General features: G+C 36.6%; 2 pseudogenes; one reads left to right on the forward strand and one right to left on the reverse strand.

Moving 5' to 3' along the window:
* Window positions 1–24,697: 24,697 nt before the first annotated feature.
* LOC149210017 (mannosylglycoprotein endo-beta-mannosidase pseudogene) lies at window positions 24,698–31,546 on the reverse strand (annotated as a pseudogene).
* A 3,372-nt stretch (window positions 31,547–34,918) lies between these two features.
* LOC149210018 (mannosylglycoprotein endo-beta-mannosidase pseudogene) lies at window positions 34,919–36,050 on the forward strand (annotated as a pseudogene).
* Window positions 36,051–72,089: the final 36,039 nt, after the last annotated feature.

Here is a 72,089-nt window from a genome sequence, read left to right on the forward strand (position 1 = left end):
GGGAATTTTCATAAAAGGTTATAGTTGACTAAATAAACATGATTGAATGAAGTTTGAAGTCTGAATTCCTTAATGGAGTGAGTATTGGAAAGAGTGGCACATTTTTTTTAAAAATAGGAGCAGATCGACCATTGTGTAAGTTAAATGAGTAGAGATTTGTTTAGATAATAGAGGGCAACCTCATACAAAAAATAAAGATACAAAGGTCAAATTTATAGAGTTCCACACCCACAAAAATAATATATCGAGATAAGAAAATAGTGAGGTGCATGGAGAGGCCATTTGTCATTAATTGTAAAGAAAGAGTTTGATCTACAACCAAAGATATAATTTTCAGATTCTATTGCATAGGTTATGCATCGTTTATGGAACGCATGGGTCAAAGATTTTTGGAGCACAATATAGTTTGATGGTCATGTCATTGATATTTGTGTTTTCGCGAATTAGTTTTTGTTGTAGCCTTTATGTGACAATGTTTTGATGATTTTCTATAGGGTTTTGAGCCTATATAATGAATGTGTTGGATATATAGAGGCATTGCTTCTCATTGATTGTCGATTCATGAGTTGTTTGATTGTTTGAGTTGATGCTTAAGAATTGGTTTGGTGATTTGATGTTGATGAATTGATTGAAGTTTAGTTGTAGAGATTGTGATGTAGGTGGCCCATGTATTGATTGTTTTAATGTAGAGGTTGTCATTGAGTTTCCAAGGGTTGCAGTTTGAAACATTATGAAATGAGGCCATAAATGATCAAAAAATCAAAATATGTTGGTGAACAAGGGATGATTGTTCCTTGTTGATGGTGGTCAGTAGCTTTAGTTGAGGAAGTAGAATTCCCATAGTCCAATGGGGGTTGGGCGATGCTTGTTGGGGGTTGAGGCTTTTAGTGGATGGGTGTCCCCAAAGTCGATTTAATATGAGAAAATTCCTTGCTCGATTTAATGAGCTATGATGATGTAATTCTTTTTTTTTATTTAACAAATTTGAAGAAGAACAACAACAACAAAAAAAGGGTGGTTTTTGACACAAAGGGGGATTTCCACCATAGATTCTCATGGCCATTGTTCATGTGATTGTTTTGATTATTTTATGAATTTCATGTGATGATCATGGTATTTAGATTTTTTATTTAGTGAGTTATTTAATGCATTCTACTAATGGTGTAATGTGTGATATTGAATGAGTCAATCAAAAAATAATTTTAAATGTATGCATATAGACCTTGTCACTACTAATTCACCACTCGCTCCCCCTCCCCTCCCTCACTAGTGAACACTTTCCAACAATTGGTATGAGAGCGGGGTTCTCTCGATGATCGTTGATCTCTTGAGAGTAGATCATGGGTCATGGAAAAGAATAAGAGGAAGAAATGTTAGGTCCCTATAATACTAGCGTATCCCCCTTATTATTATTCTTGTTCCCATGTAGACGCTATATTGTTATTTTTGTGCCCCATAGAAACCAAATATTGTTATTGTTGTGCCCTTAAATTATTATTGTTATGTAGGCTTGGATTATATTGAGACCACTTAGACTCATATATATACAACGAGGGTCTTTTCTATCTGCATCATCCAACAATTTCTGATTTATACGATGTAAAGATGTTTCCCGCTTGAAGAGGATACTTTTTCAGTTGTTGATCTATCAATTTGTGATCTAGTTGCATAACATTTGGTATCATAGATTTTGATTCTAGGGTTTTTCTTCTTAAAATAGATCTTGATTCGCCATATTTTGGAGATATGTTCAGGGGAAGTTAGGGTTGTTTAGCCTCCAGAATTGAGTCTCAAACAAATGACCTAGGTAAAATCATCATAGATTTTGTTTCAAGTACCAGATTTGAATTCTATAAAAAGTGATTGAAATTGCACAGACTGCAATTTTTTGTGTAACAATTTCAGGGTTGAAGGTTGAGACCATGACACATGGAATCCTGTACAAATTCGCTCTATTGAACAGGTCCATAATCTGGCCATCATGGGAGATTTGGCATAACCTTTTTTTCAAGAATCCAATCTCGTTCAAACTTATGGGGTTGGAAAGAATACTCATTGGGATACCACAACAATAAATTTTATAACTTGAAGATCTGAAATTACATACTTACAATCTTTTCAAGATCGAGCTCCTAAAAGGAAGAAAAATGTGTGTATTTTTTTTTAAATTGCAAGACTTTTGATTGAAAAATTAGTTTGATGTGATTCCAAAGGCATATTGAAGCATATATAGAAGTATTGAGTTATACAATTACTTCCAAGAAAAATAATTCGACACCCTTTAAGCCCTCCAAAAGCTCTAGTATGATGCATGAAGAGCAAGAAATGGAAAATTATATATGAAAATCACAAGACCAAGTGAAAAAAATTTTGTTCTCACCAAGAGCAGCCAAAGATGAACTAAAAGAGGAAATGGATGGTTTAAAAATACAAATAAAAGATGGCATGGATGGTTTAAAAGGTGACATGAATGGTTTAAAAGAAGACATGAAAGGTTTGAAGTATTGGTGCACAAGAGGGATGGATGATGGCATATGTGTCCAAATTATAGGGAGGTCAATAACCTCCTTATTAAATATGAATTTCCCATTCCTGACATTGATGAATTACGAATGAATTACATGGAGAAAATGATTTCCCCATCTAGATATTTGTTCACGATATCATCAAATTAGAATGAAGATTGAAGACATTCCTAAAACAACATTCAGAACTCATGATGGTCATTATGAATTTTCGGTCATGCCTTTTCTCCTTATTAATGCACCTTCCACATTTAAAGGTTTGATGAATTCCATTTTCTAACCCTTCCTTATAAAATTTGTTTTAGTATTTTTTGATGATATACTAATCTATATCAAGTCTTGGAAGGATCATGCTTAACATGCTATCAGGGTGATCAAACCATGGGAGGTGTTAGGGTCCCACCCTTACCCCCTTATTTATGTCAGGGGATCACGTCATAGTCAAGAGTCAATAAAGCCCATATTAATAATCGTAAGTGGTTAACCCGCAATTAATGACGGGACCACAGTTAGTTGCAAATGGGCGGTAGTATTAGTTAGATGGTAAATGGGCAGTAGTATTAGATAGATGGTATTAATAAAACCCACGATATTGGCTCGTGGTATTCCATGTATGAGTCATATGTAAAGGATAGAGACTCCCTGCGAGGAGCATTATGTCTTGTTTTGTAATCGAGCTCTGCTCTATTGGAGGTTGCCCCCTCGAAGAGGCCTGTGAACATTTCTCTATTGATAATAAAATCATTGCTATTCTGTGCTCTGGGTATATTTTCTTCGCATATTTTTTGTTCTCGGTATCTTTTCTTTGCAAATTCTATGTTTGGGTATCGCTTTGGAGGTTAAGAGCATAACAAGTGGTATCAGAGCACTTTCCAGGGCTCGGTGGGATCTCCAAATTTTAGCAAAAATTTTTTAGGCTAGAGACGTGTTCCGGCGTCTTTAAACCACGGGATCTATCGTTAAGCGCATAAACCTGCGGATTTGGGGAGGCATGCACGCAGGAAATACAAGAGGTGGTCACGTCTGTTGGACTCCCTTGTAACCCCTGTGGGGACCCCTTCGAGTAGTAGCGCATTAGACAGAACCGCGCACGGACTGTCTTCCACGTACCCTCTGGGTATATAGGAGGTCCCCTAGCTCCCTTGAAACCTCGCCATAGATAAACCTTCGGCCGTCTTGTTGCTACAGTGCACTGAGAACAGCACTCGGAGAGATTACTCGCCCGTACGATAGGGTAGTCGGGTTGTACGGCTAAGGGTACGGTCGATCCTCCTTAGTTAGAGCCCTGAAACATTGGGCCGAGTACTACTGTCAGACCCTTATGTATATTGCGATCTGTAGCACCTGACACTCCCCAAGACCTTAGTTCCCTTTCTCTCGAGGGATCACACATCATCTATTCCAGATCAGCAACAGCAGTTGTTCCACCATTCAGATCTCTCAGATCCACCAGATCTGATATTCCAGATCAGCAGCAGCAGTTGTTCCACCATTCAGATCCACCAGATCTGATATTCCATATCAGCAGCAGCAGTTGTTCCACCATTCAGATCTCCCAGATTAGTCAGATCGGAGTAGTTGGAAAGGGTTCCTGTACCTGGATATAATTTTCGCAGGACTTTTGGTGGCATTGACATTTTGAGGATTTGGCGACTGCAGTATTGATCAGAAAGGAGTAAAACTCCGTTAGGAGTTTTCAAAAAAAAAAAAAAAAAAAAAAAAAAAAAAACGAGTCTGAGATCTTCCCGGGCGCTTATTGGTGACCTAGCCCATCAGAATCAGGACGACGAGCTGAGCAAAGTGGTACCATTCAATTCTTGGCACAAATTTTTTTTTCGGCGGTCCCAAATTTTAGTCAGACGGGTGTATGGTAGAAACTCGCGCTCAAGCAATGGCCAATGAAAGGACTCAAGCAATGGCCAATGAAAGGATAGAAAAAATAGAAGAAGAGGTGCACTCCCTCCACTCTGTGGTGGAAAGGATCGAAAATCATCTTAAAGGATTAGAGTGCCTAATACAGGACAAGGGCAAGGAGCCAGCCCACGAGGAGGCGTATAAGGGTCATGAATACCATGAGGGGGAGTCTAGCCACTCTCCTCACGTCTGGCACACCCATCCACCACCCAATCAGAGACCTCCCAAGTTGGATATGCATAAATTTGACGGTTCTCACACGTCCACATGGCTAGCACAAATGGAGCAGTATTTTCAATTGAATCATATCATAGATGAGGGGACTAAGCTTATGGTGGGCACCATGTACTTGGACAGTGAACGATGGCAATGGAAGGAATGGTATCAGCGTTGCAATGGGCAATTTCAGAATTGGGGCCAATTTACCAAAGCTCTTCGAAATCGCTTTGAACAGGAAGACTCTTTTTTGGGGCGTCTCACTAAGCTCCGACAGACGGGTACAGTGGATGAATATATTACCGCTTTTGAAGCCTTAGCCTCCCGCACTAAGGGTCTCACAGATGAATTCTACATGGAATGCTTTATCAGCCATCTTAAAGAAGCCATCAAAGCTCAGGTTCTACTCCACCACCCCCCCACATGGAACGAGGCTTGCCAGGTAGCCCGTAAGGTGGAACGGGCATTAACAGCTCAATCCAGCCGCCCCAACTTTCTCGCTAAAGGTCGTCCCTCACAGGCTCCCAATATGACCCAAACACTTAAGATTCAAAAGGTGTCACCTGCAGAAATGGCCGAAAGAAGGAAGCAAGGACTATGTTACTACTGTGATGAAAAATATTCCCCGGGTCATAAATGCAAAGAGCACAAGTTTTTTCAAATAGATGCCACTGACTACAGCTCCACCGAGTAAGATCCACCACTTGAGGAACCAGAGGCGACCGAAGAAGATACCCAATAGGAGATGGTATCTGATGAACCAATGATTTCGCTACATGCATTGGCAGGAATTTCTTCACCTCAAACTCTCGAAATCAGGGGTTTTCTTAAACATCGGCCAGTAATAGTTTTGATTGATACTGGAAGTACCCATAATTTCATCCACCAAAAGATCGCTGAAGCAACACATTGTTATGACCGAGCAATTTCTAACTTCCAAGTCCTGATTGCAGATGGAGGCACAATGAAATGTGAAGGTCGCTGTGAAAATGTCAAAATTCAAATGGGGGATTATCAATTGAAAACCCACATGTTTGCAATACACATGGGGGGTTGCGACATTGTCCTAGGGGCGGAATGGCTCCGCACTCTTGGGCCAATCACAATGGATTTCCAAGAGTTATATATGAGTTTTAAGCAGAACGACTACACACATACCCTCCGTGGGCTACAAGCGGGAGCCCCTTCTATCATAAGCTCGCATCGTATGGAAAAATTGTTAAAAAAGGGCCATCATGGAGTAGTAGCTCAATTTAATGCCATACAGGTAGTAGATACCATGTCTTCGCCAATTCATCCTGAGATGCAACAGATTTTGGATAAACATCGGATGGTCTTTGACAAACCTCATGAACTTCCACCCTCGCGAGGGGAACATGATGATAGCATCACATTGGTCCCAGGGGCCCAACCCCCAAATGTGCGGCCATACAAACATCCATTCACCCAAAAGAATGAAATAGAAAAAATCATCAAGGAATTGTTGGAAGCAGGTGTCATTCGTCCAAGTATTAGTCCTTACTCATCTCCAGTCGTCATGGTCCTCAAGAAAGATGGGGAGTGGCGGATGTGTCCAGACTTCAGGGCGCTCAATAAGTTAACAGTCAAAGATAAATTTCCCATCCCAGTGGTTGACGATTTGCTGGACGAACTCAATGGGGCTCAATTCTTCAGTAAATTGGATCTTCGCTCAGGCTACCACCAAATTCGCATGAAGGAAATTGACATTCCCAAGACAGCTTTCAGAACTCATGAAGGCCATTATGAGTTCTTGGTCATGCCATTTGGTCTCTGTAATGCCCCCTCTACTTTTCAGAGCCTTATGAATCACCTCCTCAGACCATATCTCAGAAAATTTGTCCTGGTCTTCTTCGATGACATCCTCATCTATAGTGGCACTTGGGCGGCACATCTTAAGCATGTAGATATCCTCTTGCAATTGCTCAGCAAGCATAAACTATTTGTCAAAATGTCTAAGTGTGCATTTGGCATGGAAGAAGTTGAGTATTTAGGCCACATTGTGGGCCGTGAAGGTGTCAAGGTTGATCCCAAAAAGATCCAGGCAATGCAAGAATGGCCTCAACCTAAGACCTTGAAAAGCTTGAGAGGATTTTTGGGTCTCACAGGCTATTATCGTAAATTTGTCCGCAACTATGGCCGCATAGCGAAGCCCCTGACGCAACTTCTCAAGAAAAATTCCTTCTTCTGGAACAAAGAAGCACAACAGGCATTTACCGCTCTCAAAACCGCCATGTGTTCCACTCCGGTCTTAGCACTACCGGACTTCACCAAAACATTTGTCATTGAATCTGATGCTTCGGGAACAGGTATTGGAGCAGTCTTAATGCAAGAAGGGCGACCATTGGCCTTCACCAGCCAACAACTAAGTGGGAAGAACTTGGGCCAATCTACCTATGAGAAGGAAATGATGGCCATCTTACATGCAGTTGAGACCTGGCGACCTTACTTGTTGGGGCGACGTTTCCAAATCCGCACAGATCATCACAGTCTTAAATATTTTTTGGAGCAACGCCTATCTTCACCCCAAAAAAATAAATGGTTAGCCAAAATGCTGGGTTATGATTATGAGATCATTTACAAGAAAGGGAAAGACAATAGGGTAGCAGATGCATTGTCACGCCAATTTGAGGAGGAAAGTACTTTGCTCGCAATATCCCTCCCCATTCCAGACTGGATTGAAGAGGCTCGCCGGGAATGGTTTTCACATCCTGAGCTCTCCCAAGTCATTTCCCAATTACAGGCAGATCCTAATTCCAGCAAGGGCTACTCGTGGCAGAATGATATTCTTCGCTACAAGGACAGAGTCGTCATATCACCAACTTCCACCCTCAAAAGTCGCATTTTGGCAGAATTGCACTCCTCTCCCATTGCAAGACATTCGGGCTTTCAGAAGACATACGCTCGCACCAGAAGATCACTTTTTTGGACCGGCATGAAATAAGACATCCTTACTTTTGTAGCAGAATGTGACGTCTATCAACGCCACAAGGGGGAAACCGTCAACACACCAGGAACATTACAACCATTGCCCATTCCGGCGTCAATTTGGATGGAGGTCTCCATGGATTTCATTACAAGTCTTCCAAAGTCTGGGAACAAATCAGTCATCATGGTGGTTGTGGACCGACTATCAAAGTATGCTCATTTCTGCGCTCTACCCCAACCATTCACACCTACTTTGGTTGCTCAAACTTTCATGGATCAAATCTTCAAATTGCATGGCATGCCCACTTCGATTGTGTCTGACCGCGACCCAATCTTCACCAGTAATTTTTGGCAGGAGCTCTTCAGAATACAAGGCACTCAACTCAAACTCAGTACTTCATATCATCCACAAACAGATGGTCAAACCGAAGCAGTCAACAAATGTCTCGAAACCTACCTTAGGTGTTTCACTTCAGAAAAACAACACCTTTGGGCACAGTGGTTACCTCTGGCGGAATGGTGGTATAACACCAGCTATCATGCCACCACCAAAATGACTCCCTATGAAGCAGTCTATGGACAACTTCCGCCGTCCCCTACTTCTTATCTCACGGGTGCTCCAAAGTACAAGCAGTGGATCAACTCTAACAACACCGTGCAACCATGCTGGCCCACTTGCGCGAGAATCTTCATCAAGCTCAGAACCGTATGAAGCAACAGGCTGACCAACATCGCTCAGAGCGCCAATTTCAAGAAGGGGATCAGGTCTTTTTGAAGTTGCAACCATATAAGCAAACATCACTCAAAGACAAGGGCTGTCAAAAGCTCTCTCCAAAATTCTAAGGACCATATCAAGTACTTCAGCGCATTGGAGAAGTGGCTTACAAGCTGGCTTTGCCACCTACAGCAAAAATCCACCCAGTTTTCCATGTATCGTGCCTCAAGAAAGTGATTGGGAACAATTGCCGAGTTCAAACCAGTCTACCTGAATTGGATGAAGAAGGATCAATCAGGCTTCAACCTGAATAGGTTCTAGACACACGAGACAAGCACCTGCGTGGCCGCGTGATTAAGGAGGTCCTAGTCAAATGGAAAGACACATCGCCGGAAGATGCAACTTGGGAACCAGCCGCTATTCTTCAGCAGTTTCCGCAGCTTCAGCCTTGAGGACAAGGCTAGTCTTAAGGGGGAGGACATGTTAGGGTCCCACCCTTACCCCCTTATTTATGTCAGGGGATCACGTCATAGTCAAGAGTCAATAAAGCCCATATTAATAATTGTAAGTGGTTAACCCGCAATTAATGACGGGACCACATTTAGTTGCAAATGGGCGGTAGTATTAGTTAGATGGTAAATGGGCGGTAGTATTAGATAGATGGTATTAATAAAACCCATGATATTGGCTCGTGGTATTGCATGTATGAGTCATATATAAAGGATAGAGACTCCCTGCGAGGAGCATTGTGTCTTGTTTTGTAATCGAGCTCTGCTCTATTGGAGGTTGCCCCCTCGAAGAGGCCTGTGAACATTTCTCTATTGATAATAAAATCATTGCTATTCTGTGCTCTGGGTATATTTTCTTCGTATATTTTGTGTTCTCGGTATCTTTTCTTCACAAATTCTATGTTTGGGTATCGCTTTGCAGGTTAAGAGCATAACAGGAGGAGAGACAATTATATGCAAAATACTCAAAATTTTTCTTTGGAGTATAAGAGGTGGAATATTTGGGTCATATTTAACTCATGAGGCTGTTAAGGTAGACCATAACAAAATTCAATCCATTAAGGAATGGAAAATCCCCACAACCATAAAGCATATTCGAGGATTTCTCAGTTTGACAGGGTCTTATCGCAAGTTTGTTAAGAATTATGGGAGAATAACAACACCTATAACATCATTACTGAAGAAAGATACATTTTATTGGACTCAATAAGTAATGAAGGCCTTTGAGCATCCTAAAGAGGTAATGTGCCAAGCACCAGTCTTAGCTACATCAAAATTCACAATTTGTTTTATTGTGGAATATGATGCTTCAGAAAATAAAATTGCTGTTGTTTTAATGCAAGAAGAAATACCCATTTATTTTGAAATTCTTCCAATCAAAGGAAAATATTTACACAAACCTATTTATGAGAAGGAAAAGTTGGCAATACTACATGCACTAAAGAAATGGCGACCTTACCTAACGGAAACACACTTCAAGGTAAAAACAGTTCATGCTAGCCTTAAATACTTTTTGGAACAAAGATTAGTTTTAGAAGACCAACAAAAACGGTAACAAAGATGTTGGGCTATGAGTTTGAAATCATCTACAAAAAATGGAAGCAAAATGTTGTTGCGTATTCACTCTCTAGAAAGGATTACATTGTGGAAACATTGCTTTTTTAAATTTCTATTATTTAACTACAGTGGATAACTGAAGCATGGGATGAATGAAAGAATGATGAAGAGGTGTGGTCACTCATTCAAAAGTTGTAGCAAGATCCCAGTACAAAAAATTCTTATATCTTTGTAAGAATTCCAAACTCAAATAAAAGATTCTTTTGGAATTGGAAACCTCTCCCTTATGAGGGCACTCATGATTTAAAAGTAAATACCATAGGGTCAAGAAGGATTTTTTTTGGGATGGCCTTCAATTTGATATTTAGAATTTTGTTGCCAAATGTTTGGTTTTCCAACAAAATAAAGTTGAGACAATTAAGATGTCGGGATTGTTACAAACTTTAACCATTCTGGGTTAGCATTCAGACGAGGTCTCAATGGATTTTATCATAGGTTTACCCAAGATTGAAGGAAATTGTGTCATCATGGTGGTAGTTGATAAACTTACCAAGTATGCACAGTTTTGTGCATTATCTCATCCTTTTAAAGCTAGTATAGTTCACTGCATTTTTAAAAACAATTCAAAATCTTCACCAAAATCCAAATATTATAGTAAGTGTTAGAGATCCCATTTTTAATGGAAATATTTGGATGGAATTGTTCTCTTCCCTTGGTACTTACTTAACTCATAGCTGATATTATCATCCTCAATCTGATGGGAAAACTGCAATAGTAAACAAATGTTTTGAAGGATATATTCATTTCCTTTTATTTGACAAACAAACATAATGGGTCAAGTGGTTACCTCTAGCTGAATGTTGGTATAAAACTTCCTTCCATATTGAAGTAAAAATGACCCCATTTATGGCACTTTATCGATATCATCCTTCATCCATCACATCACATTTAAGATAAGATTATAAGGTTCGAGTAGTAGAAGATCACATCGAGCATTAACAACAAGTTCTCCAACTCTTAAAGGATAAACTTACTCTAGTGCATAATCGAATGAAACAACAGGTACATCATCATCATAGTGAAAGAGTTTTGATGTAGGTGACTACGTATTTTTATGGCTACAACTGTACCAAAATTGTTTCTCAAGCAAGCTACGAAGGATAATAAATTATCACCCACGTAGTATTGTCCTTAGAAGGTGTTGCAAAAGATTGGTACTATGGCATACAAATTAGAGATTTCTACATCTTCTTGTGTACACCTAGTTTTCCATGTTTCATGCTTAAAGAAGGTTATTGGTGAGAAGATTCTAGTTCAAATAGTGTTTCCAAATATTTATGAGGAAGGAAAAAACACATTTGAGCATGAAGAAGTCATGGGAATAAGAACCCAAAAGCTACGGAATTGATCAATTTTAGAGTATATGATTAAGTGTAAGAACCTACCTGCTGAAGATTCCACATGGGAGGATGAGAATTTTATACAGAAGCACCCATAGCTACTCAAGCATTGAGGAAAATAATTTCTTGAAGGATAGGGCCATGTTAGGTCCCTATAATGCTACTATACCCACCTTATTATTATTGTTTTACCCCATGTAAGATGATTATTGTTATTGTTGTGCCCTTACATTATTATTTTTGTGTAGGCTCTAATTATACTGTGACCCCTTAGACTCCTATATATAGAAAGGAGGTCTTGTCATTTGTATCATCCAATAATTCTTCATTTATGAAATGTAAAGAAGGTCCCCGTTGAAGAGGATAATTTTTAAGTCATTGATATATCTATTTGTGAGGTGGTTGCATAAAAAATAGTCTCAAGAAAGGAAGAGTAGTAAAGAAGTGAGGAAAATTTCAAATCCAGAAGAACCCCTCTTCTTGCTGGCAAAACATTTCATGTAGATGATGTGAGGTAAATGATGTGATCAATTTGTATCTAGTAGTAAATTTTATTATAGTGATGATGATTTACTTAAGTTTCGTGGTTTATAATATAATGTTCATTCAATTTGGTTTGATGTTTTTGAGAGAAGTGGTAATAATCCTTTTCTAGAGAATTCAAATTTAGAAGATGAAGATACTTGCAATATTGTAACCTTAGAAGCATAAATTAGAAATGTCAAGAATGAAAATAAAAACCATCATAAATTTTTGTAAATAATTGATGAGAAGGAATGTTTTTATAAATAAAAAATCATTATACTAAAATTGGGTGAAGCAAGGAAAATTGAACAAGAAATGAAAAAGGAATATGAAGAAAAAGAATATAAATGTCAAATTGTGGAAGCAAAAGTGGCTACATTGAGAAATAATTGAAAAGAGAAAGGATTTCAGTTGAAGACTAGTCAAGTCCTCCAAATTATAGCATACACAAATAAGAAAGGAGTTCAAATACAATATTTAAAAAACAAGCAAAAAAATATGATTCCAGTAGTAAAAATAAAAGGACAAAGCGGATCAGAAAAATTAGAAGTCAAAGAAGGAAAATGTAATTAGCAAAGAATAAGTTCTTGTCCAAAAGGATTCATCAAAGGAAACAAAAAATAGTTAGGAAGAAGTGCGCCAGATAGACATCCACTTGCTTAAGATTGATAACATGCTTAAGTTGTCAAAAACATGGGAATAGTGGTGCAAAATGTAGAAGCATGCAATAGAAGAAGCAGTTGTTTGAAAAGGACATATCAAGCATAATCACCCATCGCTACGTATAACAATTAATTTTATGGATATTTTTTTTCATGTAATAATTTCAGGCATAAGGATTTCGATTATAGGAAATATGTGAACAAGAGGAGTTTCAAAGTTTTTCCTTTGTTTATTGGACATATAAGGTGTTACTTTTGTGAGAAAATTGGCCATAAGGCCAAAGACTACAAAATTCCCATATGTTATAGGGAATTCACTCAAAAGGCAAAGACTACTCAAAGAAGATCATACAAGTTACCAAATAATGAAGTGCATGTCAAATACCAAACCAACAAAATCTGGAAGAGAATGGAGCAACAAGTGGCTTCTATTAGAAACTGAGGACAACATCTTCTTAGGGGAGGATATGGCAACATTATGAATCTGAAAGAGAATCATTGATAATGCATCCATAGTATTAGAGGAGCACGTTGGCAAATATGCATGGAAGAGTTACCTAAAATCAAGGGAGATCTATGAGTGAGTAAGTGTCACATTTATGTAGTGGATATTGCCTTGGTCATAGTTCACATATAGAATTTTCATCAAAATATTTGCACAAATTTATATTTGCGTGACCTATTTGTTGATTTTAGTCTTTACATGGTATACATGGAGTTGATTGTTGAGTTTAATATTGTTGTTAATGAAACTTCTAATGATTATGCTATTCTACTAGGGATGTTGATGGAAAGAGTGTTGTTTCTCATCCTATATTGTTGTTGATCCTCATGTTGCTACCTTGATTTGAGAGTGATATTAATAGGTAGTTTATTGCTGCTATCTACATATATTGCTCTTGTCGATAGTCATATTATGGTGCTTCCATTATTCCCATGATATGGATTATGATTATTCTGATGTTTTTTTGGTTGAGAGTGATGTTGCTATTGTTGGTGATGCTGAGTTTATTGTTGCTATGATATGCTTCATTTGCTTCTTGAGAGATCCACATATTATGTTACCACTAAATATTGATCTCTTATATCATTACAGAGACATGTACTTACCCATGCTACATATAAGTTATAACTATGGTGGTTTTGATGTTTCTTATGTTTGATTTTATGTCACCAATTTATCTTAATTCTAGTTCATATCTTGTTCCTAGCTACTATTGATGTTTTGGACATAGAGAGCATGTGTGGCATTTTTTGCTATTAATAACATTATTTCTGCAAGAATGAGGTTATATTGCTGCTTGCTAAATTATCTACTAATGAGTTGTCTTATTTGATGCTTTATTATTAGAGTGGTTGAGCACATGGCTTTGATATGGTATTCACTAAGGAGAAGGACCTATATGTTATTTACTACTACCAAGAGTTCTTACAAATGGCCTATTACACATTTGTTTCTACTACTTTGGGCTATGGCTGAAATATTTCAAGTTTATTGATGTCATTCGTTCATTTATGACATGCATATGATTTCTCTCCATTAGAAGTCTTGGCAAAAGGTTGAAATGAAGATCCATATATGTGAAATTGGTACCTCATGTCTCACATTGTACAATGGTGGTCTTGGTGCCTAGAAGGCATTAATGAGAGTTGTCTTTGTTCACAATGTCTCATAATAGCTATGTACTCTCAATTCCATAGCCATGCATTGTTCCTATAAAGCCATGTAATTATTGTTATTCATATGAAGTTATATTTGAGTTAGGAACAAGAGTCAAAAGAGAAAGTCATGGGTCATGTCAAAAGTGTGTTGATGTGCATGTGATGAGAGGTGAGAAGTGTTACAACCATGTTTAGGCTACCTGGTGACATGCATTTAATTCTTGTATGAGGTCTTGTATTCCTTGAGTAACCATGTATTGCCACAACCTTATTTTGAGTTATGGTTGGGTCATATGTGTGTCCTTCATACATGGAAGATGAGTCATAGTTCAACTATTTAGAGGTTTTTTAAAGACCTAAATTATCATTCATTCAGCCATGTACTATACTTTGTATCTCATTGTTCATAATTGGGCCCAACTTAGTCAAAATATTTTTATATAATGAGAAAGATTCTTGTATATGATAAAGAGGCACTAGCAACAACAAAGGTAGCATGATCTACAATCAAAAAGATTTTTTTTCAGCGCCATTATATGTTTAGGGGGAGCTTATACTGACAACTATTTATTAGCTTGTAGGAGCTTTGTATTGGCATGATGTTCATATTGATAGTGAGAGTGATTCCTTCATTCTTCACATGTTGGCTTTGTTGAGTTTGTCCCTTTTACATTGATGCAGGAGCATGATGCTTGAAGACGAAAGACTTCGAATTTTATTCCAAAAATACAAAAAAAAAGTTTACAAGCAAAGGAGTGGGATCCTTTAGCTATAACTTTACAAAGCTTCTAGATAGGATTTGAGCTAAAATTCAGGGATTTGGATTATCTTGTAATTATTTCAAGTAGTTATGCTTAGTTGAGATTCTCAAGGAGAATATCATGCAGATTACATAGAATTAGGCAGTTTCGGTCCATTGATTTAGGATGTGGTTGTTGCATGTACATGTATTTTATGTAAGCTTTGAATTAATGTAAATGGATGTAGCCATGGAGGATTGGATTGTAAATTTTGAAGTCTCTATGTGTCTCTATGTATTCTACGCATGAATGGTCAATCCCAAAGCTTTTAAATTTCCTTCGAAATATTTCTGAATACTGTTGATTTCAAGTTTGGCTCCTCTAGAATTAAAGTTTTGTCTAATCTTGTATTATCACATTTAAATCTTCATACACTGCACATTTAAATAACTTGAATGTTTTTCAAAACCACAAATTTTAGTTAGCGATTTCTTGAATATAACTTAGACACAATTAATCTTGGTGGAAGTGTAAATTCTAGACAGAACAAAGAAAACCCTGACAAAATTCCTGAGAACCCCAAGAGGTGATCTGAACCATCCGTTCAACAGGAAATAGATCTAACGGTGATCGCGTGCTAATAAGGACAGACGTTAATTCAAAAAATGGACATGATAAGTTATAAAAATGAGTTAATAGCTCAGTTAATCGTGACCATCTACTTGAAGGAGTAAGATCTAATGGTGATTGCGTCGAAAAATGCACCGGAGTTAATATAAATTTTGGATGGGATATTTTATCAACTGTGGTTTAATCCAGTTGAATTCTGGATCGATCACAACCGTTCATTAAGAAGGGAAGAGATCTGATGGATATCGCTCCAGAATATGCACACATGTTAACTTAAATTTTGGACCCAAGAAAGCTATGAACTGCAGTTGTATTTCCTTTCGGTTCCGTGGAAAAGTGAAGGTTTGCCATATTTCAGGTAAATTTAACAATTTTTTTGTTTTAGCAGAATATCTAAAAATAAAGGTTGATGAGTGATACTTCAAAGTCCGAAACCTCAGAAGAAGTCCTACCTAAACTTGAAGAGATCATTTCTAGTTTTGAATGATTATCCTTAACACCTACAACTAGCCCACCATTAGTGGTATTAGAGTAGCTTATTGTCACTGATCAGGATATCAAAGTCTAGAAAAAGAAATCGAACATGGCTTTCAGAGTTGGAGGAATATGTGGTGGTGGTCGAAGAAGAGGAAGACAAGTTGAAAATGTTGAAGTGTTGGAAGTTATGAAACAGATGAAAGCTAGATTAGAAGCAGTGGAAATGGGAAATCAAAGAGATGGAGATGTCAGAGAGCTTGAAGTTGAAGCTTCAGAAGAAGAGGAACCTGAAAAAGTTACTCCTGAAATGAGATTCTTTAAATGATTGTTGGGATCCACATCTAAACCCAAACTTGAGGGTTCAGTTTATATGGGAGGTTTAAACCTTGAGGAGTTGATAGACTAGATTAATGACATGGATAAATTCTTTGATTATGAAGAAGTAGTCCCCACTACAATATCAGACACAAATCCATTTGGCATGCCAATTCTATTTTTGCATATTTATTGTACATATCTATCAGAGTAGTCCCCACTACAATATCAGACACAAATCGTGTTATGATAATATAACCATGGATCCACTTACCCCATTGCACAACTCCTAACTGAGCATAACCATGGTGGAAGAGTCATGTTTAATGTATGTCAGTTGTATTCATCTAAGAAACAATAAAGCTTAATTTTCATTCCCATTGACCACATATCCAGTAACGATGGAATTCTAAGAGACCACAACCATTTTAGGAATTTTGTTAAACACACCATATGCAATATATACCCCTACAATTTGCATACATATCGATGAGTATAGTTCTACCAAAAGCATCTCATTCAAACCCACTTCTAGTTATGTAATCATGGCTCCACATACCTTGTTTCATAACTCCTAGATGGATGAAATCCCGAATCACAATCACCATTATAAATTAATTGAACACCACATCCTCCTTTCAATTTCATCAAATAGTCCTAGAACTATTTCACGATGTCCATTCTGAGTATACCCAACAACCATGGCATTCCATGAGATAACATCTCTAATATAAATTTTGTCAAAAAACTGGAGTGCAATGTCAAGACACCTACATTTAGTATACATATGTATGTGTCAATCCCATGAAAAAAACCAACACAAAACCACCTCTGGCAATACCTTTTGGGATTTCTCACATGGACCATTCTTAGCATATCCTATAATAATTAAATTCTATATAAACAAATTGTTTCTTATTTGGTTAAAAAGTAGGTGCACATTCTCCTTATGGCCACTTATAGTATATACTATATAGGTTTAGTGGCTTAACAACTAAAGGTATGTCCTACTGAAGCCTATTTGTTAAAATGTAGGCATGGAAATGTGTCACTTAATTGAGGATAGTAAATTCTTGCAATATAGAAGCAAATACACCATATTCCATTAATGCAAACTCCCTGCCAATGATGTCTTCCTATATTTTACACTGTTGTTGTTGGTACAGTGTGGGTTCCTTTTCTGTAACAACACTTGAATTAAAGGCTTTAACATAACTTTTATCAACAATATGGATGCTCCATTTTAAGGTAAGCATGATGTTCAAAATAAATACACTTGTGTATATTACTTGAGTGCCTTACAAAACCCTTAAAGCCACAAGCAATACATCTATGGTGTCCATGAACATTGAGACTAGTCAAAGCTCCATATACATGAAGATCATGTATTATAAACAATGAATCAACTCTTAAAGTGAATTGAATTGAATTACCATCCCTTAAAATTTGAACTACTTCAATTCCTTCACACAATTCTAATAGATATTCAAATAATGGCTCTAAATAAACATCAATTATATCTTCAGGCACCTTTTTTTCCCTATTATAATCGACGACAACATCAAAATAAAATATTTTGATGCAGCGATTAGTTTCAGATTTGTTCACTACAACAGCTGCAGAATTTTCAAGGAAATTTTACATGGTAAGAGAGCAAGGAACAAAATAAAGACGATCGGAAGATGATTAATACATAATATGTGTGATACATCAAAGAGGAGGACATCTGATTTGAGGAGCCAACAGCTATAGGAGTTTTCCCAAGAAGAGAAGGTTGAGTTGGAGGTTATCATTACATTCTTGGAATAGGTCGAGATTAAGCAGGGTGCTAGTCATGTGGATAAGTAGGAGTTATGGATAAATTGGTTATGTTTTGCCTATTATACATTGTTTCCATCTTCTATGGACAATAGGTAGGTCGAGTCTCTATCTTAAACGACCAAAAGGCCTATAAGGGACCAGAAGAAGAGTTAAGATAACTTATAGATATACACAAGAGCGAACGACCTATAGTAGAGAATCAGTGTAGTATCTATGGAGATTTAGAGGATGAGTTGGAGGGTTGGTGCAATATGTTGAAGTGCCTACGAGGAGGCCAAGGAATCTCAAAGGAAAAACCCAGAACCATGACATAAGAAGGGAAAAAGAAGTCTTTTAAAGAGGCATTTGTTTTTGTCCTTCTACATTGAGATTGCTAGGTTGGTGTAGTTTTGGTGGCTTGAAGTTCTATACTATAGGTTTGTTGTTAGAAGTTTCCTTATTAAGCCCTAAGTTTATCTTAGTGTGAAGCACTACAAGGTTGTTATTTGGTAGGTGTCAGAGAGCTCTCTCGAGAAGCCTGATTGACTATCAAGGATCGAAAGAAGATCATTGTTTATAGGGAGCCGCTAACGTCATCTCTTGGCAAGGGATGATCACGATAGTATTAGAGGATAATGGGGTGGGACAATTTATGAAAAATGAAATTCCACCACCATAATATCCCCGACAGTTGGCGCAGCATAATAAGAATGATATCAAGTCCAAGAGGATTATTATTGAAGGGGTCAAACATCATATAGTTCCTCATCTCGATGAGTAGAAGACAACATATGAGATGTTTCAAACCATCTTACAATTATATCATAGTATCAATGATACCAAGAATCTTACTCTTAAGGAGAAGATAAGGAGTATCTAGATGAGCAAGCATGAGCCCATCATCACGTATTTGTCAAAATTTAATGATGAGCTAGGTGGTGTGGGTGTGACTGTACCAGATGATGACCTTATGAGTTTTTCTCTACTAGGACTTCACAAGTCTTGGTATGGTTTTCAAGATGGAGTAGTTTGCAAAGAAAAGTTTCCACATTGGGAAAGGCTACTTATTGATTGAATTCATGAATAGATCCAAAGAGGGACCATAGATGGTAGATTAATGAAGACAAATGGTAGGGATAACTTTTCCCTAGTACCCATGTGTAGCAAGGCGAAGGGAAAGTAAGGCCAAGGAGTGGTTGAGTCTAGTCATAAGCGAAAGAAGAAGGATCTAAGTAAGATAAGTGCTTCCAATTCCATGAGTTTGGACACTCTGCCACTAAGTATCATAAGAGCAGGGAGGTGTCTAGTAAGAATCATCTAACTACATTCACTGAGGTAGATGAAGTTTCCTCCTAGTTCAAAAGGGATTTCTCATTGACTGGTTGCATGTCAATCTCATCAAATAGCAGTGTATGGTATTGGTTCAGGAGCATCCTTCCACATGAGTGGGAATAAGAAGATTTTCATCCACCTGAATGAGAAGGACACACAGTTTTAGATTGAGCTAGGAGGTGATGGTCAATATGCAGCTAGTGGAGTTGGCAATATCAGTTTTCAAAGGGAGTGAGGTAAGTCTCTTAATCACAAAGATGTCCTATATATCCTAGGATTAAAGTATAATATTGTTTCGATAGCAAGGGTTATGATGTCATCTTTAGAAGAATTAAGGTTTTCCTCTAGCAGTTAGCTTTTGGATCTAAGAAGCAGATAGGTGTGAGGATGAAGAATCTCTACAAGTGGTAGGTGGAGATGAGCACAATCTTTAGAAACAAGCCAGGAATTTATCAGAAGAAAGAAGTGATAGTTGAGTGAGAGCAGGAAAAGGATATCAAGATTGAGCCTCAAATAGTATCTCAGTTTGAGTCTAAGCTAGTTGGTTAGTGGGCCTACTAGCAAGATGATGAGGAGAATTTCCCAGGGTGAGTGGAGGTAACCACTCAATCAAAGGCACATAGTATAGAAAGAGTTTGAGCGAAGTAGTCAGAATATTTTTTTAGGGGAGATCATGAGAGATTTGGATCTTCTAGTATCACCTTCAGCCAAAGGAAGCAACCATAAAGGTACACAAGGTACATGGCACTCATGACTGAAGTGATAGAGTCGTAGAGCATGTTGGGCAATAACAGGTGTTCATATCAGGTTCGAGAGAAGAAATTAGGGTAGTGTTCTAGTTCAGAGGGAGTAGCTACAACAATGGAGAACATGTTGGAGATAGATCAAAGTGGATGAGGTTCTTCCAGAAACACCTTCCTTACTAAGAGAGAGTGTTGAAAATAATAGCGGGTAAGGTATTCTTTGACTTATGCTTTAGTGAAAGAGACCACAAGGAGTCATTTAACATGCACATGTTCCTATAAGATAGGATGAGTTCCTAAAAGTTAGGCTGAGTTCATGAAGCGGTTTAATTCATGTGAATAGTTGGAGGCTTAGTTGTTTGTTTCTTGTGAATGTTATAAGTCTCCAAGGAAAAGTTTAAGAACCACCCTGAATTTATATGTATAATAAATGGGCTAATCCCCATGATACATAGGAAAAATGGGAGGCGAATTTATCAATAATATAATATGTATATATAAATTTTTTTGGCAAATCTCTCACCAAAATTATATTATCTTGTACAGTGATGGAGAATCTTTCACTGAATTATAAAATCTTGTAAGATCTTGGCAAATCTTTTACTCGATAATAAACAATGTGAAGTCTTCGCGAATGTTTTGTTAAAGTATGAAACCATATATGATAATAAGAAAACATATTCATTAAACTGTAATATACTAACATACATGTTTGGAAAAGAAACACAATTTTCTCTTCCTACAAACAATGTTCCAAGTTTCAGTGGCCCTATTTGTCAAGGTTATTACAATACACTATTTCATATCCTTCTATTAGTTTTGATAATATTCCACAACAAAGTTCTTGTAGGTGTTGATATTAACAACGAGTTCTGCCAAGGTAGGAGAGATTAACCTTTTCTCTACAACTTTTGTCAAGCTACCACTTTTTACAAGTTATCAAATTTCTTTCTTATTCCATAGACTCCAAATCCGAGATAAAAAAAAAAACACATCAAGTTTGTTTACCCCAACACACAAACAATTAGCAAGCCCCAACTATATTATATAAGAAAGTATTGGGTATCCCAAGAGCTTGAAGGGAATCTAATTGAAAGAAGTGACCATTGTTAGAATCCTTCCAATCAATATATGAATATATAAATGTAGATTTATTATTATTTTAATTGGAAATCTTCAATTAAATAATCAAAGTTAATTATCGTCTCTCCCAATATAAATTGCTTATTAGCATAATTCACTACCCTAATAGGTCTTGCATTTTTTAACAGCGTTGTAACATGTAGATTAATTTCCTTTTTTTTGAACAATCTCCACCTTTTAGGAAAATATGGTGCAATGGCTCCAGCCACTACAGATCATTAGGAAAAACTAAGAATATCACAGAAGATGAAAAGTTGTACAAGCCAACTTATTTTTCAAACAACTAATCCAACATCAGTACCTAAACTTTTTCATGAAGATATCATATTGAGAATGTCTGAAAAATGGTGAGAAATCTTATGCGAGGGTGATGTGGAAAGAGTGATAAGGTTTCATTGTTTTGAATTTTTTTTGTTAAATTAGAAAAAGTTAAATACCAATATTAATGGAGATATTGGTATTTTTACTAGATTTTGTGAAGTGACTAAATGTAGCTTTAACCATTCACCTTAAGATGTTTTTACAATATAATTTCCTAAGTCTATTTAATATCTTCATTATCATGAAAACCAACCTATATCCATCTTAACTCGACATCTACCACTCTTAGGGGGATGAAATCTATTTATCCCTCTAAGCACTTGGTAGACCCAGAATTAAGATGGATCTAAGATGATAGAATTTCCGTTTAAATAGTCTATGCTCACATGAATACCATGGTATTGCCATGGGTCAATACCATGGGTTAACATAGACTTGGAGCTTAAAAATTATTATTAGTAATTTACAAAAATTAATAAAATTAATAATTGATTTTTATTTTATTTTTTATTTTAACCAAGTTAAAATGTTTAACAAACATTAAATTACAATATCCATTTTTATTCTTGATCCACCAAGCCCCGAAAGGGATCAAGTATTTTTTCACTCTATGCTAGTTTGCATATCATGATATTTGATACCTCTCGGGGGTTAGTAGATCTACAGTAAAGATTGATATATGCTGGTTTAATTCCCCCATTTAAATAGGCTACATTCCACGTGAATACCATGCGTCAATACCATGTGCCATTTTTATTTTTATTAATAATAATATTAGGGTTAATAATGTTTTTTGCATGGTATTAATAATAATCTAGCCCATGGTATTTGGCCCATAGGATTCACCTACATAAAGCCTATTTTTTGAGCCTCCATAACTAGAAAGAGGGTTATGGACTAAATATAAAAAGAGAGTTTATTTATTTACCATACATCTAGTTTATTTATATTTTTATTTATTTACCATACCTTTTGAGTAAGTTTAAAAAGAGGTTTTATTTATTTACCATACCTCGAGTTTATTTATATTTTTATTTGTTTACACCCTTGCATGTATATAAGGTGACTTATGGAGTAAATATAAAAAAATGTTTTATTTACTTACCATACCTCTCATTTATTTATATTTTTATTAATTTACCATACATCTTTTATAAATATGGTATTTGGCCCATAGGATTCACTTAAATAAAACCTATTCTTGAAAATTAGAGCAAATGGATGCTTGTAACTCCTAATTTCAAGGGCTAAATTTACCTTTTTTACCCTCTCCTTTAAAAGAAGGTGGGCAATTTGAGGTGATTTGTAGAAATGTACTATGATACGAAATAGTTTCCCACTAAAAATTTAAAACCCCTTAATTTCGCCAAAGTGTGAACATTCACCCCTAAAATTCTCCATGTAAGTCTCAATGGATGTTTGTCGCTAGGATGAGTTACATGAGTTAGTTACACTGAGTTAACTAACTAATCACAAGATCACTTCCAAAAATAAACTTACCCGATTTAGATTGGCCGAATTTCATATAAATAGGTCAAAAGGCACAATTTTAATCATTGTTTTGTATGAGCACAAGGTTGTGAGAGAAGACAATAGTGAGCATGAGTTTTGTGTGTGAGCTCATAGAGCTAGGAAGAGAATGAAATAGCTTCCTAAAAATATTGTTTTGGTAGAGGAAATTCTTGATGGTATGAGCTAAGAAATAGGAGGAACTTTCCGCGGCAAACATAAGGATTTAGGAGCTAAGGACAGGGTTCTTGAATGTAGGGTTTCAAGCTAAGTACTAGCAAGGAGAATAATTTTGTTCTCTAGAGAAACAATTTCCTTTGTAATAGTTCTATTTTGGTCAAACTTTGTCAATCAGCTTTCTATAGCTAGCAGAGGGTGTTTTTAGTTGGGTTCCCTAGAAAAATTTGTGTTTTTGCTATTGTGTGACTACTTTATTTCTGTTCTATTATGCTACAAATTGGTAGAGAAATTATGTGTCTTGGTGCAACGATTACTTTTATATTTGTTCAGTACAAAAGTTCCAAAGTTTTCAAGGAAATCCTACACTCTCTGACTATGCCATTGTTGCAACCTACCACTCTTTGTCTCAACTCTCTCTAAAGCGTTATTTTCTACACAAAATTCTCTATGACGTCTTGAATGAAATTTGAATGTTTATGTTTTGGCTCACAATTTATTTGCACAATTGAGGATTTTTGCACCATCTTCATAGGTGAATGGCATTGTATTACATCGAAGGCCACTATATCTTATTTTTGCCATTATATTGTTCTAAAAGAGTTGGTATTTTTGTCACTTGAAAAGCTACATAAACCTTCACTTGGCTTATTATTATTCCTTAAATAATTCTCCAATCCTTTCTGCACACACTCACTTTAACATATGATAATTTTGTATCACCAATATTGTTCTTCTATCAAAATGTATTCCTCTTCCTCTCATGTATACTACTCATAAATTCAATATTTTGGTTTCCTCTCCTGGTATTTTTGACATGTCAACTTCACGACCACATTCGTCATAAGAAAATATTCCCCCATACAATTGTCTAATTGATTTCCATTAAAAGTCATTATCAACAAAACTTCAGAGTCTGAAACAGGGTGCTCACCCACTCTGGAAACCCTGGATTTCCAACATCCTTCATTTTCTCCTTTTTATCACCTCACAAACAAGTGCACTACTGAACTCAGTCTTCACCCAAATTCACATCCAAATAATTATATACCATTTTCACCTTATAAAACAAATGATGAAACCCTAGAAATGGCTGCAACAACTTCAGTTACAGGGCAGATCATAACATCGGAGCTCCAACATAGAAATCCCTGCGCATATCATTCATTTTTAGTGTGATAATATAAATGATAGAGAAATGGTTTGATTTCTCATAGTACTTGAACAAGAACAAGACCTAACTATGAACAAAGTGTGCCAAAGTGTTGATCTACCATTTCTCCACCCACATTGCGTAATTCATGCCAAATTGGTTTTAATGGGATGCATTCTTCCTCAGAAAATTATCAAATACAAAAATATTATCTCGTGTTAAATTTATTAATAATAATAATACTTTTTAATGTAGCCACTTGGGAGCTTCTAAAACAGTGAAATTTCCCAGGTTTCGGGAAGCATTGTTGCTCTGATACTAGTTGCAAGTGGCATACCTATAGAACCCACCTCAGGATTAAACCCATATAGATAAAGTTCATCCTTGAGAAAGTATTCTGGATTTTGGATTTCATTGGGGCCATCTGTTAATTATCCATTTCCCTTGCCAAATCCATCCCATAAAGATCCTTTTATGTATACATGGGTTCCATCGAGGTATCGACTAAGATCTTCAAAAGATTTAGGTCGTGTATGTGAATTCATTAAATTTGCTCCAATCTCAGGGGACTTGAAAGAAGAATGAAGTTGCAAGTAATTATTTAGAGCTACATTGATGTTATATGGTGGGTGGTATTCATTACCTCAAACCCATAGTGCCAAGCTTGCATGGTTGTGTAAAATATCGACTGTGTCCATTGCACATATAAGAAAAGTTTCATGATCTAATGGCTCATTTGGGTTCGAAACATGAATACCACGCCCATCAATATCTATGGTAATCCATAACTCTTTCCCAACCAACAAGCCATATTGATCATAGTAGTGATCGAATTCTGGCCGCTCTCATAAACCCCCACCCCAACATTGAATCATATTAAAATTCATATCAACATGGAACTTGATAAATTCATTGTAACACTTTTCTAAAAGCCACTACACACCATCATACACTATCTATTTGCCTCCACGAATGAAAATAGGTTCCCCATTGACTTTGAATAATCTTCCACCAGTTGTAGGGTCTATGTAACTCTCAATTTTCTGAAATCTAAGGGGATGGATTTAGGAATCTGAATCTCCATAATATCTTACATCCAGAGTGATATCCACTTTGTATAGTGTTTTTTTTTCCCATTCCATTTTTCCACCATAAAATTGGTATTGATAACTCCTTTGTCTCCAATTTCTCAATCAAACACACCCCATCATCTAATTTAAGAGCCACGTACACGCTTAGGGTGCATTCTAGAACTAAGAGACTAACATTGGAAAATTTTGTGTTGTCTTATGTAAGTATGCCCTATTTGAATCATCAAAAAATAATGAAACTAGATGTCATCAGTGATTTTCACTACCGTGGAAAATCTAAGTTGTTAGTAGTGTTACCACGCTTTTTATTTGTCTATTCATTGACTCATTTCCATTTTCATATTTCAACCACTGGCACGCAAATATGAAAATATTTTATTTTCTAAAAATTATCTTAAAATGTGAAATCATTGTAACATATTAAATATCTATGAAAATGTACATTATATAGCAACATTTTATATGTACATTAAAAATTATAGTCATAAAGGTGGGTAGCGTGGATCTGAAACACATTATAATAGTTAAAATTGGGAATATCTTTTTCTATACTAGCTAAGATCCATATTAACTCAAGATCTACCAAGTGTTAAAAGTATCAAATTTGTTGAGATACAAACATCATTTACAGTATAAAGAGATTTGAACCCTCTAGATAATTGATAAACCCAGAGTAAAAATGGATCTAAGATAGTTTAATATATATATATATATATATATATATATATATATCAAAACCTAGAGCCCAGACAATAATTTGACTACTTTATCTCAAATTTATTTTAATTGTTTATTTTATTTTATTTTTCTTACAACATATCTTCGATACTAGGCTATAGATCCCCCTCTCGGCGAAACAATTCAGAATTATCTAGAATGTATAAATCTTCTAGTAACTTGTTAACCAAAAGAAAATTTGCGTTTGGGTATTACATTAATTTTCTAATTTTGTTGTTGATAAGTCCTTGTCCCCTCATCCTATGTTCGCATGTTGATGTATGTTAGCACAAAGTAACCTCCATGTTGAAAACCCACATTTCTCGTAAATGCCTCTTATGCTTTTGGGCATGATGATATTCTAGCTGTTTAAGTAATCTAACATTCATTTTTTTTGTAACTAGGAAAAGCCTAGGCCAGGGAAAACCTACTTATTGGTTGGAATAAGACTGGTCCACACAAAATCGAAAGCTTATCACCAACATTGTGAAAGGCTTTCATCAATCTTGGAAACCCCTTGGGAAGTTTAACTCCGCAAAAGTGGCTTTCACTCTAAAGCCCATCCCCACAAGGTTTGACCCTGTGATTTGGCGAGGAGTAAACCCACGCAAACCAACTGGTCTAAACCGCATACATTGTAATAGTTATTTAGTCGTATTTTTATTCTTAGAATATATTATTCTTTTATGTTAATCATTTTTAATTTTGTCACTTATTATCTATACATATATTTTAGTCCTAGATTAAATTAGTTATTTAAGTTAGTCATCTTTAGTTGGATCACTTAACATTGCTCAAATTTAGTAGTAATACAATTGAGATAATTGTGGTGACTAATTGTTTTACTTGTGTAGTCACTAATATCTCATTTTGTACTAGTCGGTGAATGAGTAATGACAAGGTTTATATGTATAATTTTAAAATTATATTTCTACTTACTAATTCACAATCAAACATTATTCCATTAGAAGAATACATTAACGAGTTGAGTAAATAAAAAGTACCATGTTCATCACTTGAAAGCCATAAAACAATCAAAACAAAAACATGCACAATGAACATAAGGATGTTTGGTGGAAAACCCCCTTTGGGTCAAAAACCAACCTTTGTTATTGCTGCTACTCTGCTTCAATTTTTTCTAATCAAAAAAATAATTTTTACATCATCATAACTGGCTATGTCTAGCACGAAATTTTCTCATATTAAATTAATTTTGTGAACACCATCCACTAGAAGCCTCAACCTCCAATTATCATAGCGCAACACCTATTAGACTATGAGAATTATACTTCCTCAACTGAAGCTACCAAATACCATTAGAAAGGAGCACTCATTCATTCTTCACCATGTTATTTGAATTTATTGGTCATCTAGGTCCTCATTTCATAATGGTTCAAACTAGACCCCTTCGAAAAAGAACAAAAACCTATGCATTAAAACTATCAATTCATGTTCCACTTGCACCACACTCCATGTAACTCAACTTCAATCAATTCATCAACATCAACATCAACTCATCAAACTAATTATTAAACATTGACTCAAACAATAAAAAAACTTAAGTATTGACAATCAACCAGTAACAACACCTCTATGCATCCAAAACATTTAACATATAGACTCAAAACACCACAAAATATCATGAAAACATTCTCACATAAAGGATACAACAAAAATAATCCTTGAAAAAACAAATATCAGTGAAATAACCATGAAACTATATTTCAGTCCAACAATATTCGGACCATGTGCCCCATACATGCTTCACAACCTCTCCATAGACACTACAAACTCTGTGTTTGGTTGTAGATCAAAATATTTCTCTGTAATCAATGAGAATTGGCCTATCCATGCACCTCACTCTTTTATGATCTCAATATATTATTTTTGTGTGTGCTAAAATCTATAAATTCGACCTTTATATCATTATATTGTGTAGAGGTCAACCTCTATTCACTACATAGACTTCTACTCATACCACTTACACAATAATCAATTTTCTCCTCTTTTTAGACAATTTCTGCCACTCTTTCCACTACTTGGTGTATTAAGGCACTCACACATCAGAATTAATTCAAACATTTTGATTTATTCAATTAGAACCTTTTATGAAAATTCTCGAACAAGAAATATCATAAAAATAATTAAATCATTCAAGATGCTCGAGGAATGTGGGAGATATAGTCTTACAGTCATTCGTTGGCACAACACTGCTGAAACTCAACTACAGTCAAATCGATAACTCTGCTTCCCAGTGACTAGAGATCTCTATCACATGGATAGGCCTATAAGGGAGCAACTAGGGAAGATGATCAAGGAAAACACAAAATATTCAAATGAGAACTACCTCCAACCTCTTTCTCCACATATGTAGCGTCTGTAAATCGTGTTCAAGCCATGAAAAGCCTCAAAACCATCTCTGAAACCTCTTGTTGAGCTTAGAAATGATGTAATCATCCTAAGTGAAAGAACAAACTTATGAGTGTAGAAATTGTAGCAATTGGCATCAACCGTGAAGTTTAGTTGTAGAGGGGAACTTGATATATCATGAAAAACTCTTCAACACCTTTAGAAATTATCAGGATTCCAATCCACACCTTAGGAGCATCAAAGGAACCTTAAGGGAAACAAAAAGATCATATACATGAAGAGGTTTTTTGCCAACCAGCCATCAAAACTAACAACATCAATTAATCAAGCATATGCATATCATCTTCAACACAAGCCCATCTTGGCATCAATGCCAACCATTAATAATTGAAACACTACACTACCATGTTGACATCAATTCCAACTATCACCTCATCCAACATTAATGCCAACAATCTACCACTTTAGCAATTATGGCAACCCCAGTTCCCTCATCCAAACAACCTCATTAAGAACTGAATCCCTCATTTTCTCCCCTTTTGACACCAATGGCTGGTGGGCTGGTCGCAGGTGTTAAGGATAATCGTTCAAACCCAGAAATGATTTGTTCAAGTACAGGTGAGGCTTCTTCTCGGGTTTCCTTTGGAGTGTCAGTCGTCAACCTCTATTTTTAGATATTCTGCTAAAACAATAGAACTCTTAAATTTACCCAAAACATTGAAAACCTTCACTATTCCATGGAACCAAAAGGAAATTCAACTGTAGTTCATAGCCTTCTCGGGTCCTAAATTTATGCTAACCTGCATGCATATTCTAGAGAAATATCCATCGAATCTCATCTCTTCTTAATGAAAGATTGTGATTGATTCAAAATTCAACTCGATTAAACCATAGTCAATAAAATATTATGTCCATAATTTATATTAACTCCCATGCATTTTTTGACGGGATCACCGTTAGATTTAACCCCTTCAAGAAGACGATCACGAGTAACTAAGCTATTAAATTAGTTTTATAATTTATCGCATCCATTTTTAGAATTAACGTTCGTGCTTGTTAGCACATGATCACCGTTAGATCTCTTGCCTATCGATCGAATGGTTCAGTTCTTCTCCTAGGGTTCTCACAAATTTTGTCCTGGTTTTCTTTGTTTCCCCAAGTTTAACTATGTCTAAGTTATATTCAGCATATCACTAACTAAACTTTGTGGTTTTGAAATACATTCAAGTTATTTAAATGCGCAGTGTATGAAGATTTAAATGTGATAATACAAGATTATACAAAACTCTAATTCTAGAGGGGCCAAACTGGAAATCAACAATATTCAGAAATATTTCAAAGGAAACTTAAAACCTCTGAGATTGACCATTCATGTGCAGAATACACAGAGGCACAGAGAGACTTCGAATTTTATAGTCCAATCCTCCACGTCCAAATACCTTTACATTAATTCAAAACTTACATAAAATATCTGTACATACAACAACTAGATCCTAAATCAATGGATCGAAACTACCTAATCCTATATAATCTCCATGATATTCTCCTCGATAATCTCAACTAAGCCTAACTACTTGAATTAATTACAAGATAATGCAAATCCCTAAATTCTAGCTCAAATCCTATCTAGAAAGCTTTGTAAAGTGACAGCTAAAGCACCCCACACCTTTGCTTGTAAACCTTTTTGTATTATTGGAATAAAATTTGAAGTCTTTTGAAGGCTTGAAGACAAAAGACTTCAAATTTTATTCCAATAATACAAAAAGGTTTACAAGCAAAGGTGTGGGGTGCTTTAGCTGTCACTTTACAAAGCTTTCTAGATACGATTTGAGCTAGAATTTATGGATTTGCATTATCTTGTAATTAATTCAAGTAGTTAGGCTTAGTTGAGATTCTCGAGGAGAATATCATGGAGATTATATAGGATTAGGTAGTTTCGATCCATTGATTTAGGATCTAGTTGTTGTATGTACAGATATTTTATGTAAGTTTTGAATTAATGTAAAGGTATTTGGACGTGGAGGATTGGACTATAAAATTCAAAGTCTCTCTGTGCCTCTGTGTATTCTGCACATGAATGGTCAATCTCAGAGGTTTTAAGTTTCCTTTGAAATATTTCTGAATATTGTTGATTTCCAGTTTGGCCCCTCTAGAATTAGAGTTTTGTATAATCTTGTATTATCACATTTAAATCTTCATACACTGCGCATTTAAATAACTTGAATGTATTTCAAAACCACAAAGTTTAGTTAGTGATATGCTGAATATAACTTAGACATAGTTAAACTTGGCGAAACAAAGAAAACCATGACAAAATTTGTGAGAAGCCTAGGAGAAGATCTGAACCATTCGATCGATAGGCAACAGATCTAACGGTGATCATGTGCTAACAAGCACGGACGTTAATTCTAAAAATGGATGCGATAAATTATAAAACTGAGTTAATAGCTTAGCTACTCGTGATCGCCTTCTTGAAGGAGTTAAATCTAACGGTGATCGCGTCAAAAAATGCATGGGAGTTAATATAAATTATGGACATAATATTTTATTGACTATGGTTTAATCGAGTTGAATTTTGAATCAATCACAATCTTTCATTAAGAAGGGATGAGATTCGATGCATATTTCTCTAGAATATGCATGCAGGTTAGCATAAATTTAGGACCCGAGAAGGCTATGAACTGCAGTTGAATTTCCTTTCGATTCCATGGAATAGTGAAGGTTTTCAATGTTTTGGGTAAATTTAAGAGCTCTATTGTTTTAGCAGAATATCTAAAAATAGAGGTTGACGACTGACACTCCAAAGGAAACCCGAGAAGAAGCCTCACCTGTACTTGAACAAATCATTTCTGGGTTTGAACGATTATCCTTAACACCTGTGGCCAGCCCACCAGCCATTGGTGTCAAAAGGGGAGAAAATGAGGGATTCAGTTCTTAATGAGGTTGTTTGGATGAGGGAACTGGGGTTGCCATAATTGCTAAAGTGGTAGATTGTTGGCATTAATGTTGGATGAGGTGATAGTTGGAATTGATGTCAACATGGTAGTGTAGTGTTTCAATTATTAATGGTTGGCATTGATGCCAAGATGGGCTTGTGTTGAAGATGATATGCATATGCTTGATTAATTGATGTTTTTAGTTTTGATGGCTGGTTGGCAAACAACCGCTTCATGTATATGATCTTTTTGTTTCCCTTAAGATTCCTTTGATGCTCCTAAGGTGTGGATTGGAATCCTGATAATGTCTAAAGGTGTTGAAGAGTTTGTCATGATATATCAAGTTCCCCTCTACAACTAAACTTCACGGGTGATGCCAATTGCTACAATTTCTACACTCATAAGTTTGTTCTTTCACTTAGGGTGATTACATCATTTCTAAGCTCAACAAGAGGTTTCAGAGATGGTTTTGAGGCTTTTCATGGCTTGAACACGATTTACAGACGCTACATATGTGGAGAAAGATGTTGGAGGTAGTTCTCAGTTGAATATTTTGTGTTTTCCTTGATCATCTTCCCTAGTTGCTCCCTTATAGGCCTATCCATGTCATAGATATCTCTAGTCATTGGGAAGCAGAGTTATCGATGTGACTGTAGTTGAGTTTCAGCAGTGTTGTGCCAACGAATGTCTGTAAGACTATATCTCCCACATTCCTCGAGCATTTTGAATGATTTAATTATTTTTATGATATTTCTTGTTCGAGAATTTTCATAAAAGGTTCTAATTGAATAAATCAAAATGTTTGAATTAATTCTGATATGTGAATGCCTTAATACACCAAGTAGTGGAAAGAGTGGCAGAAATTGTCTAAAAAGAGGAGAAAATTGATTATTGTGTAAGTGGTATGAGTAGAAGTCTATGTAGTGAATAGAGGTTGACCTCTACACATTATAATGATATAAAGGTCGAATTTACAGATTTTAGCACACACAAAAATAACATATTGAGATCATAAAAGAGTGAGGTGCATGGATAGGCCAATTCTCATTGATTACAGAGAAATATTTTGATCTAAAGCCAAACACACAGTTTGTAGTATCTATGGAGAGGTTGTGAAGCATGTATGGGGCATATGGTTCGAATATTGTTGGACTGAAATATAGTTTCATGGTTATTTCACTGATATTTGTTTTTGCAAGGATTATTTTTGTTGTATCCTTTATGTGATAATGTTTTCATGATATTTTGTAGTGTTTTGAGTCTATATGTTAAATGTTTTGGATGCATAGAGGTGTTGTTACTGGTTGATTGTCAATACATAAGTTTTTTGATTGTTTGAGTCAATGTTTAATAATTAGTTTGATGAGTTGATGTTGATGTTGATGAATTGATTGAAGTTGAGTTACATGGATTGTGGTGCAAGTGGAACATGAATTGATAGTTTTAATGCATAGGTTTTTGTTTTTTTTCGAAGGGGTCTAGTTTGAACCATTATGAAATGAGGCCCTAGATGACCAATAAATTCAAATAACATGGTGAAGAATGAATGAGTGTTCCTTTCTGATGGTATTTGGTAGCTTCAGTTGAGGAAGTATAATTCTCATAGTCTAATAGGTGTTGCGCTATGATAATTGGAGTTTGAGGCTTCTAGTGAATGGTGTTCACAAAATTGATTTAATATGAGAAAATTCCGTGCTAGACATAGCCAGTTATGCTGATGTAAAAATTATTTTTTTGATTAGAAAAAATTGAAGCAGAGTAGCAGCAATAACAAAGGTTGGTTTTTGACCCAAAGGGGGTTTTCCACCAAACATCCTTATGTTCATTGTGCATGTTTTTGTTTTGATTGTTTTATGGCTTTCAAGTGATGAACATGGTACTTTTTATTTACTCAACTCGTTAATGTATTCTTCTAATGGAATAATGTTTGATTGTGAATTAGTAAGTAGAAATATAATTTTAAAATTATACATATAAACCTTGTCATTACTCAGTCACCGACTAGTACAAAATGAGAGATTAGTGACTACACAAGTAAAACAATTAGTCACCACAATTATCTCAATTGTATTACTACTAAATTTGAACAATGTTAAGTGATCCAACTAAAAATGACTAACTTAAATCACTAATTTAATCTAGGACTAAAATATATGTATAGATAATAAGTGACAAAATTAAAAATGATTAACATAAAAGAAGAATATATTCTAAGAATAAAAATACGACTAAATAACTATTACAATGTATGCGGTTTAGACCAGTTGGTTTGCGTGGGTTTAGTCCTCGCCAAATCACAGGGTCAAACCTTGTGGGGACGGGCTTTAGAGTGAAAGCCACTTTTGCGGAATTAAACTTCCCAAGGGGTTTCCAAGATTGATGAAAGCCTTTCACAATGTTGGTGATAAGCTTTCGATTTTGTGTGGATCAGTCTTATTCCAACCAATAAGTAGGTTTTCCCTGGCCTAGGCTTTTCCTAGTTACAAAAAAAAATGAATGTTAGATTACTTAAACAGCTAGAATATCAGCATGCCCAAAAGCATAAGAGGCATTTACGAGAAATGTGGGTTTTCAACATGGAGGTTTCTTTGTGCTAACATAAATCAACATGCGAACATAGGATGAGGGGACAAGGACTTATCAACAACAAAATTAGAAAATTAATGTAATACCCAAATGCGAATTTTCATTTGGTTAACAAGTTACTACAAGATTTATACATGTCTAGATAATTCTGAATTGTTGTGCCGAGAGGGGGATCTATAGCCTAGTATCGAAGATATGTTGTAAGAAAAATAAAATAAAATAAATAATTAAAATAAAATTGAGATAAAGTAGTCCAATTATTGTTTGGGCTCTAGGTTTTGATATATATATATATATATATATATATTAAACTATCTTAGATCCATTTTTACTCTGGATTTATCAATTATCTAGAGGGTTCAAATCTCTTTATGCTGTAAATGATGTTTGTATCTCGACAAATTTGATACTTTTAACACTTGGTAGATCTTGAGTTAATATGGATCTTAGCTAGTATAGAAAAAGATATTCCCAATTTTAACTATTATAATGTGTTTCAGATCCACGCTACCCACCTTTATGACTATAATTTTTAATGTACATATAAAATGTTGCTATATAATGTACATTTTCAATTACAATTTTATAGATATTTAATATGTTACAATGATTTCACATTTTAAGATAATTTTTAGAAAATAAAATATCTTCATATTTGCGTGCCAGTGGTTGAAATATGAAAATGAAAATGAGTCAATGAATAGAAAAAGAAAAAGCGTGGTAACACTACTAACAACTTAGATTTTCCATGGCAGTGAAAATCACTGATGACATCTAGTTTCATTATTTTTTGATGATTCAAATAGGGCATACTTACATAACACAACACAAAATTTGCCAATGTTAGTCTCTTAGTTCTAGAATGCACCCTAAGCGTGTACGTGGCTCTTAAATTAGACGATGGGGTGTGTTTGATTGAGAAATTGGAGACAAAGGAGTTATCAATACCAATTTTATGGTGGAAAAATGGAATGGGAAAAAAAACACTATACAAAGTGGATATCACTCTGGATGTAAGATATTATGGAGATTCAGATTCCTAAATCCATCCCCTTAGATTTCAGAAAATTGAGAGTTACATAGACCCTGCAACTGGTAGAAGATTATTCAAAGTCAATGGGGAACCTATTTTCATTCGTGGAGGCAAATAGATAGTGTATGATGGTGTGTAGTGGCTTTTAGAAAAGAGTTACAATGAATTTATCAAGTTCCATGTTGATATGAATTTTAATATGATTCAATGTTGGGGTCGGGGTTTATGAAAGCGGCCAGAATTCGGTCACTACTATGATCAATATGGCTTGTTGGTTGGGAAAGAGTTATGGATTACTATAGATATTGATGGGTGTGGTATTCATGTTTCGAACCCAAATGAGCCATTAGATCATGAAACTTTTCTTATATGTGCAAGGGACACAGTCGATATTTTACACAACCATGCAATCTTGGCACTATGGGTTTGAGGTAATGACTACCACCCACCATATAACATCAATGTAGCTCTAAAGAATTACTTGCAACTTCATCCTTATTTCAAGTCCCCTGAGATTAGAGCAAATTTAATGAATTCACATACACGACCTAAATCTTTTGAAGATCTTAGTCGATACCTCGATGGAACCCATGTATACATAAAAGGATCTTTATGGGATGGATTTGCCAAGGGAAATGGATAATTAATAGATGGCCCCAATGAAATCCAAAATCCAGAATACTTGCTCAAGGATGAACTTTATCTATATGGGTTTAATCCTGAGGTGGGTTCTATAGGTATGCCACTTGCAACTAGTATCAGAGCAACAATGCTTCCCGAAGCCTGGGAAATTTCACTGTTTCAGAAGCTCCCAAGTGGCTACATTAAAAAGTATTATTATTATTAATAAATTTAAGACGAGATAATATTTTTGTATTTGATAATTTTCTAAGGAAGAATGTATCCCATTAAAACCAATTTGACATGAATTAGGCAATGTGGGTGGAGAAATGGTAGATCAACACTTTGGCACACTTTGTTCATAGTCAGGTCTTGTTCTTGTTCAAGTACTATGAGAAATCAAACCATTTCTCTATCATTTATATTATCACACTAAAAATGAATGATATGCGCAGGGATTTCTATGCTGGAGCTCCGATGTTATGATCTGCCCTGTAACTGAAGTTGTTGCAGCCATTTCTAGGGTTTCATCATTTGTTTTATAAGGTGAAAATGGTATATAATTATTTGTATGTGAATTTGGGTGAAGACCGAGTTCAGTAGTGCACTTGTTTGTGAGGTGATAAAAAGGAGAAAATTAAGGATGTTGGAAATCCAGGGTTTCCAGAGTGGGTGAGCACCCTGTTTCAAACTCTGAAGTTTTGTTGATAATGACGTTTAATGGAAATCAATTAGACAATTGTATGGGGGAATATTTTCTTATCACGAATGTGGTCGTGAAGTTGATATGTCAAAAATACCAGTAGAGGAAACCAAAATATTGAATTTATGAGTAGTATACATGAGAGGAAGAGGAACACATTTTGATAGAAGAACAATATTGGTGATACAAAATTATCATATGTTAAAGTGAGTGTGTGCAGAAAGGATTGGAGAATTATTTAAGGAATAATAATAAGCCAAGTGAAGGTTTATGTAGCTTTTCAAGTGACAACAATACCGACTCTTTTAGAACAATATAATGGAAAAAATAAGATATAGTGGCCTTCGATGTAATACAATGCCATTCACCTATGAAGATGGTGCAAAAATCCTCAATTGTGCAAATAAATTGTGAGCCAAAACATAAACATTCAAATTTCAGTCAAGGCGTCATAGAGAATTTTGTGTAGAAAATAACGCTTTAGAGAGAGTTGAGACAAAGAGTGGTAGGTTGCAACAATGGCATAGTCAGAGAGTGTAGGATTTCCTTGAAAACTTTGGAACTTTTGTACTGAACAAATCTAAAAGTAATCGTTGCACCAAGACACATAATTTCTCTACCAATTTGTAGCATAATAGAACAGAAATAAAGTAGTCACACAATAGAAAAAACACAAATTTTTCTAGGGAACCCAACTAAAAACACCCTCTGCTAGCTATAGAAAGCTGATTGACAAAGTTTGACCAAAATAGAACTATTACAAAGGAAATTGTTTCTCTAGAGAACAAACTTATTCTCCTTGCTAGTACTTAGCTTGAAACCCTACATTCAAGAACCCTGTCCTTAGCTCCTAAATCCTTATGTTTGGCGCGGAAAGTTCCTCCTATTTCTTAGCTCATACAATCAAGAATTTCCTCTACCAAAACAATATTTTTAGGAAGCTACTTCATTCTCTACCTAGCTCTATGATCTCACACACAAAACTCATGCTCACTATTGTCTTCTCTCACAACCTTGTGCTCATACAAAACAATGATTAAAATTGTGCCTTTTGACCTATTTATAAGAAATTCAGCCAATCTAAATCGGGTAAGTTTATTTTTGGAAGTGATCTTGTGATTAGTTAGTTAACTGAGTGTAACTAACTCATGTAACTCATCCTAGCGACAAACATCCATTGAGACTTACATGGAAAATTTTAGGGGTGAATGTTCACCCTTTGGCGGAATTAAGGGGTTTTAAATTTTTAGTGGGAAACTATTTTGTATCATAGTACATTTCTACAAATCACCTCAAATCGCCCACCTTCTTTTAAAGGAGAGGGTAAAAAAGGTAAATTTAGCCCTTGAAATTAGGAGCTACAAGCTTCCATTTGCTCTAATTTTCAAGAATAGGTTTTATTTAAGTGAATCCTATGGGCCAAATACCATATTTATAAAAGATGTATGGTAAATTAATAAAAATATAAATAAATGAGAGGTATGGTAAATAAATAAAACATTTTTTTATATTTACTCCATAAGTCACCTTATATACATGCAAGGGTGTAAACAAATAAAAATATAAATAAACTCGAGGTATGGTAAATAAATAAAACCTCTTTTTAAACTTACTCAAAAGGTATGGTAAATAAATAAAAATATAAATAAACTAGATGTATGGTAAATAAATAAACTCTCTTTTTATATTTAGTCCATAACCCTCTTTCTAGTTATGGAGGCTCAAAAAATAGGCTTTATGTAGGTGAATCCTATGGGCCAAATATCATATTTGTAAAAGAGGTATGGTAAATTAATAAAATTGTAACTAAATGAGAGGTATGGTAAACAAATAAAACATCTTTTTTATATTTACTCCATAAGTCACCTTATATTTATGAACACTCAAAAAATGTGTTATATTTAGGTGAAACCTATGGGCAAAATACTATGGGCCAAATACCATGGGCTAGATTATTATTAATACCATGCAAAAAACATTATTAACCCTAATATTATTATTAATAAAAATAAAAATGGCACATGGTATTGACCCATGGTATTCACGTGGAATGTAGCCTATTTAAATGGTGGAATTAAACCAACATATATCAATCTTTACTCTAGATCTACTAACCCCCGAGAGGTATCAAATATCATGATATGCAAACTAGCATACAGTGAAAAAATATTTGATCCCTTTCGGGGCGTGGTGGATCAAGAATAAAAATGGATATTGTAATTTAATGTATGTTAAACATTTTAACTTGGTTAAAATAAAAAATAAAATAAAAATCAATTATTAATTTTATTAATTTCTGTAAAATACTAATAATAATTTTTAAGCTCCAAGCCTATGTTAACCCATGGTATTGACCCATGGCAATACCATGGTATTCATGTGAGCATAGACTATTTAAACAGAAATTCTATCATCTTAGATCCATCTTAATTCTGGGTCTACCAAGTACTTAGAGGGATAAATAGATTTCATCCCCCTAAGAGTGGTAGATGTCGAGTTACGATGGATATAGGTTGGTTTTCATGATAATGAAGATATTAAATAGACTTAGGAAATTATATTGTAAAAACATCTTAAGGTGAATGGTTAAAGCTACATTTAGTCACTTCACAAAATCTAGTAAAAATACCAATATCTCCATTAATATTGGTATTTAACTTTTCCTAATTTAACAAAAAAAATTCAAAACAATGAAACCTTATCAGTCTTTCCACATCACCCTCGCATAAGATTTCTCACCATTTTTCAGACATTCTCAATATGATATCTTCATGAAAAAGTTTAGGTACTGATGTTGGATTAGTTGTTTAAAAAATAAGTTGGCTTGTACAACTTTTCATCTTCTGTGATATTCTTAGTTTTTCCTAATGATCTGTAGTGGCTGGAGCCATTGCACCATATTTTCCTAAAAGGTGGAGATTGTTCACCAAAAAGGAAATTAATCTACATGTTACAACTCTGTTAAAAAATGCAAGACCTATTAGGGTAGTGAATTATGCTAATAAGCAATTTATATTGGGAGAGACAGTAATTAACTTTGATTATTTAATTGAGGATTTCCAATTAAAATAATAATAAATCTACATTTATATATTCATATATTGATTGGAAGGATTCTCACAATGGTCACTTCTTTCAATTAGATTCCCTTCAAGCTCTTGGGATACCCAATAATTTCTTATATAATATAGTTGGGGCTTGCTAATTGTTTGTGTGTTGGGGTAAACAAAATTGATGTGTTTTTTTTTTTTTTTATCTCGCATTTGGAGTCTATGGAATAAGAAAGAAATTCGATAACTTGTAAAATGTGGTAGCTTGACAAAAGTTGTAGAGAAAAGGTTAATCTCTCCTACCTTGGCAGAACTCGTTGTTAATATCAACACCTACAAGAACTTTGTTGTGGAATATTATCAAAACTAATAGAAGGGTATGAAATAGTGTATTGTAATAACCTTGACAAACAGGGCCACTGAAACTTGGAACATTGTTTGTAGGAAGAGAAAATTGTGTTTCTTTTCCAAACATGTATATTAGTATATTACAATTTAATGAATATGTTTTCTTATTATCATATATGGTTTCATACTTTAAAAAAACATTCGCGAAGACTTCACAATGTTTATTATCTAATAAAAGATTTGCCAAGATCTTACAAGATTTTATAATTCAGTGAAAGATTCTCCATCACTGTACAAGATAATATAATTTTGGTGAGATATTTGCCAAAAAAATTATATATATACATATTATGTTATTGATAAAGTCGCCTCCCATTTTTCCTATGTATCATGGGGATTAGCCCATTTATTATACATATAAATTTAGGGTGGTTCTTAAAATTTTCCCTGGAGACTTATAACATTCACAAGAAACAAACAACTGAGCCTCCAACTATTCACATGAATTAAACCGCTTCATGAACTCAGCCTAACTTTTAGTAACTCATCCTATCTTATAGGAACATGTGCATGTTAAATGACTCCTTGTGGTCTCTTTCACTAAAGCGTAAGTCAAGAATACCTTACTCGCTATTATTTTCAACACTCTCTCTTAGTAAGGAAGGTCTTTCTGGAAGAACCTCATCCACTTTGATCTATCTCCAACATGTTCTCCATTGTTGTAGCTACTCCCTCTGAACTATAACACTACCCTAATTTCTTCTCTTAAACCTGATATGAACACCTGTTATTGCCGACCATGCTCTACGACTCTATCACTTCAGTCATAAGTGCCATGTACCTTGTGTACCTTTATGGTTGCTTCCTCTGGCTGAAGGTGATACTAGAAGATCCAAATCTCTCATGATCTCCCCTAAAAAAATATTCTGACCACTTCGCTCAAACTCTTTCTATACTCTGTGTCTTTGATTGAGTGGTTACCTCCACTCACCCTAGGAAATTCTCCTCATCATCCTGCTAGTAGGCCCACTAGCCAACTAGCTTAGACTCAAACTGAGATACTATTTGAGGCTCAATCTTGATATCCTTTTCCTGCTCTCACTCAACTATCACTTCTTTCTTCTGATAACTTCCTGGCTTGTTTCTAAAGATTGTGCTCATCTCCACCTACCACTTGTAGAGATTCTTCATCCTCACACCTATCTGCTTCTTAGATCCAAAAGCTAAGTGCTAGAGGAAAACCTTAATTCTTCTAAAGATGACATCATAACCCTTGCTATCGAAACAATATCATACTTTAATCCTAGGATATATAGGACATCTTTGTGATCAAGAGACTTACCTCACTCCCTTTGAAAACTGATATTGCCAACTCCACTAGCTGCATATTGACCATCAACTCCTAGCTCAATCTAAAACTGTGTGTCCTTCTCATTCAGGTGGATGAAAATCTTCTTATTCCCACTCATGTGGAAGGATGCTCCTGAATCAATACCATACACTGCTATTTGCTGAGATTGACATGCAACCAGTCAATGAGAAATCCCTTTTGAACTAGGAGGAAACTTCATCTACCTCAGTGAATGTAGTTGCATGATTCTTACTAGACACCTCCCTGCTCTTATGATACTTAGTGGCAGAGTGTTAAAACTCATGGAATTGGAAGCACTTATCTTACTTAGATCCTTCATCTTTCCCTTATGACTAGACTCAACCACTCTGTTGTTGGGAAAAGTATCCAATACGGAATGACCCTATCCCACTCTAAGGGTGATAGTTCCTTAGCAACAATCAAAGCAAAGCTATCTGAGATTACTTCTTTATGAGATGTAAAAGAGGGGAGAAAGAGATCCACTAACCGATGTCTTTCGCTAATGGTTGATCCAATCTTCTCTCTTTGCTGCTTGCCCCCAGCTCCTTGCTCTTTCACTGGCCCAGCTACACCAAGATCCTACAAAATGGCAAGAGAGGGAAACTACAAGAAGCATACATTCATAATTGATTCAATGATTAGAATAAATCAAATACACAAGTATAAAAACACACCATTGAGACACATGCATATAGAAGAACCTCAAATGCTTTATTAATGGAAGAAGTAAGGTTCAGGAAGTGATACAACCATAAGAGGCCCAATCCAGCATCACCTTCCCAGCAGAAAGAAATCTCCTCTTCACCTCCTTCAAAGCAAATCACCCAATAGTTCTAAACTCAAACCAACAGCAATTCTTTACATTCACAAGATTCCAGCCTCCCTAGACCTCATGAGAGAGATCTATATATAGGAGTTTTGGAGAAAGGATGAGTCAGCTTGAGGCTGGCATGAAGCTGACTAGTGTCCTCTCTCACTTCAGTTATTCTTCAGTTCTTGAGTCCACTTGGAGGTTCTTGCTTCCACTTGGAGATCTAGAACCTCTTACTCATCACCAGTCAAATTCCCTGATCCAAGTGTCATTTTGGAAGCTTCCTGGGCATTGACACCTTGAGGAATGACTGTGCCACGTGTCCAAACTCACCCAGCACAGGTAGCCTTCTTTGCAGTTGACATTCAACGCAGGTAGACAGTGGAGCAGTTGACATTCAGCGCAGATGCTCAGTGGAGCAGTGGACATGATCCAGAATTGCCTTGTTTTTGAGTGTTTTCAGGTGGAGAACTTTTATTCAGTGCTGTGGTTTGCTGGCCTTGTTCCTCTAGGGGTAGGAACAACATGTTTACGGACTTTGGATCCCTTAGATTATGGACATTTCATGCTTTATGTTGTAAGGCACAAAAATGTCTATAACAGTTGCCCCCTAAAGTATGAGGTCGTTTATCGGGTGAAATGCTTTATCAGGAGGATCTGAAGTTCATTCAATCGTTGAGAGGTGACCTGTAATAAGATACAATACAATACATTATTTTTCGTACTGCTTTCATGATCTAGCTGAGGTGGGCATTCCCATGCTCAACTTTATAAATACATTTTTCTGTACATAGAACAGACAATCGTCTGATGGTAGACTGATAATTCTCTGCTGAAATTATCATCCTTTGAGTAGGATGATCATCTGATGCACATGTCAATGTCTTTATTTCCTAAATATATATCGCTGCCCGGATGGATGAAACTAGATCCGGGGTCTTCAAACTCGTTCGATCTTCACTCTAAGTACAAGTCGATCAATGTGAGAATTGCACTGAAGTCGAACATGGAAAGATATCGCTTGATTACCGGTCAATGATGTAAACCATTAACAAGCGCGACAGGAATCACCGTTAATGATAATGACCCTCAAGGTACTGCAGTACAATTCACGTGGTGTGAATAAAGGACTTGGCGTCGAACACCACGCAAAATCTTTCGGTCGAAAGTCATTGATGTATACCTGTCGCTGGAAGTGAGAAACTTGCCATTGAGGCATGCAAGCTTCAAAGTACTGAAGGGGTTGTGCCTAGATCAACTCCTTGGATAATGAGCTGATGTCAACAAGGAGCGATCCATCAAAGGAGGGCCTTAATGAATCCCACATCAGTGACACGGAACGGAGCTAATGATTTTAATGGAGGTGAAAACAATCTGTGACATATGATTCAGGGTGGCGGTCATGAATGGATGAAGGATAATGTATGGCAGTGGATGGGACACGGTTGACTCTTTCTGAACAACATCTCTTGAACATATAACGACACTGATGCGATGGATCGGTAGCATTACCCCAAATGTGGATGGTTTGGCGAGACCATGGTGATGAGACCGGTGAATGAAACAACCCAACCCGATGTGGTACGCAGGAAAAGTGTCATGTTCAAGAGCGACTTGCTACCATTAAAGTTTTGAGGTTCTCCCAATTTTTCCCTAGTCATTTCTGACCAGTACCTCTTTATTTTTGTCAAGCTTGAGGAGGATAACATATGCTTGTTCTATAACCTGCCCTTCGGGCAAGCCCATCGCTATGTTTTAACGAGCCTAGCGATAGGGAAACTCGTTCTCGTCTAAAGACAAGTTTGTCGCTATTTAATCATTTTAACGAGTCTAACGACAAGGAAAACTCGGTCCTTTTCATTTTTAGAGAGTCTGAAAAGGTACATAGAGTTAACTCCAAAATTCCTTTTTCGTCATCTAATCCCTTAAGTCCGAAAAAGTATAAAACAATACAGAAGGGATGAGTTTTCGATAACTTTAACGAGCCGAATAAAACAAGCGCTCGACCTTTTTGTGCAACAATCCCTCAGGTCCAAAAAGATTAAAATCTAGAGGAGGGATAGCTCTTCCTGTCCTTTAACGAGCTGGAAGGCCAAAACTCAGCAATCTTTTCATATTTTACGAGTCAGTTGAAAAGAGCTTAAAGAAGACTCGTCTTTTGAGGAACGAGTGATAAACAGGGATAGCAACTGATTCCAGGTACAGGTTGGAATTTTCCAATCACGGCAGTGTCACAAGGATGGCTAGGTGAAATCACTCTTCGCAGCTGTTCCTCAAAATGGGTAAACAATCATATGGAGGTGAACGATCGGCCAAATGAAAGTGGAGGTGGCAGGTGCAAACACGACCAAGGCTTTTTATGGCTGATAAATTTACGATCACAGTGGTTATTTACCGGGATAGGTTCATTTTTTAGTTAAAAATGAGCTTAAACTCTGGAGGGAACATTGCTCACTGCTTATATTTATTTTTTAACGAGCATGAAGACCGCGTTAAAACTACTCGGATCTTGCGTTTATTTTTTAATGAGCATGAACTTTATGTTGCAACTGCTCGATGATAAGTTTGCATGCCCCCAGCATAATAACGCAAATCGAGGTGCACGCCCCCCAAGCTTCATTGCATTCAACTCGGTGGTTGGAATGAAGGTTTACCTCGGGGATTTGTTTCATTTTTTAATGAGGTTGACACAAGATAGGAACTATCCTCGAAGTTTTAGATCCATTAGAAATAGAAGGTTTCATATTCCACTGTGGCCATTTCCGCCAGATTACTTGGAGGCGGTAGGGCAAAAGTACCCATTAAAGTGGGGTCTTTTAGGAAAATTACTCCGATATTTTGGAGAGAATGATTGCTTCCATGGATCATTGGAATGCTTCCCGTAATAAATGGTGGCACAACTTCTGTCGAAGTTGTCGTCGAACTGCTTGGTTGATCTTTTTCCTTGCCGTTCGACAACTGCGGATTCCCGTAATCTTTGTTCCTTGTCGAAATCAAAGCATCATTTTGTTGCTTAGAGGTCGACAACATTAGCACCTGGCACGGGGAATCATTTCCACTATCAACCAGATTTTGACCTGGATTCGGAAACGGATCAGTTAACACAGCTGGGGTTTGTGAATTCTTTAAGAATCTTTTTAGCTCAGCTTTTTATGGACAGTTTGTTGTCCAATGATCCTCGTCACATATAAAACATGGACTTTTGGGTTTTCCTTTCCCAGGAGGGTTTGAAGAAGATCTTTTAGGAGATGATTCTCCTTGTTCTTTCTTCTTCCCTTTGTTTTGCTTTTTCTTGCTTCCTAGTTGATTGGTTTCTTTGCCTTTATCTGCTGATATGGCATTTACTTCTAAAGCAAGAATTTCTTCTTTTGCATTTTGATCCGAATTCGTACGCGCTTTCTTAGACGAAGCCTTTATCGATTTCGCATTTGCCGTGCCAATCACGCCACCACCGGCATGAGAGTCACTATTGGATTTAGGAGGGGGAGGAATTGAAAATTTCGGCCTACGAGCGTCAGGTATTTTGTCGTAGAGCGTGCCGGACTGATTATAAACTAAGTCCAAATACTGTGCACGAGCGATAACTTGCTCCTCAGTTACGACTCCTCCCTTGGCCACATCTTGCGTTATAGCAGGAAGTAACGACTTTATAAACCATTCAGCTAACAGCTGATTGGGAACGTATGTTTTCACCATCCTACGACGACGACGCCACTCATGTATATGATCAGATATATGGGTGGCAGTTGTCTGCTTGAAGTTGGTTAATATTTCTGTTCTCGTTTCATACCTTATTGGTAATTGAAAATGGGTTAAGAAAGTCGTGGCCAGGGAACTAAAATTGTCGAAAGAGGCTCTAGGTAATTCAATATACCATTTAGCCGTTGGACCTGTCAATGTCCACTGAAAAAGGCGAAGCCTTATCGAATCGTCGTCTAGGGTGTTCGACGAACACCACAGATGAAAAGTCATCACGTGATTCGATGGGTCTTCACCTGGATTTCCATTGAATTTAGGAATGTCAGATGGAAGTTTATGAGGAATCACTGGCCACCAAGGGGCATAAGCAATCAGATCGTTGGTTAACCGGTGTAGATCGGGTAACTCTAAAGTTGCCACGAATGGTAACTGTTGATTAAGGTTAGGCGAAGCATAACCAGGGTACGATGGAATCGCTTGAGCAGTGGGTCTTTGCATACCAGCATAATGTAATTGATGTTGGTATGACTAATACGGTTGGTGGACTTGACCACTGTAAAGTGGTTGGTTTTGACCGTTTTGGATATACGGTTGTCCACTGTTCGCGAAGATCTGCTGCTCAGAACCTTGGTATACCTGCTGGAATTGTGGTTGTTGGTATTGCACTAGCCACGGTTGTGAAGCCATGTTCTGTTGTGCTATGCTAACCGTTGGACCAAGGTGTGGGGTAATCGTACCCGTTTGGACCTGTGTCGCCCCACCAGTTGGCGATTGTGGTTGTGACCCATGGTCAACTGGCTGTTGCATTACAACCTGAGAAATCTGAGGTTGACATGCAACAGGTATCGCTTGAACTTGTGACACTGTTACAATAGCCGGTGTGGTTGGGATGTTCGTCATAGGTACACACTGTTGCATAGAATATACAACCCTTGGTTGTTGAGGTAGCATAGGTACCCAACTAGTTGATGCAATTCCAGTATAACCTGAATAATGTTGTGAACTCGCGTATGGGTAACCTCCCAGAGGGGGTAATGAAAGGGCATACTGCCCCCCACACGGTAGCAATCCGGAACTCAAGGGGATTGATTATCCTTGGGGACTGGATTGCCCAAATTGACCTCCAAATGGATCAACTTGGTGAGTCTCAACATAAGAGTTGCTGGATATTACTCCGGATGAACAAACTGGAACAGACCACACTGTCGAAATAGTCCCTTGGTGGACTCCTTCTAGCTGTTGTGAGCTAGTCGGGACAGCTGGTATGCCGGCAAACATTGTCGGAGTGACGGCAGGGGATTTTGTTGTCGCTGTGTCGTTTGACACAGTCCTAGATGATGACAGTTGTTCAGACATTTTAAGTCTATCCAATAGATTGCCTAGCGATTCTACAGGAACCTCCACTTGTGGTGGATTAACTTCTGATGAAGGAAATAGAGTGACCCCGACTCCAAAACGGGTTGGAGTACTTGCTTGCGGATCCTCTGTAATTTCCTCTATCGCAATCAAACCCAGTGGAAGAGGAAGACCGTCAAGTCCGTAATATATTTCTGGTGCCGAAGAAGTGGTTGTTTCGACAGCGACAGTTGTTTGAGGAACAAAACTCTCTGGACCGGTTATAGATGGAACTGGTTCAATTATACAAGTATTTGCCCCCAGACTAGGATCAGTATTACTGTCCTTCTGTGGCTGTTGAACTTCTTCTATAGAGGCAGGGTTTCCAGAAATGTTTGGAGTAACCGGAACCTCAGATGTAGTTGGAACACTTGTTCTAATTTTTATAGGAGATTTTAAACCGGTTAAACGAGTTCGCTTTGTCCATACTGTTTTCGATTCCGGAGACAAAGACGGTTGACTCGTAAGCCTCCGCGAACGACGGGGTTTTAATTGACTTTCTTCCACGATTATGGATTACTCGACCAACCAAAATATTAACAGGGGAATTTGTGTTTCCGAATTGAATGAATTTTATTAGACGCTTTTAGACACAACTTGCTTTTTCAATTTTAAAGAGTCGAGAAAAAGCTAAAGATGACTCTAGTCTCCTTCGATGTTTTAACGAGCCCGAAGTGACAAATGCTCGGATGGACTTTTTCAGTTATAGAGTTTGAAAAAGGCCAAAAGAAACTGCTCTGGAGATCTAGGCAGAGGGTGTGCCAAACCTTTCGCAAAACCACAGAATACGTTTTATGGTACGGGTGGTCGATCTTCGTGAATGCTGTGTTCACTACATTGCGATCAGTAGGGCGGCCGACACGGCTTCCTATGGATAAAGGCTTTGTTCCTATAGGGGTCTCCCAATATATACGCGACGGTACGTGGGAGCACAAGTCTGTATTAGTGCCATCGACTCTCAGGAGGAATCACCCACCTTCTTCGAGATCGACAGTCACTACGTTTAACGACACCGGAACACGTCTCTACCTAGACCTCTACGATGAACGTTATGTTGCAAAGCGTTGTTAGGTTCATTCAATATATTTTAAGTTGATCTTTTTAAAGTTTGCCTTTCAAGGTTCACCACGAGATGTATGATACAAATTCCTAAATGCAGTCTAAGATGATAAGCAAGCTTTTTCAATCTTTTTGACTTGTGAAAACCTTAACTACTGAGGGAAAAGAAAGACATCATCTTTTCAGACAGATTATAGAGCACACACTAATGCACTTTTTCCTAAATCCAGCATGCAAACTTATCAAATGCAAAATGCACAATGCAGGTATTTCTTTTCTCTTTCTTAATGTTGGTGTACTACAAAAAGAAAGCTGTTGTATAACTCTGAATTCAATTTCAAGTGAAAGCAAACAAGCTTTTGTCCAAAATCATAAGACACCTTAAGATTTACTTGTTTCAACACTAGAAATACATAAATTCAAACCATATGATGAAAGCAAAAGCTCAATCAGCTATGAACAACAAACAAACTAACTCTTAAGATCAGAACGACACTTATCACAGGTCTAGATCTAAGAGGCCACAGCAAGATTAGTTCACTTTCGTTATGGGAAACTGCAAATGATGTAAGAAATACACAAAGAACAAATACAGTTTCTTTATACAACCGAGGCGGAATAGTGGTAAATAAAGGTGGTTTCAGATAGGTACATTGACTGATAACAGGCAGCAAAAACGAGGATGAAAACAGAGCAACAGAAAGCAGAGAACCCCAGCTGCACAAGGCCACACTGGTTCAGCGCAGGTAGAACACTGTCAGTTTGACATTCAGCGCAGGTAGCCCCTTCGGGACCTGTGATGAAATGCAGACTGCCTTCACAGTGCCTGCAATGAAGAGAGAAACTCTTGTTTCTCTTGGTTTCCGGGTTACAGATTGCTCAAAAATCAACAGTTTTTGGCCAAATCAAAGCTACCAATCAAGTACACACTAAAGGATGAAAAGGAGGATGAAAAGCTATCACTAAGAGCTGTTCAGAGTCCTTGTGGATCAGCTCTTCAAATCATAAACATGCCCAAAAACTGAGCTAGAGTAGCTGCCCTCTACTTTGCATTTGAAAGATCCAAATGCAGTTCGATTCGGTACTCCCTGTGTTTAGGAAATGAATAGCAAAAACACAAACAACCAACAAGATACGATCCCCAGTGGAGTCGCCAATTTGTTGTTGGGAAAAGTATCCAATACGGAATGACCCTATCCCACTCTAAGGGTGATAGTTCCTTAGCAACAATCAAAGCAAAGCTATCTGAGATTACTTCTTTATGAGATGTAAAAGAGGGGAGAAAGAGATCCACTAACCGATGTCTTTTGCTAATGGTTGATCCAATCTTCTCTCTTTGCTACTTGCCCCCAGCTCCTTGCTCTTTCACTGGCCCAGCTACACCAAGATCCTGCAAAACGGCAAGAGAGGGAAACTACAAGAAGCATACATTCATAATTGATTCAAGGATTAGAATAAATCAAATACACAAGTATAACAACACACCATTGAGACACATGCATATAGAAGAACCTCAAATGCTTTATTAATGGAAGAAGTAAGGTTCAGGAAGTGATACAACCATAAGAGGCCCAATCCAGCATCACCTTCCCAGCCGAAAGAAATCTTCTCTTCACCTCCTTCAAAGCAAATCACCCAATAGTTCTAAACTCAAACCAACAACAATTCTTTACATTCACAAGATTCCAGCCTCCCTAGACCTCATGAGAGAGATCTATATATAGGAGTTTTGGAGAAAGGATGAGTCAGCTTGAGGCTGGCATGAAGCTGACTAGTGTCCTCTCTCGCTTCAGTTATTCTTCAGTTCTTGAGTCCACTTGGAGGTTCTTGCTTCCACTTGGAGATCTAGAACCTCTTACTCATCACCAGTCGAATTCCCTGATCCAAGTGTCATTTTGGAAGCTTCCTGGGCATTGACACCTTGAGGAATGACTGTGCCACATGTCCAAACTCGCCCAGTGCAGGTAGCCTTCTTTGCAGTTGACATTCAACGCAGGTAGACAGTGGAGCAGTTGACATTCAACGCAGATGCTCAGTGGAGCAGTTGACATGATCCAGAATTGCCTTGTTTTTGAGTGTTTTCAGGTGGAGAACTTTTATTCAGTGCTGTGGTTTGCTGGCCTTGTTCCTCTAGGGGTAGGAACAACATGTTTAGGGACTTTGGATCCCTTAGATTATGGACATTTCATGCTTCATGCTGTAAGGCACAAAAATTTCTATAACACACTCCTTGGCCTTACTTTCCCTTCGCCTTGCTACACATGGGTACTAGGGAAAAGTTATCCCTACCATTTGTCTTCATTAATCTACCATCTATGGTCCCTCTTTGGATCTATTCATGAATTCAATCAATAAGTAGCCTTTCCCAATGTGGAAACTTTTCTTTGCAAACTACTCCATCTTGGAAACCATACCAAGACTTGTGAAGTCCTAGTAGAGAAAAACTCATAAGGTAATCATCTGGTACAGTCACACCCACACCACCTAGCTCATCTTGTACCTAATTAAATTTTGACAAATACGTGATGATGGGCTCATGCTTGCTCATCTAGATACTCCTTATCTTCTCCTTACGAGTAAGATTCTTGGTATCATTGATACTATGATATAATTGTAAGATGGTTTGAAACATCTCATATGTTGTCTTCTACTCATCGAGATGAGGAACTATATGATCTTTGACCCCTTCAATAATAATCCTCTTGGACTTGATATCATTCTTATTATGCTGCGCCAACTGTCGGGGATATTATGGTGGTGGAATTTCATTTTTCATAAATTGTCCCACCCCATTATCCTCTAATACTATCGTGATCATCCCTTGCCAAGAGATGACGTTAGCAGATCCCTATAAACAATGATCTTCTTTCGATCCTTGATAGTCAATCAGGCTTCTCGAGAGAGCTCTCTGACACCTACCAACTAACAACCTTGTAGTGCTTCACACTAAGATAAACTTAGGGCTTAATAAGGAAACTTCTAACAACAAACCTATAGTATAGAACTTCAAGCCACCAAAACTACACCAACCTAGCAATCTCAACGCAGAAGGAAAAAAACAAATGCCTCTTTAAAAGACTTCTTTTTCCCTTCTTATGTCATGGTTATGGGATTTTCCTTTAAGATTCCTTGGCCTCCTCGTAGGCACTTCAACATATTGCACCAGCCCTCCAGCTCATCCTCTAAACCTCCATAAATACTACACTGATTCTCTACTATAGGTCGTTCACTCTGGTGTATATCTATAAGTTATATTAACTCTTCTTCTGGTCCCTTATAGGCCTTTTGGTCATTTAAGATAGAGACTCGACCTACCTATTGTCCATAGAAGATGGAAACAATGTATAATAGGCAAAACATAACCAATTTATCCATAACTCCTACTTATCCACATGACTAGCACCCTGCTTAATCTCGACCTATTCCAAGAATGGAAAGATAACCTCCAACTCAACCTTCTCTTCTTGGGAAAACTCCTATAGTCGTTGGCTCCTCAAATCAGATGTCCTCCTCTTTGATGTATCACACATATTATGTATTAATCAACTTCTGATCGTCTTTATTTTGTTCCTTGCTCTCTTACCATGTAAAATTTCCTTGAAAATTCTGTAGCTGTTGTAGTGAACAAATCTGAAACTAATCGTTGCATCAAATTTTTTTTTTTTTATGTTGTCATCGATTATAATAGGGAAAAAAAGGTGCCTGAAGATATAATTGATGTTTATTTAGAGCCATTATTTGAATATCTATTAGAATTGTGTGAAGGAATTGAAGTAGTTCAATTTTTAAGGGATGGTAATTCAATTCAATTCACTTTAAGAGCTGATTCATTGTTTATAATACATGATCTTCATGTATATGGAACTTTGACTAGTCTCAATGTTCATGGACACCATAGATGTATTGCTTGTGGCTTTAAGGGTTTTGTAAGGCACTCAAGTAGTATACACAAGTGTATTTATTTTGAACATCATGCTTACCTTAAAATGGAGCATCCATATTGTTGATAAAAGTTATGTTAAAGCCTTTAATTCAAGTGTTGTTACAGAAAAGGAACCCACACTGTACCAACAACAACAATGTAAAATATAGGAAGACATCATTGGCAGGGAGTTTGCATTAATGGAATATGGTGTATTTGCTTCTCTATTGCAATAATTTCCTATCCTCAATTAAGTGACACATTTCCATGCCTACATTTTAACAAATAGGCTTCAGAAGGACATATCTTTAGTTGTTAAGCCAGTAAACCTATATAGTATATACTGTAAGTGGTCATAAGGACAATGTGCACCTACTTTTTAACCAAATAAGAAACAATTTGTTTATATAGAATTTAATTATTATAGGATATGCTAAGAATGGTCCATGTGAGAAATCCCAAAAACTTTGCTACCGAATGCATCAGGCAGGTGTACAACCAGACAATTTCACGTTCCCCTTTTTGCCTAAAGTGTGTGCTAGTCTTTCAGCTCTGCAAGAGGGAAAGAAGATTCATGAAGGTATTGCCAGAGGTGGTTTTGTGTTGGTTTTTTTCATGGGATTGACACATACATATGTATACTAAATGTAGGTGTCTTGACATTGCACTCCAGTTTTTTGACAAAATTTATATTAGAGATGTTATCTCATGGAATGCCATGGTTGTTGGGTATACTCAGAATGGACATCCTGAAATAGTTCTGGGACTATTTGATGAAATTGAAAGGAGGATGTGGTGCTCAATTAATTTATAATGGTGATTGTGATTCGGGATTTCATCCATCTAGGAGTTATGAAACAAGGTATGTGGAGCCATGATTACATAACTAGAAGTGGGTTTGAATGAGATGCTTTTGGTAGAACTATACTCATCGATATGTATGCAAATTGTAGGGGTATATATTGCATATGGTGTGTTTAACAAAATTCCTAAAATGGTTGTGGTCTCTTAGAATTTCATCGTTACTGGATATGTGGTCAATGGGAATGAAAATTAAGCTTTATTGTTTCTTAGATGAATACAACTGACATACATTAAACATGACTTTTCCACCATGGTTATGCTTAGTTAGGAGTTGTTCAATGGGGTAAGTGGATCCATGGTTATATTATCAGAACACGATTTGTGTCTGATATTGTAGTGGGGACTACTCTGATAGATATGTGCAATAAATATGCAAAAATAGAATTGGCATGCAAAATTTTTTATGAGATGTCTAAATGAGACATAGTTTCATGCATTCAATAGATGTTGGTTACTGACACTTATCTCGTTTGTTTTTTCTTTCTAACAAGGTTTCAATTGACAACATTTCTTGTAAAAAAGAAAAATACTTCTGAAGGTATTATTCATGTATTTCCAATTTTGAGTATGAAACTTATCTGTTGAGTTCATCGAATCAAATATTGAAATTTAATTGAGTTGAATTGTAATCATGCTTTGCCTTGTAGATTGAGAGAGCCTTCAAGCATGGCATTCTTCTGGAAGTGGTACAAGTGTTGACAAATTTTCATCTTGATTCTTACCATTTCTAAGGCCTACATATCTTCTGATGGAGGATGGTTTACAATTAGTAAATTTTTAGTCTCGACCATAAAATTTTTTAGTGATTCAATTGTAAAACTATGAATCAAGTTGGGAGAAGGAAACTGGTATTGTTAGATCTAATGTAACCTACTTTTTTGTTATGGCATCATTCCATGTAATAGACAAAGATGGAAATAAAGTTAGAGATGAAAATTTTATTGAGTTTATATAATAGGTCTTTATAGATATCTTTCTCGCCATAAACAATTTTAGAGAGTGCCCATTTCCATTCATGAATCCCTTCCTAATTCTACCTACTATGATTGCATTCCATGAGAAGTAATGATTTCTTCTTGCCTTCAATGAGGAGATACGTTAGAGTAAAGGATGTTTTTGAACACACAACAATTGAATGAACGAGATATAGGTGACGCTTTCTTTCTGAACTATTTTTAGTTCTCACAGACCTTAAGTGTAATGTTGTTGTCGCTGAGGTTTTGAGTGACAACACATGGGTTGCAGATTTGCTGTATGTTACATTGAAAGGCTTCAACTCTACAATGGTTTGAAGTAGAATAATGACAAGTGGGGTGCCAATACTATTGTTTATATGGATATTATTCAGATAGAGAGGCATCTGCACCAAATGATGTTCACTGACCATGGCTATGAAAGAGCATATAATGGTGGTGTACGATCTAGGAATGATGAAGCCAAGCCTGTCATGAATCTACAAAATTGGGTCAAGAAAGGATATTATTTTATTAATGTCAAGTGAAAAGATCGGGAAAAGCTTCTGTTTGACACTGTATGAACTCTAACAAACATGCAATATGTAATTTTTCATGGCACCATTGCTGTTGAAGGACCTAATGTTTATCAACTATATATTCTGACACACCACTTCGATAGAGTACATTTTTATCAAGAAAATAATTTTTTTACTCACATTTCTCTTTTAGTGTACTCATTGGAATTGACGCCTCTTTTTTTTTATGTGATGGAGGATTACATCATACATATAGATGGAGGTAGAAATAGAAAAAACGGTCCCTATTGTATGTCACATTATCCATATAAGAATTTTAAAATAATAGGGATATATTATGAGATTTTAGGGATATAGACTCACAGATAGATAGATAGATGGGTATATAGATAGGTATACACACATATATATACAAGGATATACAAAAACTCGCAAATAGATATACAAATACATAAATTGTGGTGTTTTTAGGTGAGTTCCCTTGAATTGTTTGACAAACTGAGAATATGGGTAGTTGGTGATGTGTAGTGTCTATTTTTATCCAATATGCAGGGGTTGAGACTTGAATTATGCAGTGGTGATCATGTTGGTCTTCTCTCTAATCTCACATAAATATTTTGTGAAAATGGACTTGAATTTGTATCTGTTTTATGTGGCTAAGTTCTCTTTCTGTTTTCCTAATTGTATTTTTCACTATGGGCTTGAGGCACTGAATAACTTTGTCAATATTTGGAAACCATGCCTTAAAAATTTTAAATGAAAAATATGTATAATACCTTATCTTAATATTTGTTTTCTTACAAATTGCATTTCCTCATGACATATAGGAATATTTTCTCTAGAAATAATGAATTCTCTTAGTTTTCATATTCTTGTGATGCCTTATGGGAATATTAAAACAAGAAATTTCAATGATTTCATGTTATGCTTCATCATCTAAGCCAACTCAAGTACATGATAAAACTGTCTATCTTCAATGCTCCAACAAACAAGAGCTTGTCAACTGCAAGAAAATTGGGGATGTTGCCAACAATGTTCTACTAGTGACTATTGAGGGTGTAGAGGCTTGTGATGTCAGTCTTGATGGTCCGAATTTGTTAAATCTTTAAAACTATACAATGAGAAGATCAAGACTTGGAACAAAAAAGGTATTTTAGCCTATACAAGTCAATGTGAATTCTATTTTGGTTGTAGTAAATTTTTTATTATATTGATTTGTTTATCAATGAGTTTCATAATCATGAAAACACTTTCCTATGATTTTTTCTCTCTTCCATGTGTAGAACAAAGTAGGATTTCATAAAACACATTATCTGTAGATTGATATTAGGAAATTTGTTAATTGTGATGCTACTTTTAGTTTAGTTTTTGTAATAGGTTGATTTATTCCTCATTTTTGTCCAAGTCACTAGGCTTTCATTTGTCATATTTTTCAAACATTTTTTATGCTACAAACCTACACATTTACACTAGTAGAAGCTCTATTCCATGAAACTTGAAATATGAATTGTGACATGGAACAAAGAGCAGAATGGGAAGGTGCAGCCCATGTATTTATTTTTCATTTTGTTCTTATTTATTTATTCTAATCATTATGCATGTTCTTGGAAATTTTTTGAGCTTTTGATGGTAGAGTGGCCCTTGCACGAGGCTTAAACTTTAAAGATATTTGTAAGAGTTTATAGTTCAAGCAATGAAATGTCACTTGGTGAAGAAGTTGAATATGTGATAATATGTGCAGGGTCTCTAGGGCTTAGAGATGGATATGGTGAGTACTGCAATCATTGGAGAGATGCAGAGTTGGGAAGTTGGTTTATAAATTTGTGTAATGTGTCTAAGATGGAAACTACATCAGGAACAACATTGAACAAGGAGTTTGATCATGGAAAGGATGTTTCTAATACTATGGGTACATTCCTAGACAACGCAAGATCCTTTCAAGCTTCTACACGATGTCCATCTAAAGACAGTGATTGCAAGTGGCTAGGTGAATTCAAAAAATTTCCACCGACTCAAAATGTAGTTGGTCATGACAAGACTTTGAGGAAAAAAGTGGTTCTCAATGATGGGGTTCTACTCTGTGACATTTGGAAGTATCTCCTTATGCAACATAGCTTAGGCAACTAGAACTTCCTACTTAACCTTATTAGTTGAAAGAAGAAAGAAGTGATTCCACACTTAGGATGGAAAATTCTCTTCATGTCCACAAGTAGATAGATCAAGAGTCAAGTGAAACACCAAAAGCACATGCCTTTACACCAAAGTCACAATTTTCTACTCCAATTACTCAGATTTCAACACCAAAGGGATCTGTTGTCACTATTTGTGGCTATGATGGGTTGAAAACAGAAAAACCAAACAATGGTGATTTGAGTAAGAGTATCATAGGAAACAAATCAAATTCACAGATGTCTAAAGCAACCAAAGTCTCGAATGTCTACAAAGCTACATTGTCATCTCAGTTTGAAATGAAATTTGTACTAAAGAATAATTGAATAGTTTATAAAGAATCACCTCCTTCAGGTTGGGAGTTATACACTAACATCTAGTGTATGGGACACTATTGTGAAGTTTGAACAGGTTGCAGATCATCCATTACATCAACATGAAATTGGAAATACATGTGAGCATATTGTGGAGGAAATTAATGTGTCACCTTCTGAGGTTCATAAGCTAGGCATGCCTCCTATGCCTAAAGTTGAAGCAGCTAAGTCAAATGAAGGAATTTCTTCAGGACACTTGAGAATTGTAAATGATATCAAACTACATATGAGAGAGTGGTATTATCACGATGGTGATGGCCATGAAAAGAGTCCATTAACATTCATAGAGATTCAGATGCTTGTTTCTGAATTCATCCTACATAAAGGTAGTAGTGTATATAGGAAGACCGATAATACTTGGGTTCCAGTTTCACATGACATATTTGTAACTCTTCATTCAAACGAAATTTCAAATGTTGATTCCTTGTTCCAACCTCTTGGGGCCACTAATAATGTTTGTAGGATTTAAGAGCAGTGTAATCTTGAGGATTATTCAACAAGCTAGGCTGATAACTATTTACATACACTGTATCCTCAATTTGTGGCACATGTGGGGTGTGATTTTTGGAAACCATTACACGTGGGATCAAGACACAATCTAACTATGATACCTAAAATAGCACAAAATTATCAAGGATGACCAAGCTTACTCAGTGAAAATATGGAAAGATCCAGTATCATTAGCATCATTTCAATTGATGAATCCAAAAGCTTGATCAAAGCCAAGAACAATTTGTCTTTTTAGTTCTACAACCAAAGAAAGAGAGTGTGGCACTCTCAAATCAACACCAAAACACTAAGGCCTTGTTATGTGTCAATTCAACACAACAACAAAAGACAAAAAAAGAAAAAAAAAGTTGGACAACTTGTTGCAATTCTATTCTAAAATTTTGCAGGAACCACTCAAAAATGCCTCCAAGTTGCACAATCAAGAACACCATTGACCTTCGATAACAAGTTGTTATGCTAAATGAAGCAAAGCATAGGACCTCATTATTTTAGAATGAGAATATTCAAAGGAAAGTTAGAGAGTTATTATATAAGGGCCGCATTGTACCCATCTCATCACGCCTTATGGGTCTGACTATTGTTATTTCAAAGAAGGGAAAGAAAGAATGTGAAAGGATTATAAACTCTTGAACAAAATTACAATCAAGAACCAATTTCTACTGTCACATCTAGACAACATGTTAGATCAAATTTAGGGAATAAAGTACTTCAATAATATGTTAGGTCTTTATAATACTAGTGATTACCCCATTACTATTGTAGTTGTATCCCTTATTCATATTGTTGTGTCCCTATTGTCCCCATATTGTTATTACTGTGCCCCATAGAATCCCTCTATTGTTATTTTTTTTCCTTTATATTATTATTGTTAGGTTGGCTAGGTTATATTGTGACTCCTTAGACTCCTATATATAAAAAGGAGGTTTTCTCATTTGAATCATCAAAGAATCATTCATTTTTGTAATGTAAAGGAGGTTTCCCCCTAAAAGAGGCTGAATTCTAAGGCGTTTATCTATCTTTTCTATCTTTTGTGAGCTGGTTTCATAACTTTTGGTATCAGAGCTTTGAATTCTAAGGTTTTGCTACTCCAGAGAGGTCATCGTGGAATTTGCACTATAACTTTTTTTCTGTGACATTTTAGATGCTAAAAAAAACCCCATTTGGGCCGAAATCATTCTAAAACAAAGGTCCAAGTTTGAGAACCTTTCGTGCTATATTTGTGGAGATATGATCTGAGGAATTTGGCACTTTTGCAGACTCCCAAATTACATTCCAAATAGGTGACCTGTGGAGAATAGTCAACTTTTGTTTTGAGAATGAGATTGAAATTCCATAAGTTACAGTATGAGGATGGAATGTAGTTTCCTGTATGTATTTTTTAGATCCTAAGGTCAAAACGGTGGCACGTGACACTTCCTACAAGTTTGCTCTTCTGAAAAGGTCTATAATAAGGTCATCTTGGGAGATTGTGCATAACTATGCCTTGGAGAATCTAAATTTGATCAGACTGGTGGCCATGGAAAGAGGACATAGACGGCTATTTTAGGTCCCAATTTCAGAATTGGATGATTCAAAATTACAGAGATACATCAGAGGCGATATCGAGCTCCTACAAAGTGAAAAAAGGTGTGTAGATTTTTTTAAATTTTTTCTTAAGTTTGGTTTGAAAAATTATTTCGAACGAATTCAAAGGGAAGAGTAGAGCATTATTATCGGTAACTGATGCACAGAAGAAAGAAAATGAAAACACCTAGTAAGCAACCTACAATCTCTAGCATGACTTATGAAGAAGAGGAAGAAATGCAACATGATATATCAAAATTACAAGACCAAGTGCAACAAATGTTACTCACACAAAAAGTAATAGAATCTAAGATGGATGGTTTAAAGAAATATATGAAAGCTAATATGAATGACGTGGAAGCTAAGATGGACGATTTGAAGATAGTGTTGAAGACATATTTGAAGACAGGCATGGTATATTTGAAGACAGATTTGACAAATTTTCTACAAGAAATAGTTACTAATGGTGAAAGGGTAGTATAGGAAACTCATGATGAGAACAAACAAAATGCTAATCATGTTTTCATGGAATCTAATGTTGGATCCAAGACCCATCATATTCCAAAAATCTATATGAGGAAGTTTGATGGGAAGGATCCCGCAACATGGATATTACAAATGGAGCAATTTTTCGATCTCAATAATGTGAAAAACACACAAAAGGAACGTATTGCAACTTTATATTTGGAACGAAATCAGTTTGTATGGTATCAATATCTTTGCTCTCGTAAACAAATTATCACTTGGGAAATTTTTATGGAAGAATTGACAACACATTATGAGGATATAGAAAGCAACAATTTTTTTAGCCAATTGATAAGTCTCAAACAAAAAGGTTCAATAATGGAGGACATTAAGGAGTTCGAAAAATTGAACATAAGGGTAAAAATATTCAAGAAGAGCATAGGATTAATGTGTTCATAGGGACTTCAAAGGATAATATCCAACATGATGTTTGCCTTTGGGAACCTGACTCATTAGAGAAGGCATTCAGGTTAGCAAGAAAAATGGCAAGCAAAATTATGGAAACTAGGAAGCATATCACTCACAACTATAAAGATGGAAGTGTTTTTGCCCCTAGCGTTCCACAACCTATAAGGTTGACACAACAACAATTGGAAGAAAAAAGAGCAAAAGGGCTTTGTTATAGTTGTGATAGCAAATACACTAAAGGTCATAAGTGTGCTGAGAAGAAATTATTCTACATATATTTTGAAGAGGAAGAAGAAAAGGAGCAAGAAAGGTCAAAAGAAGAGGATATACTCCAGGAAAAAATCCTAGATAAAGAAGAAATGAATCCGACCATATCTTGTAATTCATTGGCTGAAATTACCACTCCTCAAACCACCAAGATAGAAGGAAAAATCATGAAGAAAAAGGTAATAATGTTGATTCATTCAGGAAGTACCCACAATTTTTTTCATTGTAAGATAGCAAAAGAATTGAATTGCTTCTCATATCCAGCACTAGAGTGTGAAATTATGGTTGCAAATGGAGGAACAATAAATTTCTCTGGAAAGTGCCATAATATCAAGCTATCCATGGGAGAATATGTATTGACTAGCCCAATGCTTTCCACTACAATGGGAGGTGTTGATGTTGTACTAGGAGTCCAATGGCTACAATCGTTGGGTACAATAGCTTTTAATTTTCAATAACTTTTCATGAAATATTCTGCGGAAGGAAAGGAAGTTGAATTAAGGAGTATTTCAGGGAAACTAGGAAAGATAATCAGCTCTAACGGAATTACAAAGCTTCGAAAAAAGGAACAAAGAGGTGTAATTGCACAATTATGTTCGCTAGATGTTTCCACATTGAAATCATCTATTTCTCTAGATCTCCAAAAAGACTTCGACAATCATTCCAAGGTATTTAAGACTCCCAAAGGTCTCCCACCTATTCATGATCATGATCATGCTATTCATCTGATTCTAGGAAGTGTTCCTCCAAACAGCAGGCCGTATAGATATCCCTATGCCCAAAAGAGTGAAGTTGAACGTATGGTTGCAGAAATTCTAGAGGTAGGTATAATTCAACCTAGTCAAAGTTCTTTCTCTGCTCCAATAGTATTGGTGCACAAGAAGGATGGATGATGGCACATGTGTCCGGATTATAGGGAGCTCAACAAGCTCACTATTAAAGATAAGTTTCCCATTCCTGTCATTGATGAATTACTGGATGAATTGCATGGATCAATTTACTTCACCAATTTAGATCTTCATTGAGGATATCAACAAATCAGAATGAAGAATAAAGACATTTCGAAAAAAACATTTAGAACTCATGAGGGTCATTATGATTTTTTGGTCATGCCTTTTGGCCTTACCAATGCACCTTCTACATTTCAAGGTTTGATGAATTCCATTTTCAAACCCTTCCTTAGAAAATTTGCGTTAGTATTTTTTGATGATATACTAATCTACAGCAAGTCTTGGAAGGATCATGTGGAACATGTTGACAGGGTGCTACAACTATTTGAGGAGAAACAACTATATGAAAAAAGATCGAAATGTTTCTTTGGAGTAAAAGAGGTGGAATATCTGGGTCATATTGTATCTCATGAAGGAGTTAAGGTATACCCTAGTAAAATTAAAGCCATTAAGGAATGGAAAATCCCGACATCCATAAATCAGCTCCGAGGATTTCTCCTGTTGACAGGGTATCATGGATTCCAGAAGCAGCAAAGGCCTTCGAACATCTTAAAGGGGCAATGTGCCAAGCACCGGTCTTAGCTACACTAGACTTCACAAAAACCTTTATTGGGGAATGTGATGCTTCAGGAAATGGAATTGGTGTTGTTTTAATGTAAGTTGAAAGACCCATTGCTTTTGAATTTCGTCCAATCAAGGGAAAGTTTTTACACAAAGCTATTTTTGAGAAGGAAATGTTGGCAATACTACATGCACTTAAGAAATGGTGACCCTACCTAATGGGAAGACACTTCAAGGTAAAAACAGATCATGATAGGCTTAAATACTTTTTAGAACAAAGATTATCCTCCGAAGAGCAACAAAAGTGGGCCACAAAGACGTTGGGTTATGACTTTGAAAACATCTACAGAAAAGGGAAGCAAAATGTGGTGGGAGATGAACTCTCAAGAAAGGATGAGAATGTGGAAGCATTGTTGTGCGCCATTTCTATTATCCAACCAGATTGGATAAACAAAGCAAGGGAGAAATGGAAGAATGATGAAGAAGTGTGGGCACTTATTCGAAAGTTACGACAAGATTCCAGTACTTCTTATACATTTAGCTAGAAAAATGATTCGCTATGGTACAAAGATCGCTTATACCTTTGTAATAATTCTCAACTCAAACAAAATATTTTTATGGAATTGCACACTTCTACCTTAGGAGGGCACACAGGGTCTTTAAAAACTTACCACAGGGTTAAGAAGAAACTTTTTTGGGATGGCCTTAAATCAGATATTCAAAAGTTTGTGGTGGAATGTTTGGCTTTCCAAGAAAATAAAGTTCAAACAATTAAGACCCCGGGTCTATTACAACCTTTATCCATTCCAAGCCAACGTTGGGAGGAGGTTTCAATGAATTTTATCAAAGGTTTACCTAAGTCTGAGGGAAAGAGTGTCATCATGGTGGTAGTTGACAGAATTACCAAGTATGCACACTTTTCTTCATTATCACATCCATTTAAAGACTGTATAGTTTCTACTGCATTTATGGAAACAATTCAAAAGCTAGATGGAAACCAAAAGATTATTATAAGTGATAGAGATCCCATTTTCACTGGAAATTTTTGGACATAATTATTTTCTTGTTTTGGTATTCAGTTAGCTCATAGCCCATCTTATCATCCTTAATCTGATGGAAAAACTGAGATAGTAAACAAATGTTGGGAGGATATCTTCGTTGCTTTGTATATGATAAACAAACACAATGGGTCAAATGGTTGCCTCTGGTTGAATGGTGGTATAACACTTCCTTCCATACAAAAACAAAATTGAACTCATTTATGGCACTTTATGAATATCAACCACCATCCATCACATCATATTTCAGAGAAAACTCTAAGGTTCAAGAAGTGGAACATCACATCGAGCATCAACAACAAGGCCTTCAGCTATTAAAGGATAAACTCGTGTTGGTGCAAAATAGAATGAAACAACAGGCAGATAAACATCATAGTGAAATAAGTTTTGATGTGGGTGATTGGGTATTCCTACACCTACAACCATATAAACAAATGTCCCTCAAGAAAGCTAAGAAGGATAATAAATTATCACCAAAGTATTATGGTTTGTAGAAGGTGTTACAAAAGATTGGTAATATGGCATACAAATTGGAGCTTCCTGTAGCTTCTCGAGTGCACCCAGTTTTCCATGTTTCATGTTTAACGAAGGCTATAGGTGATAAGCTCCTAGTTCAAACAATATTTCCAGAACTTGATGAGGAAGGAAAAGTTATATTGGAATCGGAAGCAGTCATAGAGACAAGAACTTGATAGCTATGAAATCGATCAATTTCAGAGTATCTCATCAAGTCAAAGAACTTATCCACTGAGGATTCCACATGGGAGGATGAGAATTTTATATAGAAGCATCCAGAACTACTCAAGCATTGAGGACAAGACTTTTTTGAAGGAGAGGGGCATGTTAGCTCCCTATAATACTAGTGATTACCCCATTACTATTGTAGTTGTATCCCTTATTAATATTTTTGTGCCCCTATTGTCCCCATATTGTTATTACTGTGCCCTGTAGAATCCCTCTATTTTTATTTTGGTGCCTTTATATTATTATTGTTAGGTTGGCTGGGTTATATTGTGACTCCTTAGACTCCTATATATAGAAAGGAGGTTTTGTCAATTGAATCATCAAATAATCATTCATTTGTGTAATGTAAAGGAGGTTGCCCCCTTGAAGAGGCTGAATTCTAAGGTGTTGATCTATCTTTTGTATCTTTTGTGAGCTAGTTTCATAACATAATATCAACCTAAAGTATGGCTGTCATCATATCTAAAACAATCCAAAGGATATGTGGAATATAACCTTCAAGATGTGACAAGAATCGTTTAAATGGTTTGCAATGTCATTAGAATGCGCTAATGCCCTGTTCAATGAGAGATACAAGAGATATATGACATAGATGTGAAATATATGAAAGAATGATTTTGATAATATTTTTGTCATCGGCTATTTTAGTGCAACCCTTTTTATATGCCATGTAACTAGTTACCCTTCTAACTACCTTATAGCTAATGTGAACTACTAATAAAATTTAACACTTAATAATATTGGCAATGTAGTATACCTAACAATGATCACTCTTTTGGTAGTAAGGTTGGTTGAGTGCAGAGGTAATGGGATTGTAATCTTGAGATGCAAAGAAATTGGAAGGCCTTTGTAAGGTTGGAGTGGGGCTCTGTCACACTTATAATTGATAAAACACTTTGGCATGGAACAAAAACCCATCTTCAAGTAAGTTCACAACAAGTCTGGTATATAATGAATGTCAGAAGTATATGTAACATAAGAAACCTAGTGGCATTGGAGGGTCTAAAAAGTAAAATCCCAGATGAATTCTAGAACATTCATGTGATTAGAACTGTTAAATAAATCCTTGACCTTGGAGGCCCTTTCAAAAAGGCCACAACAAGTACCAAAGAAGTGTACTATCTATATATGTGAAGTAGAACAATTGACCATGTTCTGGTAAAATTTAGTTTCTTAAAAGAGGTTTGGAAGCTTATTCTTGCATTAAACGGTGGATAGGGTTATTTTGGCAAGCAACATCCTTGTTAGATTATATGAGGCCTTGAATCGAAGAAAGGTCTCTTAGAGTAGATAGATCACTACCTCAAAATGCCCCAAGAGCCATTTGGTTATCAAAAATTTCTAATATATTTGAGAAGGAAATATGTCCAATTCACATCCAAGAACAAATCAATTTCCTTTATCATGTAAATACGTGTAAGGACAGGGCAAACCCAAAGACAATTATGGAATATGGAGATTGATAAATCTCACAAATGGGCCTTTTTTAGTGGAACCTGCCGAGAAACTCCTGGCAACTGTGGGGCTGGAAGGGATATATACATAAATTAAATTCACCCTTCAAGTTCCACCCTAGTTAGCTTGTTGGCAAGGTTATTTTAGATCTTCCATTGTAATTATTGTAGAGGGTATTCATCATTGAATGAATTGTTTGAAGAAGGCTTCTAATTGGGTTTATTGCATGGACTTATCATCACTAAGAGATTGTGTTTATCTACATCAATTGGGATGAATAGAAATGGTTTTAAAGATCGATTCCTGAAGTATCCTGAAGGATGAATTTGCATCCAATTCATATAAGATTAGTGGGCCTCATAGATCTGACTAATACCATATTTCTTGCCACACTAGTAGAAGGAGCATGTTTCTCAAAACAAAGGAAATAATTTGCATAGCATTTCATATTTGATTCAGATTTGTATGACTCAGTTATTAGGGTTGAAGTGTCTCTATTTTTGTTTTTGGTCGTGTTAACCTTCAGGAAGAAGTATTACTAAGAGAATGAGAGCTCATTTTATGAGTATATATTTTACCTTGAAGTTAAGTATTAATATTCATATTGTAGGAATTTACAGGGTAAGTTCCTCAGAAAGAATACCAAAAGGACACCGCTCACAACCAGATCTCAAATCAATACACCAGTATTTTTGACGTGGTTAAAACCCTCAGAGTGCAAGGAGGGAAACAGTCCACGGCCTGTCCCAACGTGGGTACAAACAATTTATTAATCAAAGAATGAAAATTTACATAAGCTTCTCTCATGCACGGATTACCCGAACAATGACCCTCCATGCGCTTTAAATAGAACTCATGGACCAATCGGGTGTCAAGCCACGGATCAAGTGTCGGTAATACCGAGGTGAGAGTGAACCGTCGGATCACTACATATCGTGACCGTCGGATTGTAAGTTACAAAATGTACAACGGTAAAGAAACACACTTTACCTAACTCTAACCTAACTCTATGCTAGACCAAGTTGAACTTAACTATATCCTATGTGTCGGAATATCCTAACATCCCCCCTTAAGAACAACTTGGGATAGGATTGAAGGATTTACAAATATGACACAATAGGAGAAGGAAGGAGGCACTAGAGCCTATCCCCCCTTAGTGACAACTTCCTGAACTCCAAGCATATATCGAAGTTTAGTGAACTTCGCCTCTGTGAGAGCCTTTGTGAAGATGTCTGCAACCTGATCATCCGTTGGACAATATTGCACTTCAACAACATGGTCATGAATGAGCTTTCTGATGAAGTGCATGTGTAGTTCAATGTGTTTGCTGCGCTGATGCTGGACTGGATCTTTGCATAGCTGAATGGCACTTTGATTATCACACCAAAGTGTGGTTGGATGCTGCTGCTCAAAGCCAAATTCGGATAGGATCTGACGAAGCCACAAGGCTTCCTTACTAGCTTCCACGGCACCACGATACTCTGCTTCTGCTGACGAAAGAGAAATGGCAGCCTGTTTCTTACAAGCCCATGTAACGGGTCCTGAACCAAGAGTGAAGACATAACCGGCAGTAGACTTCCGATCATCAAGGTCACCAGCCCAATCAGAATCAGTGAAACCAACTAACAGAGGAGCTGCTTTGGCACTGTAATGAATCCCAAACTGTACTGTACCTCGAACATAACGAAGTATTCTTTTAGCTGCTTTCCAATGAATTTCACGGGGGTTTTGCATAAAACGAGCAACAAGGCCAACAGCAAAGGAAAGATCAGGACGAGTATGGGTTAAATACAAGAGTTTTCCGACAAGTTGACGGTATAAGGTAGCATCAACTTCAGGAGAAGTACAAGAGACTGAAAGTTTGACTCCAGACTGAAAGGGAGAAGGGGCTGGCTTACAGTCTTCCATGTGAAAATGACGAAGAATATCACAAGCATACTTGGACTGGGAAAGGAAAATACCTTCTTGGGATTGCAAGACTTGAAGACCGAGAAAATAGTGTAAGTGTCCTAAGTCTGTCATTTCAAATTTCTTTTTAAGGCTGGACTTCACATGGTTTATAAGGTTGGGATCACTACCAGTAAGAATAAGATCATCAACATAAAGAACAAGGATGATAAGAGAGTTGCCCACTTTCTTGGTGTAGACATATTGTCAGAATGACACCTAGAAAAGCCAGATTCTAAAAGAAAGCTATCCATTTTGGCATACCAAGCCCGAGGAGCTTGCTTGAGGCCATAAAGGGATTTCTTAAGTCGACAAACGAGGCTGGAGTCTGTTTGTATGAAGCCAATGGGTTGTTCCATATAGATTTCTTCCTGCAAGTCCCCATGCAAGAAGGCAGATTTAACATCCATTTGATGGACTTCCCATTTTAAAGAGGCAGCAAGAGAAAGAACAAGGCGGATAGAGTTCATTTTGGCAACTGGAGAGAAGGTTTCAGTGTAGTCAATGCCTTCAACCTGTGAAAAGCCCTTAGCAACTAGACGAGCCTTATGTTTATCAACTTTCCCATCTGGTCCATACTTGGTTCTGTAAACCCATTTGCATCTAACAAGTTTGCGTCCCTTTGGTAGAGGAACAAGATCCCATGTATCATTTGTCATCAATGAATGATATTCTTCATTCATAGCTGCTTCCCAATGTGGATGGCCTGAAGCTTCTGCAAAAGTGTCAGGATCATGATTTACTGGAGCTTGAGCCAGTAAAGAAGAGGCTCTTTCAAACTGAGAACGTGTACGTCGCTGATCTGTAGGATCACCGGCAAGATCACCTGCTGCATCCCGAGTAGCACGGACCCATCTTGGAAGTTGAGGATCCTGAGAAGGTGGGGGAGGATTATCATCCTCGCTTTCATCATCAGAAGAAGAAATGTTTTCAAAGATAGAAGAGATAGGAAGAGGTGGCACATCCGCCGGACTAGGCTCGCAGGCCGATTTATTTTCATCAAATTTTACATCTCTTCTAATGATAACATTTTTGGACTTAAATGGAATAAGTCTATAACCTTTTACATCTTCAGAATATCCAACAAAAGTACATTTCTCACTCTTAGGTTCTAAAGCTTTATGCTTTTCATCTGGAATATGGGCCCATGCTTCACTTCCAAACACACGAAAGTGACTTACATCTGGTTTAATGGAACTCCAAGCTTCTTCTGGAGTGATATTCTCTAGAACCTTAGTAGGAGTGCGATTGATTATATAATTTGCACAATTAATTGCTTCGGCCCAAAAACTAAGACTGAGTCCTTTAGATTGCAGCATACAATTAGCCATTTCCTTTAAGGTGCGATTTTTCCTTTCAGCTACACCATTTTGTTGTGGAGTGTATGGAACAGTATGTTGCATTTGAATTCCATTTTCGGTGCAAAAGTTGATGAATGCGTTTTTAACATATTCTCCACCATTATCAGTTCTTAGCTTAAGAATTTGATGTCCAGATTGTTTTTCAACAAATGCTTTGAAGGCCAAAAAAGTGCTAAATACTTCGCTCTTGAGTTTTAAGAAGTATACCCAAGTGCGTCTAGAGAAATCATCAATGAAAGTTAAGAAGTACTTGCAGCCAGAGAATGAAGCAACAGGAAGAGGACCACATAAATCACTGTGCACAAGCTGTAAAGGGGCTGAGGCGTGCCAAGAGGCACGTTTGTCAAAACTGTCCCGATGATGTTTTCCGAGTACACATCCGGAACAAACACCATCTTTGCAAGATACCATAGGAAGACCTGTCACCATATTTTCTTTACATAGATGCTGAAGGGAGCGATAGTTTAAGTGACCAAACCGCTCATGCCAAAGTTTGCTCACTTCATCATTATGAGCAACAAACACTGAGGGAAGATGGGATGACCCAAAGTTGTGAAACTTATACAACCTTTTGGAATCATCAGCAAGACCAGTAGCTAGAATCTGTTTAGGATCTTTTAGATCCTTGATTACAACATCATGAGGTGAAAATTCAACAATTTTACCTTCACCTGAATGAGTTATCTGATAGACAGATAGAAGGTTGCAGGATAAGTTTGGAACACATAATACATCATTGAACTGACCATTGTCTAGATGAACAGTTCCAGTCCCTACAACATTAAGAGATCTATCATCACCAACATATATATTTTTGGTGTTACAATCATTTAAAGAAGAAAACATGGCTTGGTTTTTGGCCATGTGACAAGAGGCTCCAGAATCAATGAGCCACTCATGAGAATGAGAAGAAGAAGAAGATACATTTAATGCATAACCAGACTGAGATGATTGACGATGACATGCAGAAAGTGCCGTTCCGGAAGTTGAAGTTGAAGTAGGCTCCAGATGGATGTTATGTTTCTTCATTGCGGCTTCCAAGGCTTCCATCTTCTTAAAGCATTTAGATTCTAAGTGGCCATCTCGATTACAAAAGTTACAATGTCTGTCAGTCCTCTTCCATTTGTTTTTATTGGTCTTGTCATTTTGCTGAAATGATCTTTCATCTTGAGGCTGAGTTGGTTTAGGACCATTCCTTTGAGGATAAGACTTCTTAGGATTCTTTGAATTTGGTTGCTGCTGGGCGGCTAACGCTTTCGAGGAAGAGTTTCCAAGATTAAGAAGACCAAGGTGTAAGAGTTTTTCTTGTTCTCTTATTAAGGAATCACAAAAGGAGTCAAAGGAAGGGGGTTTGTAGTCTTTGCCTTGACAAATGAAAGCTTCCCTTGTAGAATGGAAAGTGGAAACAAATACAGAGTAGGCTGGTCCCAACTTAGTAAGGATGGAATAAATAAGGTTACCATCTTCTTTCTTAACTTTAACACCTTCCAAGAGATATCTAAGGGTCTTGAATTTGGACAAGAAATCTTCAATGCAAGAAAAATTATTAGGATCCAAAGTAAGCAACTCATTCTCAAGTTGATGGGCTCTAATTTCATTTTTAATCCCAAAAACTTTAGCAAGTTTTTCTAATGCTTCATGAGGAGTTTCAATTTCTGCAATGTGGAATCTAAGATCAGGAGAAACAGACATTCCTATCAAACCACGTGCTTGATCTTGTCTATTTTCCCATTTTTCGGCCTTGTCTTCATCTTTGGGTTTCTTCTCTTGGTCTGTGGCTATTCTGAAGAGACCTTTACTTCTAAGTAAATCTCCCATGTAGGCTACCCATTGGAAGTAGTTAGTGCTGTCAAGAATGACTTGGCATGGACTTTCCATTTTTTGAAAAAAAATCCTGAAGCTGAAGATGCTGAAAGTAAGTGGTCCAATGGATAGATCTCGAAAAAATAGGCGGTTTAAAAAAAAACGGCTCTGAAAAAGGCTTCCGGATGAAGAAGTTATGGCTTTTTGAAAAAAAAATTGTTGACGTTGCCGGCAAAGTGCGCGAATGTGCGGGAATAAAAAAAATCCGCCCCCACAAAATGGAGACTTGAACCCAAGACCTCTACTCTCTTAAAAAGTCTTTGAACCAATTGATCTATACAAAATATTTGAGAGAGAGAGAGAGAGAGAGAGAGAGAGAGAGAGGGGGGGGGGGGTCCTCGATTTGCGTGCTTGCCTTGGGAAGGCTCTTTTCCCCTACAAAACACAAAACACAAAACCCAACACGAATATGCAAAGAAAAACGAACCTTACAGCTCAAAGTTAGCTTTAGCCAAAAAACTAGAATTTTAAAAAAAAATCTCAAAGTTAGCTTTTAACCGAAAAACTAAATATTTTTCTCAATGTTTCTGATTTTCCAAGATCACACTAAGGTGCAGGGAAAAGAGCATACGCATGAGAAAAATCCTTTCTTTCTGTTTCTGATTTGCCCAGATCGCACAGAGTCGCAGGGCAAAGAGCATACGCAGAAATGAAAGGTATAGATCCGGGAAAAAAAAGGCTAAATAAACCGAAACCGAAATAAGCAGAGAGAAAATGACAGTAAACTGCAAAAAAAAAAAAACACTGTATACCTCCCGATCTGAAAAATGACGCAGCTAGGGCTACCGGAAACCTTTTCGCGTGAAACGAAAGGGGTTCCTCACTGAAACAGATGCTTCGAACGCAACAGAGCAGTCCTCTCGGCCCGAAAGCAGTCAGAAACAACAGATCTAGGAAACGACAACCGCATGCAGTTCTACCGGCTTCAGATTTGGATCACCAACGGACGCGGCCCTCAAATAGCTCTGATACCATGTAGGAATTTACAGGGTAAGTTCCTCAGAAAGAATACCAAAAGGACACCGCTCACAACCAGATCTCAAATCAATACACCAGTATTTTTGACGTGGTTAAAACCCTCAGAGTGCAAGGAGGGAAACAGTCCACGGCCTGTCCCAACGTGGGTACAGACAATTTATTAATCAAAGAATGAAAATTTACATAAGCTTCTCTCATGCACGGATTACCCGAACAATGACCCTCCATGCGCTTTAAATAGAACTCATGGACCAATCGGGTGTCAAGCCACGGATCAAGTGTCGGTAATACCGAGGTGAGAGTGAACCGTCGGATCACTACATATCGTGACCGTCGGATTGTAAGTTACAAAATGTACAACGGTAAAGAAACACACTTTACCTAACTCTAACCTAACTCTATGCTAGACCAAGTTGAACTTAACTATATCCTATGTGTCGGAATATCCTAACACATATATTTCTTGGAAATTACACTAAACTAGTGTTATAAATTGAAGCATGCAAACGTCACCTTCAGCCATACCTTCAACCATTCATAATTAACTAAACTCTTGTAGCAGATGATGTAATTGATCAAGTGTATGAAGAAGCAATATTTCCAAGCAATATATTGTCATTGGTTGTGATTACCAGGTTCTACTTTATCTCTTTGTGCACTACCCTCTTGTCCAAATGACCATGAAAGTTTAATATGTTGTTGACATAAATTTATGAGTTTTCTATGTTGGAGAAATAGCAATTCTAATGGTTGTAGCTTTCATATTTTAGTGAAAAATATTATGTTGGGCTATTATCTTGAATTGGGTTGTTTACAT

Source organism: Pinus tabuliformis, chromosome 1_2 (genome assembly GCF_031772625.1).
Source record: "Pinus tabuliformis cultivar Carrire ecotype Pingquan chromosome 1_2, CPIR1, whole genome shotgun sequence".
NCBI lineage: Eukaryota > Viridiplantae > Streptophyta > Pinopsida > Pinales > Pinaceae > Pinus > Pinus tabuliformis.